Source organism: Rattus rattus, chromosome 6 (genome assembly GCF_011064425.1).
Source record: "Rattus rattus isolate New Zealand chromosome 6, Rrattus_CSIRO_v1, whole genome shotgun sequence".
NCBI classification, from domain to species: domain Eukaryota; kingdom Metazoa; phylum Chordata; class Mammalia; order Rodentia; family Muridae; genus Rattus; species Rattus rattus.
In genome coordinates, this window is record NC_046159.1 from 60,437,082 (window position 1) to 60,501,562 (window position 64,481).

The window sequence follows — 64,481 nt, forward strand, 5'->3', positions numbered from 1 at the left end:
TCTCTGCAGTGCTACTCATCTGCTGCTTTAGAATTGGACGAGTCAGGGTGCAGGGGAACAGAGCTCCAGTGGCTAGTATGGACCCAAGAGAGGAAGAAGCCAAGCTACCAAGGGGTTTGAGTACCATGGGGTAGGTATATTGGGAGCAGGAGTGCCCGGAGATCTTGCTGGAGATCTTTGAGCATTTGCATGTTTTGTTTTCCCAGCCCGGATTCATTGACATAGAAGCAACATTCCTCCCCTAGCAAAACGCAAGTCCCTCCCTGTCCAGCAGTCAGTGAGTCCAGGGACTCAGGTTTTGGAGAACAACTCCTGCTAAGGAGGTCATCTGGTGTTGAAGAGACTCAAGGCTGACTGCAGTGGAAGCCATAGCCTGGTCCGGGAAGTCAGTGTCCAGATGGTGGGTTTGGATGAGGGCTACTCCAGTGGTTCCCGTTGCACCCAGTGAGACAGCAAGACCCAGTCCGATGAGCAGAGGACGAAGATCTATCTTATCTTTCTGTCTCCTCCCAGGTATAAGGCAAGTTCTTGAGGTTCATAGAGGTAAACTCTGAGAACAATCATTATGGAGGGGCAGAAAACTTGAAACGGGGGTTAATGCAGGAACCAGTAGAGCCTTTGCACCAGAGAAGAGCAGGGGGTTTAGCACACATTGGTTCGGTGACAGTGATATAACAGGAACATGCAGGATGGGGTCTTGAGGAAGGTCTTACAAGGCAAAGGGGGAGGGTTAGATCAGAGAGGAATGTCCTGCGCTTTCCCTGTGGGTAAGGGTCCATGGGATTCATGAAGGGAAATGTTAATGGGAATGGCTGCCAATCTAGGGAGAGGCTGGGCAGTGGCAGAGTTATATGAAGAGTGACAAAAACAGTCATAAGAATCGAGGAGGGGGGGGCTTGTGGAGTGCACATGGCCTGGACAGCAGTCCCCAGGTCATGGATGTCCTTCCAGGAGATGTTGTTTCTATAGAGTAGTGTCTCTTCTGCCACCTTTGCCTCCTCTGTCCTTGGTCTGTCAGGGAGAGGAGGGCCATCTTCTTGGTTGGTGGGGTGCTGTCAGACATCAATGGCAGGAACTCAGGCCAAGGCTGGTCCTGTGAGAAACACAAACAAAACTCCAGTTGTAAGGGGGAGCCTGGTCCCTTCCAAGTCCCACCCAAGGGGTGGTGCCTCATACTAGGGTAGGAGGGGTCATTCCCGGTGCCAATGGAGGGGGAAAGGAGGGTGTTTGGTGCTCTCGTAGATGTTAACTATATTTAGGGTGGTCAGAGCTGTCGTAAATGTACATTAGCGGGGTAGGCTGGGGAATGTCGGTTGTGGGAAAACTGCTAATTAAGGTCAAAGTCCACCATGACCGGATAACCTCTTGGCATGGCACACTATGGGACCCCCTTCGTTAGCAGGGCTTCTCCCTCTCTGACCTTGCCTGGGCATTCTAAGCCCACACACACTCCTCTGCTTGAGAAATGTCACCTAGCCTCAATTAGTTTATAGGATTAATTTCCTTTCACCTGACAAAACCTGTTCAGCCAGCACCTGAGATTCCTGAATGCTTCCCCATACTAATGAGCACCCTAATCCTCCAGCCAATGACCTTTGCCCATCCTGGATGTCCCTACTCTAAGTCCCCCAAGACTTTATATGCCTTGAATTACCCTAAGTAAAGTTGATCTGCTTACTGACAGCCCGTCCCAGTGTGGTCTTTCACCATACATACTCACAGGGTCTCCGAAGCCCGTTTGACATCTCTGCCCCCACCAACGATCCATGAGAGCTGGGAAACCCACAGTGGGTGACATCAATTTGTCACAGGGCACTGAATTTGAGACCTCATGCGTGGATGCCCACAGTTTGTAAAGCTGAGGGACACACAAGAGGAACGTGTTTTTATTATTCTTTGGAGTTGGGTAAGAGGGATGTGGGAAAGTAGGTATGAAGCCCCTTGATGTGTGTGTGTGTGTGTGTGTGTGTGTGTGTGTGTGTGTGTGTAGAATTGGTCTGTTTGTTCGATGGGGACTATAAATGTTCCTGTAGAGGCAGTTTGATCAGCGAGGACATTTCCCTTGGATATTGGACCTGGCAGAGGACTGTGAAATCTGACGTACTGGATGTAGAAGGGAGAAGTGGGTGGGTGGAAACCTGTATGAGTAGAAGGAGAAAAGGGGGTTGGCATCTAATTTGACAAAGGATTTTGATAGCCGGGGACAAATTGACAGCAGGCTAAAAAGGGCCTATTGACTTCCTATAGGGCTAAATAGACAGCATATGGTCCTTTATATTGGAGGAGTGATAGGGCAGCTCTTTGAATTGGACGATGGGGGAGGGTCATCCTTAGGGGAGTAGTACATTATCACTGCAGCTCTTCTCTTTTCCCATTGGCAAATATTGAGGGAGCTCCAATTATATGCTTTTTTGAAGGGGCAGCCATTGCAACAGAGGAAGGGTAGAAACCCATTTTTCGTTAGGGTAATGGTTGTCAGTTTGCCCTGGGAATCCTACCAAGCTGATAACAAAGCCAGGGTGATTTTTAGGAAGCCACTGAGTATTGGAGATGGGCAAGGGGTGGTGGGGTATCAGGTGCATTTAGAATTTACTATGAAGCTACTATCTAGACACATGCTTTTAAATTCATCCTCTTCTCCCATCAACATGGACACCTTACTTCAAAAATCCCACTGGGCAAATGTTCTCTGATAGCCAAGAGCTTGTGCCTCACTGGACCTCTGGGAGGAAGACGGCTCTGATCTATGTGACCACCTACGTTTGGAGCCATGCCTGAGGGCGGCCAGTGTATAGGAGCTGCCCCAGAACCACAGAGCACAACATCCTTTATAAATAGTCTCCTTTCATCCATTCCACTCTCTGACCAAAGGAGAGGAGCAGTGTATCAGCTTCTCACTGATGTGTCCATCCACACTGCAGGGAGGGGACACCTGCTATACCCACTACCCTTCGCCAGCTCTGGACTGCTCAGCCCTTCCTAGGATCCAAGTTGGACCTAGTCTGGGGCTCTGTTGAAAGAAATCCAAAGGCCACCTACCAAGGACTCATCTCTTCCCAGCCCACACAGCCCAAGGTCTTAGGGACAATCCCCTGACCAGTGTCTGAGCTGCCTATGAAGCCTGCAGGGGTTCCTCCTTCAGAGCCTTCTCAGGGCACCTGGATCTACCCTGGGCTAGACCCTCCAAACCTCTGAGCCACAACAGCCCCTGTCACTTTGCTAGTGGATTACCTCAGGGACTGAGAGACAGTGACGGGGAGTTGAGCACCACAGGGACAGGCAGAGCTCACACCCAGGATGCGCTAAAGCCAGCATGCGGTGACCTCGGGCCTGAAGAGGAGGAGCAGAAGTATGAAGTCATCCAGGCTGCCTGTTCTGGACAGGAAGGGAGGGAAGGTTTGGGGAACCTGACGGCTGGGAATAGCCCCTGTCCTCAAGGAGGTCCCAGACGAAGCACTAGCTCACTCTCTGCCTCCATCTCCCAATCTCTCCCAGGCCTCCCACCCCATCCTCAAGGCCAAACCCAAGTGAAGGCTGAAAGGGGGCAGAACAGAAGGCCAGACTCTAGGGCAGAGGGTGGGAGGGAGGTGCTGACCTGGGCACAAAGGGCTGTGAAGGCATCCAGGACAGCCGGTTGTGATGCATCTAAATTTTGAAGGCCATGCTTTACTCTCTGGGGTGGCTGAACAGAGTTGCAGCAAAGCCAGGAAAAACAAAACAACAAAGCCAGAGTGGCCATGGGCCAGCACAGCTCCAGGCTGCTGAACAGACAGCTTGGGACGGGGTAAGAAGGAGGTTGGCAGCAGAGGCCATACACAAAGCCTCTGAGGCAAATGGAGGCTCAGGGCAGGCTCAGTTCTCAATGGTGAATGGGGTGTGCCAAAGACACCTCCTCTCTGTTGACACAAAGCCTTGCTTGTCTTTCTGAATCCTGGGAAGTAACAGTGACCTCTGGTTTACACAGCCCTCCTCCACCTTATCCCTGCTGGCTTCTTATCCAAGGAGGCAAATACATGTGACCCACGAAAATACAACTTCTGTCTCTTTCTGTTCTCTCTCTCTCTCTCTCTCTCTCTCTCTCTCTCTCTCTCTCTCCCTCCCTCCTTCCTCCTCCTCTACTTCCTCCTCCTCCTCCTCTTTCAAATAAATTAAAATAGAAGTGTATCTGGGTATATATCTGGGTGTGGTGGCCTATAATCCCAGCACTTGATTACTGTGGGGGTCAGGGGTGCTGCTTTAGGAAGTGGGCTACCACAGCGCTGAAGGCCACTAGGTAAAGCCATTGCTTCCTAACCAAATGAGTGGACATATGGCAGCATCTGCTGTCTCAAGAGTTAGCACAGGGTTTGGAAAGATGGTTCAGTAATTAAGTGTACTGGTTGTTCTTCCAGGGGAATCAGGTTCAATTCTAACTCCACACAAGGCAACTCACAACAATATAAAAGTCTAGTTCTTGAGTGATAGCTTCTCTGGCCTCTAGACTCAGGTACACAGACATACATGAAGGCAACCCCCCCACCCCAACACACACACACACACACACACACACACACACACACACACACACACACACACACACACACACACTAAAAAAAAGTAAAACAGTTTCTTTATAAAATAACTAATCCAATTGCACCTGCTAATCACCTGTCCAAGGGAACATCCCTCGGTGTGATGGGTTCACTTTAATGCCCACTGAAGAGATTAGAGGACTAATTAGATCTTTAATAAGGGAATGAACCTTCTCTTCCCAGAATCCTTGGCCATGCAGCCTGTACAGCAGCCATGAAGTTTCTTGGGTCGGACCCTCTATCTCTTTGTGGGAATTTTGTTTTGTTTTATCAGAAAATAGTGGGTTTACAAATCATTGGTTTAAAAGAAGACCTAAATTGGGGGGAAAAGAGTGGAACTTTCCCTTTTCCTTTGGGCTCAGCCAAAGGGAGCCTTTCCCCTTCCCTGGGGCTCCTTAGAGCAGGCTCAGAGCAGAGCAGAAGGAACTTAAGGCTCACCTGGGGAACTATTTCTCCCTCCCTGTGTGCATTCCCCTTAGAAGGCGGGGAGCCCTGGCTGAGAGACCTGGCTTCCTCATGCTCTCCCCACGCTGTCCCCCACACTCCATCTCTAGCCAAAGACCAACCCTGAGCATGAGCAGGAGTCAAGCAACAAAACAAGTCAGCACTCCTGTCCCCTGAGTGGGACAGGTGGGACATTGTGGTTATCCTGGGTGATGTGGCTGAGCCAAAAGGATGTGTTCCCCCAACAGAAGGGGGTACAGATCTTAAACCAAAGAAAACACGCGCACACGCGCACACACACACTTTGTTTTCTAGAATTCATAACACTGAGACTGACCACCTATCCTGCCCTTCATGGTGGTTTGTATGACAATGACCCCCATAGGCTCATAGGAAGTGGCACCATTAAGAGGTTGGCCTTATTGGGAGTAGGTGTGGCCTTGTTGGAGAACATATGACTGGTATCAGGCTTTGAAGTTTCCGAAGCTTAAGCCAGGCCTCCTAGTGTAGCGGAATTTCCCCCTAATTGATTAATAAAGATGACAAGAAGCCAATCACTGGGCAAGGAGGAGTCCAAGAGAAAGAGGTGGGGACAGGTGGCAGAATCCATCAAGATCCGGAAGAGTTCCATAGAATAGTTGGTGAATTTAGGATGGTAGTTTCTGCTCCTAGTGATTGTGTTATCTGTTGATTCTAAGTTTTTTAAAGATTATATATATTAGCTGTCTTCAGGCATCAGATCTCATTACAGATGGTTGTGAGCCACCGTGTGGTTGCTGGGATTTGAACTCAGGACCTCTGGAAGAGCAGCCAGTGCTCTTAACCTCTGAGCCATGTCTCCAGCACGCATTGAGTTTTTTAATTATCACGTGCTACTGCCTAGTGTCTCTCTGTCTCCTCCTGCTGCCTGTGGATCCAGATGTGGAACTCTCAGTTACCTCACTAGCACCATGTCTGCCTGCGTGCTGCCATGCCTCCCACCATGATGACCACGGAGTAAACCTCTGGTCTTTAAGCCAGCCCCAAATAAATGTTTTCCTTTATAAGAGTTGCCGTAGTCATAATGTCTCTTCACAGCAATAAAACCCTAAAATACGCTGATACTCGGAATTGTGGGACATACGCTGTCACCTTTCAGCTGGTGAGAACAAAAACAAGCAGCTTCAACTATGGCTGGAGAGCAGCCTACAGAAACCGTGGTGGGGTGGGAGGAAGGTGATACTGAGCTCGGAGGCACAGAAAACTCACAAAGCCCAACATGCTTTCAAGATGCATCGGGACCGAGGCCACTGGGTTTCCAGGAAGCCACAAAGGATATGAGGGCACAGAGGGCCAGTAAAACTCACCACCCTTTCAGCTTGACTTCTGTTTGTGCTGGAGGGAATACGACCCAGAATCTGCCTGGCAGCACGCACACCCTCTGCTCCCCACATCAGATCCCTAGTTTAACTTCTGCTTAGCACTCACATGGTAGAGACGATAGCAAAATGACCCGAGACAGGGTCACACAATGCTATGTGACAGTATTGCTGAGTAAGATGCAAAACACACACACACACACACACACACACACACACACACACACACACGTGTCTACCTACCGCAGATAGGGCTGATGACAGACCAAAGTACAGATAACATCAAAGTCCCGTTTAGTGAACCAATGACTTTCATTGGGCCAAGTCCAGAGATACTGGTGAATGGTGACTTACAGGAATGATTGACAAACAGCTGCACCGTCAAAGCCATCATGGGTGACAGTTCCCAAAAAACAGGAAAACTTGAGGAAGTGCACACAGGCCTCAACGGGTTGGAGAGTGTCCTTTCCAGGTGTCTCAGTAGGGTCAGCGTCTCTCCTAGGTAACGTGACTGATCACCATTTTTCCATGCAGATCAACTTGTCTCAGAGTCTCCCAACTGTCCTTACAGCTCATGCTTATGCCTGAGGAGGGAAGGGTAGTGAATCTGGTTGGTTTCAAGGACTTCCTGAAGTTCTTGCAATGCTTATTCCTGAGCTTAGGAAGCTTCCCTGCAGGTTGAGCATTTCATCTCCCCTTGCAACATTTCATTGTCTTACCTCCCTATAAACATCCTGTGTCCTGACCAGCTTCCCTCTGAGATGGAAGATTGCAATCATAGGAAATGGATACACAGTACCCATTTTCTCTTGAGCGTCATGAGAATGGTTGACCTGGAACCCACACTTGAAGATAAACACCAGGAGTGGCCACAGCCTCTACCTGGACCTGGGTTCCAGCCTCTGGCTTGCCATGAAAAATCTGCAGGTAGCATCCCTGAGCATTCCAAAGCTGGCCTCTCCCTACATGAGTTCCAATGTTCTTCTGCAGCCCTCTGTGCAGCTGAGACCGTCCTGTTTGTTACTGTCTGAGTTCTGCTGGTTCTCGTCATTTCTGGCCTAAATGCACCTCAAAGTTAGTGCTGATTTCCCTCTTTGACCTGTGTCATAATGGACAGGCCATTAGTGTTGACAGTCTCCTTAGACAACACTGACTAAGGCTCCTTTGAGTTTGTCCCCAGCTCAGCTATGTGCCAGGGTTCCTCTTGGGAGCCAGCACTGACTGAATCCCAGGACACCTTGTTGGCCATGGGCTTCTGCAGCCTACACAACCAGGGAGCTTTGTCTTGCCAGGGACATCCACACATCTCTACGCACAGCTTCTCTTCCTGCCTTGACTACGTGTGTTCCGAGTAAATAAAAACAGGTACTTATGGTTTCACTACCACACTTATCATTTAGCTTCCCAGCCTAAAGCATATTCATGGCCTCACGTGCATCTGGAACCTGTACTACTTGGCTAGGCTTGGCTAGGATGTGGGTCCTGTATAACCAGGTCTCTACAAGTATCAGTCACTCCTTCATTTGAGGACCATCCTTTCCCAAGGTCTGTGCCTTCGTTCTGCCTCAGGAGTACCTCTCCCTTTAACCAGAGACCCTGCCTTCACTGCTCCAGAGACTAACCTCTTCTGTGCTGTTTCTCTGCGCATCCCTCTTCTAGCCTGACTTGTCAGCATCATCCCCCACTCTGGTCCTAGTCACAGCTGTGAGGGTATCCCACTTTTCCTTGGTCCCAAAGCTCCTAGGCAACCCCTTCTGAGTGAGAGCTCACTGTAGGCTCAAGGAGTCATTGGACAGCAGGACCTTCACAGGCCTGCAGGTCATGGCTGGGGCGGAGGAGGAGCATTGCTTCTGCACAGACAGTTCCTTGGAGACTAGCGTTCTTCTGAGTTGCTCTTGCCTGAAAGACAAACCCTGTTACCCACTGAAATGGATGGGTTGTCTTTCTGACTCTCAGCAGCCCCCAGAGCTCATGTGGCTGTCCCCTATCCAGGACCTGTCATCTGGAAAGCAGTACTTCTGGAGTTGAAAAGTTTGCACAACAGGTAAAGTCACATGATAGTTGGAGTCGCAGGGGGTGCTGCAGATGAAGAGCATTCGTGGTCCTAGAACAATGGCCCAGGCAAGCTTAGATGGAGAGAAACCCTACCACAGAGGCCTTCCCTGCTGTGCCAATGAACCTGGACTCCTGTCAAGGACGCGAACTTGGTGAGTTGCACTGTTGCCCAGATATGCACATGGGACCCGGGTGTCCTCCGAGAGGGCCAAGTGTTCGGTGTGTGACAGTGTGATGTCAATACATCGGGAAGGAAGATAGCAGCCTTCTCACAAGGTTAAGGACCCAGGGACCGCCCCAGCCTACTTCTCCTCCCAGATTAGCTCCATGGGGATCAGAAAGTGAATGGACAGGTTCTTTTCTTCGCTGACCCTAGTTCCTGACCCTTGGTTTATGGGTATCCAGGAACCAGCCAATGAGAATTTTATCACTGTGAAGAGACACCATGGCCAAGGCAACTCTTATAAAGAGTTTAATTGGGGCTCGCTTACAGTTTCAGAGGTTTAGTCCATTATTGTCATGGCAGGAAACGAGAATTCTACATCTTGATCCAAAGGCAGCAAGGAAGAGATTCTCATTCATATTGGGCAGAGCCTGACCATAGGAGGAGACTTCAAAGCCCACCCCCCACAGTGACACGCCCACTCCAACCGAGGCCACACCTCCTAAGAGTGATACTCCCGGTGGGCCAAGCATTCACACACATGAGTCTAAGGAGGCCAAACCTAATTCAAATCACCACATTGTGCTACCACAGCAAACCCTAGTGTTGCAATGGATGATAAACATGTATTTGTCACGTTCTTTGGAATATTGTCAGTTTGAGGTAAGTAAAGAACAGAGGCAATAAAGTGGTCTACTTCCTCCAAAACCAGCTTCCTGTAGAGAGGATGCAGTGGGTTGCTTTCCTGGTCTGACCAGCATGTGTGTAGTAGACCCAGTCTTATGGGCCAGCATGACAGAGTGGAGGCCATGTATGCCGTGTTTCTGTGAGTCCAGGAAGAGGGTCAGAGTATAGAGTCCTCAATTTACTACTCTTGGGAACTGAGACTGGAATGGCTTCAGTCCCATGACCAGGGACTCCAGGAACTTAGGTGCTTCAGGCATGGCCATGCCATCTGACAAACATCATGGATGACTTAAGACATAGCTGTGTGCTCATGTTTTCAAGAGTGTTTGCCATTCCTGCCACTTCATCTCTAGCATTGATTGTACCCATACAAGTCTGACCCTGTCTCACATTGGGTGTCCTTAGCCCAGAAGGTCCTGCTGATCAGAGCTGTCTAATCCAGTCAGCACTGGAGCTGCTGCCCAGTGCTGTTAATTCAATGGCTCACAGCTGTCTCTGAGAGCTCTGACAGGCAACTGCCATCCTGCCAACTAGTGTTGTCAGAGGCTCATATATCCTCATGGTGTCCCTTTAGTGTAGGCTTATTGTGATTGTACACTGTGTGAAGATTCGAATGCTGATGTCCGTCAGGAAGCTATGCAGTCCTTACTCAGAGAAGCTCTTGTCTCAGTCTTGTGTAAACACGGATGAGTCAACAAATAGCTTTACAGGCAATGGCCGAGCAGGGGCAGAAGAGAGCTGAATTTCCTGCCAGCCAGAGGAGAGGCAGGAGAGAGAGGAGGTAGGGGATTAGCCATGGGAGAGAGTCCAGGAGAGCCCATGGAAAAGGACCTGAAGTAGAGAAAGCCATAATATGCAAGTATCACAGGGATTTTGGCTGGGAGGTAGAGGGGTAAAATAGAATAATACTGCTCGGTTGTTGTGCCTTTAAAGCATGTCTCAATTGTTTGGAAGCTAGTGGGTTAAGAGAAAAATTGTAACACGCTTACTGAAAAGTCACTGACATTTTGGCAAGTCAGAATGGTGCCAAACCATAGACACTTGCTTTCTAGGAGCATGTGCCCTCTCTCAAAGACTTTCACTCAGACAAATATGAAATCTTAGTCCTTACTAGTTGGCATTTCCAGTGTCAGAAAGTACCAAGCTGGCTGTTGAGGGTAGAAGAGAGGGTTGTTAAACCATGTCAAGCAGCGTACTCTTACTGGTGAGATAGTTGCTATGGGTGCAGCCACTACTTTCTGAATGAAATTAAGGCTCACGCCATAGGGAGAGCCCAGGTTTGGCACAGTCAGACAAACCCTGAGGTTAAGGAGGTCTATTTTAATATCTTTCTGTGAACCCACAGTTCTCCCTTCAGACTCACCTTCCACTTTTAGGCCAACCTCCCTGTGGCTCTCTAAAACACAACAGTCTACCCCCTTTCTCCCGATCACCCACAAGGCTTCTGTTTACACAGGTGTCTGTGACTGTTGATCTCTAGATCAGTTTCGTACTGGAATGGAGGCCCTTCATACAGCTTTGTAAGCTGGGGAAGTTCAAGAATTACCCTTCCCAAGCCTCTGCTGCTCTTATTGGACGTGCTCTCCTTACACAAAAATTCCAGGAGCATTTCCAGAGGACTCTGGGGACGACAGAAGGGTGTCTTCAGATAGTCGCTGTCCTTGTAAGTGGATATACAGTAGCAGAGGAATGGGTGTTTTTTTTTTCTTTTCTTTTTTTTCGGAGCTGGGGACCGAACCCAGGGCCTTCCGCTTGCTAGGCAAGCGCTCTACCACTGGGCTAAATCCCCAACCCCAGGAATGGTTTTTTTACTCACCTAGAACACACATGAACTCTGGAGGCTATGAACCTGTTCTAGTGTGCTTTTCTGTTGCTGTGGTAAAATACTTGGACCAAAAACAACTTAGAGGAAGAAAGGGCTTTTTTCAGGTTACACTTTCAGGGTACAGGCCGTCGTTGTGGGAGGTCAGACCAGGAACTCAAGGCAGGACTTCTTTGCTAATCCATGCAGCCTCCTCTTTGGTGGGGACTCACTCACAGCTGAGGAAGTAAAGCAGGAACCAGAGGATGCTGCTTGCTAACAGCTCTGCTCGCTCCTCACTCACAGGAGCATGCTCAGCTAGTTTTCTTACACAGCCCCGGCCCAGCACCCAGGGTTGGTGCTGTCCACAGTAGGCACAGGACCTTCCTCACCAATCATAAATTAAGACTGTCCCTCACAGATGTGCCCACAGAGCAACCTGATTTGGGCAATCCTTCAACTGAGACTCCTTCAGAAGATGACTCTAGGCTACGCCAAGTTCAGTACTAAAACTAACTAAAGCAGAACCTGGTATCAGTTATAGAAAGAGTAATTAGGACAATGAAAACATTCCATTCTGAGGGGATGGGAGTCCTGGGTTCACAGTAACATCATGAAAACTCCAGCTTCTGAGCTCTATTAGAGCCAGGGTCTCTGCTTCAAGAGAGACATGAAACAACGGCATCTTTCCTCTAGATATCACCCCAGTGAGAGAATGAACAGGCGACTCCCCTGGTCTATCTTGATCAGCCAAAGAGTTCATCAGAGTTGCTTATAGCAGCGTGGGAGATGGGTTACTCACAGCATCGTGTGTGACCCAGAGAGTCGTATCACCCAAGAGCCCACTCCGACACTGCTAACAACCGTGAATACTGCTCTGCTCTGCTCTGCTAGAGTTCTCTGAAGAATCTACAAGAAGGTACAGCATCCAAGAGTCCTGTAACCACAGCAACCGTTAGCTGCTTATGTAACCCCAGAAAGGGGACTCTTGGAAACTTTCTCAGTCTCATTAGATCTTTCACTCCTGCAAAGCAATGTTTCAATCTGGAGTAAATAATTGTCCAGCATTCCCTCTCTTCCTCCAGGCCTTACATCCACACAAGTCTTTGCAATGTTCCCACGTACAGGGAACATGTAGATGTCAAGAGCATGGGCCAAAAGTAATACACACTTTCCTTAGCGACTTGGCCAGCTATGAGTCTCCACCGTAGCACTGAGGGAAAACAGAAATCCCACTTCAGGACAGTGATTGACAGAAGCCGCATTGTTTGGGTGTGAATGTGCATGCTTAGACAGTAATGTGATAAACATGTTCATCAATGTAACAGAACAATAGCCGTGGACTCCACTCCAAAGCCTATGGCCTCTGCTGCCGCAGGATTTCACCAACTTCCAGTACCGATCCTGGGTTCTCCCCTGGGAAGTTGGCTTTACACTCAACCAGAAAGCAGTCAGTTCTACCTGCAGCCATACCCCTGTCATACCAGAGGACTGTCCTGACCTGGCCTGTGCTGACCACAAGACCATTTGCCACAGTTCTCCCCAGAATCTTGCATAGCCCTTTTCTGACACTGTAAATGTTAACTGGTAGGAAAGGAGTTTTTACCCTAGTCTGATTTCCTCACGTCTTAATCTGAAAAAAAAAAAAAAAAAAAAAGTGCTCAAGCTCTGCCCAGTGTGGAGTCAGAGCCTCCTCCTGGCTGCCTTCAGCAATCAGTCCCCTTCTGCTGCCTGAAGATCAAGATGGCTCCTTTAGCACCATGTCTGCCTACATGTTGTCATGCTCCTGCCATGATCATAATGAAACCTCTGACGCTGTAAGCCAGCCCCAGTTAAATGTTTGCCTTTATACGAGTTTCCTTGGTCATAATGTCTCCTCACAGCAATAAAACCCTAACAAAGACAAGCTTCTTGGGTCTGATGGACTCTAAGCTGGACCCACTGTTTTGTTTTGTTTTTTTCCATTGACCACACCTTGCTACTGAAACGACCTTGGGCTGCACTAACAACTCGTCCTCAGTGTACTTTCACCCAAGGCAGAAATACAGACAGCGCACTCTCAGGGATAGAGAGGATTATCTACCTCCAGGACAAGGTGAATCTTTTTTACCCATGTAGCACTATCTACCCACTGTGCCCATTGCCTCGGGTGCTATCAGGGGTTTCCATGAACCGAAGCACATCTGGACCAGCATCCACCAATGCCCACACATTCTGCATAGAAGCAAGGAAACAGCAAACCGAAGATCCACATGGGCCCGCCAGTTGCCCTGCAGGATGTTCAACGGCAGGTGACCTTGACCACACCTTCAGGGAGGCCACTGATCTCCTCTCCCCCACAGCAAGTGCAGTGGGGATCACCAGCTGTTGCTCCTTTGGTGGGGTGCCCTTGGGCTTGAAAACCTTCCAGATTCTCCCCCACACAAGCTCTGTTCTTTCCTTTGTCCTCTCTTGGTTGCTCTAGCGCTCTCTGAACTCCCTTTGAAAGCCAGTTCAGGTCACTGGGACCCAGCAGCACCTCTTCTGTTTCAGAGAGCATTCCCTACCCTGACGCTCAGCAGAGCCACCGACCCACAGCAGACCAGAGGGCCCTGACAGCACAAATCTGTTTCTTATGTCTCTGGTAAACACAGACTCATCTGCTCAGTGAACTGTGCGTCTATACCACCACAGCCCTGACGGTCACTTCCACCAAAGTCTTTCCCAGCAAGTGGCAGACTGGCATGCACACCTGTCCCATTAGTGCCCCCTTCCCAGGGACTGCAATACATTCCCTGCTCTATCAGCCGTTCGGGGTGATCCCTGTACTTCTTTTATCAAGGAGTTGCTTCACTCATAAGATAAATAGGAACAGTCCACTGGGATTTCTTCTATGGTCCAGTCTGACTTTCCTCATAAGAGACAGCCAGGCCGCAGACACATTCCTTATTGTCCATAGCGGAGGCAGGATATCTCATGCCACATCAAGACAGTGGTCATAACCAGATTGTTCATGCAGATGCTCCATCTTGAGACAAGACCGTCTACAGTGAGATCAGGCACCACCTCTCCCACCTCATCTGTTTCTGTGTGTCCCTGTTTGGTACGTGCCTGGTAACATGTCTAACACATCACCAAAAGATCTGCGAACCAGTGTCTGTGTATTCACTCTATCTACACTTCCACCAAAAGGCCAAGTAAATTATTCCACCCATGTCTAGGTAAACCCTTGAGTTTATTGGATTTATTTGGGGTAACATGGGGAAGGGGTTAGTTACAGGAGTATGGCTGACTCAGGTTAGCTGTGCTAACCAAAACCATACTCTAGTATGGTGACAATGTGTGACAATGTGTGACAGGCATTTGCAGATAGGTGTGTCATCAAAGATTCTCTTCACACTTCATGGTTGTGTCCTACAACAATGAATCTAGTATCTGTCTTCTTTGTTCTAGTGATTTTTTTTTCTGTGAACTTCTGTAGCCCCTACCTCCCCAGGAGGAATGGTTCGAGATAGAGCAGGGGTTCTCGACCTGTGGGTCACAACCCCTTCAGGAGTTGAATGACTTTTTAACATGGGTTGCATATCATATATCCCACATCTCAGATATTTACAAAAATCATAACAATAGCAAAATTGTAGTTACGAAGTAGCAACAAAAATAATGTTATGGTTGGGGGGTCCCCACAACACAAGGAACTGTATTAAAGGGTCGCAGCATTAGGACGGGTAAGGACCACTGCTCTAGAGGAACCAGTTATACAACAGGTCATGGAATCCTAGACCCAGGAAGCCAGACTCTTTGTTCCTCTGATTCTCTCAGGGGATAGAACCTAAATCAATAACTTTTGCTGGAGGTCTCTGTGTCTGCTCCCAATGGCCTGCAATGTTTTCCACTCTTTTTCCTGACCCATGTTCTTGTGACTTTGCAAATGCATTCTCTTTTTAAAAGACTCACTGGGGAGGGAGTGGATGGGTGGGTGAGGGAGCACCTTCATAGAAGCAGGGGGGATGGGAAATGGGCTTCTGGAGGGGAAACCGGGAAAGGGGGTAACATTTAAAATGTAAATAAAAAGAAATCCAATAAAAGAAAAAATTATTGATTGTATTTTATGTGCATGAATGTTTTTGCCTGCATGTATTTCTGTGACCACAATATATGTCTGACCACGGGAGGTCAGACACTGGATCCCTGGAACTGGAGTTATGGATGATCGTAAACCATCGTGTGGGTGCTGGATATCGAGCCCGGGTTCTCTGCAAGAACAACAGTGCTCTTAAGCACTGAGGCATCTCTCCAGCTCCCCTGTGTTTTCAGATGAGGACAGGGATGGACGGGCTCTAATGATGACTTGTGAGCTGGCTAGAAGCCCTTTGTCCTTTTGCTATTGTTGTTAGGAATGTCCCATTTTATTTAAATTGTTGAGTAGACCATGAAACTAAGCTCGTAGCTTGTACCCTAGAGGGGATGGGCTTACAGTGTAGGGCAGCCTCTACACTGATCCCAAAAGACTTACAGAAAGGGGTGAAGGCCATGATACTAAGCACACAAAGCTAATGTTTTAAACAGGTCCTGCAGAACTGCCTGAGCTCTGCCAGAAGAGCACAGTTCAGTCCCGAGAACCCGCCTGGTGGCTCACAACCACTTGCAACTCCAGTTCCAGGGAATCCAACGTTCGCTTCTGACCTCCAAAGGCACTATGTACATACATACAAGTGGGCTACATACATACATACATACATACATACATACATACATATGGGTGGTATACTACATACATACAAGTGGTGCACAGACATACATACAGGTGGCTCACATACATACATACATACATACATACATACATACATGCATATAGGTGGTGCACATACAAACAGGTGGTGCACATACATGCATACATACATATAGGTAGTGCACATACATACAGGTGGTAAAGTACATACATACAGGTGTTATACTACATACATAAGGTGGTGCACATACATACACACATACACAGGTGGAGCACATATATACAGACTACATACATATAAAATAAAAACGAGTAAAATCTTTTAAAAATTTGTTTCTACTTCGGTTTTGATATTCACCAAGTGCATGTTTAACAGAAGGTGGCCACATATCTTCTACGTCTGATGCTGATTATGAGAATTAAGCAAATAGCAAAAAAAAAAAAAAAAATGCCTGCAGCCAGAAATGCCAGTGTTTAGCTCTCAGATCTAAAGACATTGAGTTGAGCTAGGATTAAAGAGGGTTGAATGTTTAAAAAAGAAGAGCTACTGTTATATTTGCAATAAGGAGAAATGAATGGCGTTGTACTAAAGCTAATCTAGTAACAGAGGCTTAGCCTGAAATTTTCCAAAAACCCTAACAGTATTTCTTTTTTTATTTTTTAAACTGGAAAAATAAGGATTATTTGGCAATGCTCCTTTTGACCAGTAAACAATCATAAGCCGCTCTCTTTCACGTGTTGAGGCCGGCTCTCTCAGCTGAATAAACAAAGAACCTGCAGTGAGGCTTACAGAACTGTCCTTAGCCTGAAAAGCTCCCAGGCTTCATAGCAGAGGCGTGGTGCTGTTGTGATTGCGAAAGGAGAGGTCGTTAAGATGTGCATCATACCACAAATACCTTTTCAGTGGAAGCTGGTGTCCTAAACTTGGCCTCTGCTTGGAATGAATTGGGCTATTCATGAATTCACCATTGTTTCAGCTAAGGTTTCCTCTTGGCTTGCCAGCAGCCTAGCAGAATAACCTACCCCTTCTTACAGGGACCGGTGATGCTGACCTAGATGATGGGAAGAGAGAGTCAGAGCCCTCAGCTTTGTGAGAGAAGCCTTTTGTGGTCATTTTTAAAAGCCCACAGTATTAGTTTTCCAGGAGGATGTGAAAATAAACTTTAATATAAAGTGTTTCTAAATCTTTTTTGTTTTGTTTTGTTTTTCAAGACAAGTTTTCTCTTTATAGCCCTGGGTGTCCTAGAACTCACTCTGTAGAGCGGGCTGGCCTTGAACTCAGAGATTGCCTCTGCCTCCCAAGTGCTGGGACTAAAGGCGTTCAGCACCACTCACATAGGTCAAGCATTTCTAAATCTTAAGGTAAAGACAACATTGAAAGTGCTCTTCAGAGGCCAAACTGGAAACTGGTTAATAAAATCCACTCTTCCTTCCTGCTTTAAAATTTTTAATTTTAAAATTTTATCTCTATAAGTATTTTGCCTGAACACACACACACACACACACACACACACACACACACACACACACACACACACAGAGGCAGGCTGTAGAGAGTGCTTTGGATCCCTGTAACTGGAGTTACAGATGGTTGCAAAGAACCAATCCTGGGTCCTCTGCGAAACTAACAAGTGTTCTTGACTGCTGAGCCCTCTCTCCAGCCCCTTGTTGTGTATTTTTTTTTTCTTTTCTTTTTTTTTTTGGAGCTGGGGACCGAACCCAGGGCCTTGTGCTTGCTAGGCAAGCGCTCTACCACTGACCTAAATCCCCAACCCTGTTGTGTATTTTTATGTTGCGTGTATGTGTGTGTTTTAATTAATTAGGTTTACTCCTTGAGAACATCTAGCACATATATAATGCATCTGGTCATTCTTTACTCTCACCCTTTTATTTCCCTCCAATCCCTACCAACCTCTCCTCCTCCCCACGAGTCCCTTCCCCATCATCTCTCTTAGTCTATTTGGGACCTACGGAGTCTAACCAGAGCCATCTGTGTTGTGTTGTGTTGCACTGTGCTTTTGCATGTGCAGTGCATCCATGTGCACATGCATACATGTGTATTGGCATGGCCAGATGCTGACATCATCTCCCTCAGTCGCTCTGTTTCACGTGTTGAGGCAGGCGCTCCCATCTCAACAGACTTTGCTGTTCAATCGGGGATCCCATCTCTGCTTCTCACACACCAGAGTTACAGGTAGAGCATGAGGCTCACCTGCCATTTATGTGGGTGCTTGGGTCTCTGAATCCAATTCCCTATTGAAGTGGAAATTTCTGGTTTCTTTGGAGACTCAGTTGTGTCACTTGATGTTTTTCTGGAAACTGTCTTAAGAGAGGATGATTTTGCTGAAGTAGACATGTAAGAGGATGCTTTGCTGATAACAGACATGAAGTGTTTTTCTGGAAACAGCCTGGGAAAAGGGCGTGTGATTTTTGGTAGAGCGGGAGCTTGAGAGGACGCGTGATGTTTGGAAAAATTATGAGTATCACCCAACAGACAGTGGATGACGCTGTGTGGTGTTGGTTCACCCTGCCTCTCTTTGCTGGGCGTCATTTGTGGTAACTTTGTAGAGAGAGACGCCATCAAAGAATTTCTGGATGTCTTCCAGTGGCTTCTTGATAATCCCAAGGACTTGGGCTGATTAACAGAGCCTCGAGCCTTCTTCTGGATCAAACGACCTTTGCTGACTTGTGAATGGTGTTTGCAAGCAGATGGAGCTGTCGCTGCCGATTCATATAAACTGAACTGCAAAGAACTGTTTCTAAACAGGTCCACACCCTCCTTTGCCTATTAGCCTTTCCCTTCCACTACCTCTGGTGGGTGGTGGGCTAGATGGGAGATTAAAGCATTTAACTATGCTTATTAAAGTAAGTTTTCTACTTTTCTTTTTAAACAATCTTTACCCAGACCGTTGCTCAAATGGAAATGCCCAAATTCAGGTTAAAAGATTTAACAAAGGAGCGTGAATACTTCTTAATTAGAAAGACAAACCAATTAACTTTGCCATTTCCTAGCCCTAATGGATGCGAAAGGGACAGGGACAGAAAAGGAAAACAGAATTCAGAGAGCTTTTAGGAGAGCGAGTAAATGAGAGACAAAACACCACTTAAGTGACCTTTGACAGGAGGCCAACGTTAATTTGGGTTCACTTAGCAAGCTAAATCAGGGCTTTATGGAAAGCTTGACAAACCCAAGGTTCAATTCAACCTTTCATTTTAAAAATGCTGTCTTTTTATTTTTAATTATAACTCTCTTTACTCTTAGGAATTTCAAACATGTATACGATGAAGTGTGATCCTATCCACCCCCTTTTCTTCCTCAAACTCTACACACAGCCCCTCAATATGACCTCCTCACAATGATCCTATCTTTTACAAAACTCATTCTGTGAGTGGTGGAGGGGCTGGGGGTTGGGGGGGGGGAAGCTGCCTTTAGAAAGTGACAGAGGCAGAGAGCCATGGCAGAACACTTTTCAATACCAGGGCCACTGAACATGAGACTGGGAGCCACAGCTGTCACTTCTGCACATTTCTCACCGTCCCCGGACACTTTAAAGACTCCAGCCACATAAACTACTGGAATGGTTTCTGCGTGGATGAAAACCTCCCGCACAGGACCCCACCAGAACAAAAGAAGAAAGTCCAAAGAAATTTCTTCCCACATCGGGCACCACCAAATCAACCCCACTTCCATAGTCGCGGTGAAATGCACATTAGCCTGGGGTTTGTTTCTTTGCTAACATATCTATAGGTCACAGGGACCTGAAGGCATTACTAATGACAGAATTTCATGGCTGCGCAAAACAAAATAGTTCGTTTTAACATTGTCAAGCGAATGTGGTAAGTGCATATATGTATGCAGATGTTTTGCACAGGTGTGTGCATGCATGTGTTGGCTTGGAGTTGACATCTGTCTCCTTCAGTCTCTTTCACTTTTATTTACGGAGGTGGCCAGGCACACTCCGCCCCCTGCTGCCATTTCACTGTGGGGCTTCCTTTCAGGGGCCTCTGGAAGGATTAGCATCAGCCCTCTGAGGACCGCCCCTTTGCCATTTATATTGCTTGAGCAATAGTCTGCAAAACCGAAATGCCACATTCCCTTGAAAGCTGGGCTTTGCCTTCATCATCTGTTCACGCTTTCCTAGAAAGCTTTCTCCAAGTTCACTGACAGGCTCATCCAGGACTCTAAGTACTTCCTGATGTTTTCAAAGCGTTCCCCACCGGCGAGGACACAAACTAAGCGTAACGCCTACCAGTTGCTTCTCTGAAGGAAGTTTTGATACTGGCCTGCTGGACGCCTATCGGGAGCTTGATCTTTCCTTGTAACAACTATTTTCGTCTTAATGCTTATTCCTCGTCTGGAAATAAAGGCAGCATTAAAGGCATCAGTGGAGGAAAATGCAAAAGAAAACAAGTCTTTCCAAGCCTGGCTTCTCAGAGCAGGAGCAGTAGGAAAGGCAGGTCGTCTTCTTAGGAAAGAGCGCCCCCAAGAGTTCAGTTGTTTCTTACTGCAACCGACTCCTCCCTCAGCCAGGTTTGGTTTTGGCCATAAAATTCCTTGGAGCCCTGCCTCTAAGCCTTAGAGTCTAAGGGTGGCCACTCCAGCTTCACAAGATTGTGGCCTGTGTTTCTGAAACCTTGTCCCTGACACCAGCTGCCATATTGCCTGAGACCTGCTCAACTCAGAAGTGGATACAAGGCTTCTTCAGTCCCCAAGGCAAGTAACATGATTTGAGTTTTTCTGGAAACAGGAGATCAGTTTCCAGGATGTTGTATGAGTGGAACATCTTCAAAAAGGTCTGGGACCCAATTAGAGCTCAGTATGGCTAGCTCAGCTCTTCCTGAAGGTGGAGAGACCGACCTATGCACCCATGCATGGCTGGGCAGAAGGTGTTGTTGGGTCACAGGGTGAGCCGGAAAGTTCAGTGGTTCCTTGGACTGCGGAAGGTAAGTGGCAAGTAGGAACTGTGCCAAAAGAGATAAGACAAAATCTGGAATCCAGTGCAGACTGTGCCAAGGGCTTAGTGATGCCCCGGGAACTAGGAAGCTGCTGCTCTAGGAACGCAGGTTGGGATTTGTACAGGGTTAGCGTTTGAGGAAAGTCGGCTACCAAAACATTGCCAGGGGTCCAAATGCCGCAAAGTTTCATAGTGTAAACGGTTAATTTTATGCTGTAGAGATTTCATCGAGAAATAAGAAGAGCACGTAAGACGATCTAAATGTCACACGAAAATTGAGGAGACCAAACCTGTGTATACCGTGTTCTCAGGGAATGGAGGACAGTGTCCAGACCTAGTGGACAGTGCCGCTTTGACCTCCAACTACACAGATTGGGAAGGGAACTGAAAGCTGAAGGCAGCCATTAGAGGTGGGGCTAGAATCTGAACCCTAATGGGTTCCGTTGTCAGCTCCTCCGTCAGCATTTCACTTGGCTCTGTAGAGCCTCAGGCATGGACAATTTAGGTCCTACCCTCAGCCTATTGATCTGGAAATTCAAATGGGATTTCTCAGAAGGGCGCGCGCTCAGAATAGAAGTCTCCTTTGCTGCTCAGCTGTCACTCAGCTTTATGTGTCCCACAATTCCAAGAGGCAAAAATACCCCAAAAAACAAAAACAAAAATAAAAACAAAAACAAAAGATGCCTTGGGGTTAAAACCAGCAAAAGATCAAATAGGCTCATTCCTTTTAGTATTACAGATCTTAAGGATTTTATTGAAAAAATTAACCCTGAAATTTGGCCTAGCAACTTCACTAGAGATGTGGATCTGCCTGGAGTTAGGGGGCACCACAACCTGAAACTCCCAACTGTGAATGCTGCCCCCAGCAGAGTGGGTGGTGAGGCCGCTCTCAGCATCAGGGAAGCACAGGACTTTGCACTCCCTCTGATATGCTTAGAAACCCCAGCTTCCCTCAAGGGGGGTTATCCCCACGCTAATCATCAACTCCAGGTCACTAGAAACTCAGGCCAGAAAGAATTGTCACCTCCCCAGAGGTGAGCCTGGTTGGCCAGCTTCTTCCAGATGGACTGGGTCCCAGTCTGGAAGGAGTTTGCCTGGGAGCTTCCTCTCTGGAAACTGAGGCTGAGGGCCAGACTGCAGGGGCTAAGGATGGACAGGCACTAAAGCTGTCCTCAGCCCTCATCTCTGTGAATGTCCCCCACTCCACTGAACCATGCACAAGGACACAGATGGGGTGGCACATTGCAGGAATGTGGTGTGAGCTATCCTAATCTACCTGGACTCACTTCATCAGATCTGTGGTGTGGGTTATCCTAATCCACTTGGACTCACGTCATCAGATCTGTGGTGTGGGCTATCCTAATCCATCCAGACTTGCTTCATCAGATCTTTTCTGTGGGTTATCCTAATCTACCCGGACTCACTTCATCAGATCTGTGGTGTGGGCTATCCTAATCCATCCAGACTTGCTTCATCAGATCTTTTCTGTGGGTTATCCTAATCTACCTGGACTCACGTCATCAGATCTGTAGTGTGGGCTATCCTAATCTATCCTCCCCAGAAGAATGAGTCAGCAAAGAAAGCCGGTTGGTCATGTAGGAGAGACCTTGCCAAAGGTCAGCACAGTCTTGTACTGCCTCTGCCTGTTCACTGAGGGAGGGGTGCTGTTCTGGCTGCTGGCCCATGATCCTCTCCATTTCCGTCTTTGTTGCCAAGAGGTTGTGTAAGATTGTTATGTAAGCCTTCTCCTTTATTTGCGCTGACTATTGAAAAGCAGGCCTTGTGTGCTGGGACACGTACTCCGTTTCAACACCCTGAGATTCCCCACTGAGCTGGACTCCTATCTGGAGGGTCAGCCTCCACTTGTGGTTTATCTCTGTGAACAAGAGGGGGTGCCCCTAGTTTAGTGCCCCCACGGCTTCTGACTGTGGACACTGCTGTCAGTTTGAACTTGTGTACTCACATGGTAGGGTGAGGAGGGGTCTGAGGACGGGTGCTAGGGCTCGTGCATGGGATGTTGGTGCTGAAGGAGAGATAGAGGTTCTGTTGCCTCTAGCTCCGTGCCCTGTCAGAACATCATAACCTCCCAGGAAGGTAACTGTGGATAAAATTGGACTTTTATCACTTTTCCATGCCATAATTAGCTGAACAGGATAGGTAAGGCTCCAAACTCTAGAGCCTTATCATCTTTGCAAACCTACTTTTTAAAAAATATCTATTATTTTATAAGTTTGGGTGCTCTGCTGTATGTATGTCAGTGCACCCCGTGCATGAAGTACCCGTGAAGGCAAGAAGAGCCAACACTCTCAACCTCTGAGCCATTTCTCCAGTTCCCTACCCCAGACCCACTTTTATATGGCTATGTTTCCGTCATCGGAAGTCTCAGGCTTCTGGACACCATGATGGTAACCAGAACCCGTGCCTCACATGCACAGAAGTCCCACATCCCTATCTGGGTGCTTCTGTCCTTGCTTCATGATATTCTTTCCTTCTTTAGGGGTGCCAGTATATTTACCTCACACCGGTACCCCATCTTGCCTTACATCTGTGTCTGTAGGTTTTCTTGGATTCCCAGGGGTCCTTTATTTCTGTAGGGGTGCCTATGTTATTAATGGTGGCTTATACTCTCCCTCAGGAACAAACAACACTGAATTATAATGGTAGGGCTCTTGGGACCCTCGTGCTCCCACCTTTTCTATCTGAGGCGCTCCATCCATCCTGGAGCATGGACACTCTTGCTGCCATAAACCTCTCCCATGGCTCACCAACATCTGTACAGACCAGCTACCTGGAACCACAATTGTTAGCCTTCTGTCTGAGCTCTGCTCTGCAGTTACCTGGCAACAGTCAGGTATGCTCTGCCCCACAGGCCAGGAGTGAGGATGGCGGGCGATGCCCCACCTCTGAGCAGATCCCCTTTGTCCAGGTCTGTTGTGTGCTGGGCACAGGCGAGTGAGAGCCTGTAAGAGAGAAAGGGGACAGAAGGTTGCTGAGGGCCACCCAGACCCATTGCCAAGGAGCAGGCACAGCTCTGAAGGGAACATTCAGGACTGAGGATCTTGTTCTGGAGCCCACTGACCTGAATTCTTTCTTGTGACAAGTGAGGCCAAATGAGTGTCTGAGGTTCTAGTTTCCTCAAGGTGGGCATCGGACAGGACCAGCTGTGACGGGACACAAGCTGTAGGCTGGAAGGGCCAAGGAGACGAAGGGCAGCCTCCCAGCAGAGTGATGACCCTTGAGCCGTCCCAGATGCCCCTCCCTTCCAAGTTAATCCTGTGGGGATCACAACCTTAGGTAGACTTTGGCTCCCTGCCTCATTGCAACCCTGCTCCTTCACCCGGGGTCTATGATTATCAAACACCCAGGAGCCCAGGGTGAGTTACACTGTCCCCAGGTTCACCTAACAAGTGTGTCTTGGGCTTCATGCAGGACCAAGTATCCTGGGCAAGAGATGTTATAACACGAAGGGCCATGAAGAGAGATGGCAGCCTTCACAGGAGTAAGAGCTATCGTAGAGCTTGCTTCCCTGTGTTAGTCTTGTGGGGACCACAACACGAATGGACGAGAGCTCTCTGCTCGGTCACATTCTAGCTCTTGACCTCTGGTTTATGATTATCCCGGAGCCAGTCAATGAGGCATGAGCCCAAGTCTATTTCCCAGAGGTGGGGCAGACCTTAGCAGATTCTGGATGCCATCAGTGACTGAAGCCATTATGGAGACTCGGCTGGAGTAGCAGCTAAGAGGACAGAGAGACAAGGTTGGTCTAGAGTCCCACAGCCTTCCTGGGTGCTCAAGGGTAGGGTGCTTGGAGCGTGACCCTTCCCTTTTAGTGGATTGAATGTTTCTAATCAGGGGAAGGTTTACTGAAATTTGCTATTGGGAACATGGGACTGATGTTTATAAATCCTGAAGAGGAAACATAACTGGGAACCACATCTTCCTTCCACAGGGTACCAATCTAATGTACCACAGGTTGGGGAGCCTGTCACTGGGTAAGAGCACAGCACATGCCTCTGCTGTAACAAACTTTCATTAAATCCCCTAAATCACCCCAGAACCAGGTATTATTTCACCCTGGTCAGTAGATGAGTACATACGGTCCCAGAGAGGTTGGCATGCCTAGGTTCATGTGACAGGGCAGGGGAGGAGCCCGGGTGTAATGTTCTGGAAAACCACACCTTCTCCCACCCAGTGTTGGTGTTATGCTCCCTCCTGGATAGCCATGGAAACCTGTGAGGCTGGAGACTGGGAGCTGGGCGGTGAGTAGAGGCTTAGAAGGTACATCTGGCTTCCTTTGTCTCCTATAGGGCTACGAGGCAGCAATATAAACAGATCTGGTGTTGCTGAGATTTGAGACGAAGGTTTCCCATGGCTTCTTTTCACATCCGCCAGTTCCAGGAGAGGGACTACGAACAGGTCGTGGATATGTTCTCCAGGGGAATGAAGGAGCACATCCCCACTGCCTTCTGCCACTTGCTGCTGCTGCCCCGAACCCTCCTACTCTTACTTGGGGTGCCCCTTGCCCTGGTCCTGGTGTCTGGCTCCTGGCTGCTGGCTGTTGTATGCATCTTCTTTCTGCTCCCATTTTTGTGGTTCCTTGCTGGACAGCCCTGGAAGAATTATGTGTCCAAATGCTTACACACAGACATGGCTGACATCACCAAGTCTTATCTGAGTGATCGTGGCTCAGGTTTCTGGGTGGCTGAGTCTCGGGGGCAGATAGTGGGCACAGTGGGTGCTCTGCCAGTCAAGGATCCTCCATCAGGGAGGAAGCAGCTGCAGCTCTTCCGCCTGTCTGTATCCTCACAGCATCGAGGACAGGGGATAGCGAAAGCACTGGTCAGAACTGTGCTCCAGTTTGCACGGGACCAAGGCTACACTGATGTTGTCCTTGAGACTGGCCTTTTGCAGCAAGGTGCTGTGACCCTCTACTACAGCATGGGCTTCCAGAAGACAGGCGAATCCTTCATGGACATACTCACATGGTTTGTGGATGTTTCTCTTATTCATTTCATATACCCGCTCCCTTCCGCCTGAGAACCTGAGTTTCGATCTCTCTGTGTGTCTGTCAGCCTCTGGCTTACTGTGCTGTGGGAACAAATAATCCTGATATTGTAGTGGACAAATCACCCAAACGCCTTTGCTGTTTTCCTTGTATTCCTGCCTGTTTCATGATCAGTGAAGAATGAGGGCAGTGAAGTGCACAGATGCCTTTCACACAACTCCTGACAGAGGGGCAGCACTGGCCGCAGGTGCAGTGGGAGAGTTGTCATGGCCTGGCTAACACACGTAGTCCCTGCTGGCTCTGGCTAGACTCGGTCTACGGGCCAGCGTGAGTCTCTGGAGGATATGTGGGTCCAGAAAGAGGATGTGGATTTGGAGACTACAGCTTCACCTCTGCCACTTCTTACGACCGAGGCTGGACCCATCCTGCATCCCAGAGATCGGGGGATCAAGAAGTGTGGGTGCCCCAGGCTGATCATTCCATCCTACGAGTCTCCAGAGCATTGTCAGGCTGTGTGCCATTTCATCTCTACCACGGCAGTGGCGTTAGGTGTTTAGGTGTCCACGGTTCCCTCATACAATCACTCGTGACGTGCAGGAAGCACCAGGGCTACTCTTCATCCTGCCATTTCATTCTGGCCACGGATATCTCTTCTGAGGGATATCTCTTCTGAGGGACATCTCTTCTGAGGGATATCTCTTCTGAGGGATATCTCTTCTGAGGGACATCTCTTCTGAGGGACATCTCTTCTGAGGGACATCTCTTCTGAGGGGCATCTCTTCTGAGGGATATCTCTTCTGAGGGATATCTCTTCTGAGGGACATCTCTTCTGATGGGCATCTCTTCTGAGGGATATCTCTTCTGAGGGATATCTCTTCTGAGGCTACTGCACTACAAAGGGTTTCCTTGCCAATTGTTCCTGCTTATATAGCAACATAGAGATGGACCTCGAGGCTTTAAGCTTTTTTAGGATTTCATGACCCTTCCCTTTGCTTCCACAAAGGGGCTGGGGTGGGGTGGGGTGGAGGAAACTATGTAACACAAGCATGAACATGAATGTCTCTGTCCCAAAGCACATACCAACTGGGGTGCATTTGTTCTGGAATATCCTGTGTTTAGAAATATGGGATCCGGTGTTCAAGATGTTATGTAGAGGAACTCCAGGGAGGGTTAGAGTCAGACTCTCACGATTGTGTTTCTGGCTGCTTGTTTTCTGAGTCCAAATCTACGTAGTCCAGTAGGTAGGGCCAGCTTAGTTCTTACAGGAAGGTACAGAGAGGCCTGTGCTATGGGGAACCTGTACCCACGCCTGTATGTGTAGATTATATCAAAAAATAAGAAAAACACTCAAGAGTCATTCAGAGAAATTGTCTAAAACCACAGTAAAAGCTCAAAAAATGAAAAAGAAGAGACAAAAAAAGCTTAAAGACCTGTATGTCTGGTGCTCGTAGGGACTGGAGGACAGTGCCAGCCTTGAAGGTTGGTGAAGTGGAGTGGAGAGGTGGAATCCTGAAACCCATTGACCAGCCAGTCTGACTGAATCAGTGAGCCGCAAGTTCACTGAGAGACCATATCTCAAAATTGATCAAGGAGTAATACCTGACATCCACCATCTACCTGACATCCACCTGGGACGTACACAAACATACACATGTGGTATGTGTGTATGTATGTGTGTATGTACCTCCATGCATGAGTACACACTACACACGTGCATAACAACACACGCACGCACGCACACACGCACACTGATAAATCCCAGGCAAGGGGCCTCCATGTAGGCCTTTTTTACCCACCATAGTGGGGCTATACTGAGTGTTCTGGTAAGCTTAGGTTCCACTTTGCAGCCACGGTGAGGATTAAACGGCTCGGAGATGGTGAAGAATAACTCCCCCAGGAGCTGACCCGCGTCTGAATAACCACTACAGCAAGAAAGGGGAAAGGGAGCGCTATTATCTGCGCTGTTATCCGTTACCACTGGGACGAGATTAGGAAAAGATAACAGTGTTTAGAGCCAAGTGTTATCCACCCTGCCCTAAGGGCCAGCCTAGATCCAGCTCCTGTCCAGGACCTATGGATGTCACAAACGCCAGAGCCTTTGCTGGTCTCGGGGCTGTGCTCCTTGTGGAGCTTCACCTGTGTCCCTGGGGACTCTCGCAGGGACTTGTGCAGTTCAGATAGGATCGAGCACCACTTGATAAGGTGACCTTTTATGGTGTTCCAAGCACCTTGGCCCTGTCATTGGTCTTAATCCCGTCTCGTTTGTGACTCAGGCTTGGCTGAGTCAAAGTCTATGTGAGGGAGGGGTAAGACCTGAGATCCCACTATTTGGGGCTTGTGAGAGGCTTCCTGATCAGTGGCCTCAGTTCTGGAATTCTCTGTCATAGCCCCTTCTCCATCTTGTACCCACATGAAAGTGACATACTCTTCTCCCCATGGTTATGCCTTGTGTTGTGTTGCCAGTCTTGTCTGGTACAGGAAGGAACAGGGTAGCACTTAGCCTTCTAGGTGGTCACAGCCACCTTGTAGGTGACCCGTCTGAAAGAAGACGCACAGATCCTTGAGAAGCCAGCACTTGTGTACGGCTGGAAGAGGCCTTGCCGACCGTTAAATACATGTCTCCAAAGAGAAGAGGAAACGTTTAAAATTTAATTTGAATTTTTACTTCTTCACTTTACATCCCGTTCACTGCCCCCACCTCTCGGTCACCCCCTCCCATAGTCCTTCCCCATCCCTCCTCCCCTTCTCCTCTGAGCGGGTGCCCCCAGCACTTCAAGGAGGCTAGGTGCTTCCTCTCCCACTGAAGCCAGAGAAGGCAGCCCAGCTAGAACATATCCTACGTACATACAGGGAACTGCTTTTGAGATAACCCCTACCCCGTTCCAGTTGTTTGGGACACATATGAGACCAAGTTGCACATCTGCTACGTATGTGAGGGGAGGCCTACATTTAGTTTGCATGCATTCTTTTTTTTTTTTTTTTTTTTTTTTTTTTTTCGGAGCTGGGGACCCAACCCAGGGGCCTTGCGCTTGCTAGGCAAGCGCTCTACCACTGAGCTAAATCCCCAACCCCTCGTGCATGCACTTCTATTGGTGGTTCAGACTCTGAGACCCCCAAGAGTCCAGGTTAGGTGACTCTGTTGGTCTTCCTGTGGAGTTCCTATCCCCTTCAGGGGCTGTAATCTTCCTCCTATTCTTCCCTATTAGGGTTCCCAAGCTCCATTCACTGTTTGGCTGTGGGTATCTGTATCTGTCTGAGTCAGCTGCTGGGTGGAGCCTCTCAGAGGACGACATGCTCCTGTCTGCAAGCATAGCAGAGATCATTAATAGTGTCAGGGAGTGGTGCTTGCCCATGGGATGTGTCTCAAGTTTGGCTAGTTATTGGTTGGCCATCCCATCATTTTCTGCTCTCATCCCCGTGCCTGCATTTCTTGTAGACAGGATAAATTTTGGGTTGAAAGTTTTGTGGGTGGGTTGGTGTCTCTGTCGCTCCACTGGGGTTCTTGCCTTGCTGCAGGAGGAGGCCTGTGAGAGGAAACTTTCAATGCTCTGGGAGTCAGGAGGAAAGGGAGCTATGAAGCAGATATAAGCAGAGTATGATACTCATGCGTTGAAACAGCATAACAAAAATCCAGTTTTTAAACAAATGTCCTAAGCAAAGGGAGAATAAACAAATGTTCTCTTTACCTTAAAAAAAAAAAAAAAAAAAAAGAGATGCCCACTTCTTTGTTTCTCATTTTGACTTATCCTGCTTCTGTGACCGGTGTTCCTCGACTTCTTTGTCAGATGTCTAGGACTTCAGAGACCCCCTCCTCCACTTCTGTGACAAACATCCATGTGTCAGTTTGTGAGGAAGAACATTTTATTTTGGCTCACAGTTTCAGAGGGGTCGGCCCTTGGTTATTCTGCCCTATCAGTTTGGCCTGTGGTAAGGAGGCTGTCGTGGTGAGGTAGCTCTGGTTATAGCATGTGTTAAGTACAAGTAGCAGCGGTTTCTTGCATTCATAACAAATACGCCACCAATCAACCAGAGCTATTTGGAAGTATACAACTGCTGACCTAAGGTAGCGGGAAAGCAGAAAGAGAAAGGAACCGATTAAAGACCTGGTATAACCTTTGAGCACCCACCTCCTATGACTGTCTCCCACCTCCTAAAGCATCTACAGCCTCCCAACAGTGTTACCAGCTGGTGACAAAGCCTTCAATAAAGGAACATTCCAGTTCTAAACTGTTATATAAGCCCAACGCTAAGACTATGAATGAATTTTCTCTTACTAATTACTGAAATACTTGGCTTGGTTAGTATATTTTAGAAACATGCTTGTTCATTTCCAGAAAAAATCGTAACTCTGTGGGAGCAGAGACAGCTGAGATAGATTAAGGTCCTTTTCATACTGTCACCTTACCCAGGTGTCTTGGGTGGACTGGCCGAGACATACTGTCACCTTACCCAGGTGTCTTGGGTGGACTGGCCGAGACTAGTTAGTCTACAGAAGGCTGTCAGAGTGATCACCAGTCTCGGCTTTCATTGTAATCTGCATTCGAATGATACCCCATGCATCCCCAGGACAGTGGACTGGGCCAAGAGGAGGGAAGAACTGGGCAGGAAGCAGAAGGAAGTGATGTGCAAATTTCTGGAAAGCTTCTGCCCATCCCCAGAAAGGAGAGGGACTTCTCCACATTGATCCATCTCTTGCCACTCTTACCGTACCGCTCTCATCTCCGGATCAACAGTGAAGAGAGTAGAATTTACTCTACTTCTCTTCTTGGCCAAGGATACTTGTCTCCTTTATTGCCCAGTCAATACTCAACCTTCCGAAGGACTCCACAATTCTGAAGGTGTAAAAGGACAGACACACGAGGGTTGTCAAATGTCTGAAAGACAGAAGAAAGAGCTTAATCATAGACAGCTGAAAAAAAATCAATATGTAGAAAGTTAACCCAGAAATTTGGCACAGGCACATCCTCAGCTTCACCAGAGATGTGGAATCTGGCTGAAGTTCGGCTGGCTCACGTCTGAGCGCAAGTCTACTCCACTCTCCGCTATGCTCGGGAATGCCAAAGTGCTTTCTTCCCACATCCACACGTGTCTTCAAGTCCGTATCATAGTCTTCAGGCCATGAAGAAATTCTCTCCTATCCAGAGGCAGAGACGCCTGCTCAGCCAGTTTCTTCCAGACAAGTTTTTATCCTGGTCCAAAACTAGAGACCTGGGTTTGGCTGGAAGCTTCCAAACTCACAGCTGAACTGAGAGGACAGGCACCGAAGCCATTTCCCATCTCAGTGTTAGGAATGTCTTTACCCTGCTGAACTGTGCTAGGACACTCCAGTTACTCTGTACATGGTGTCAAAATCAAACGCAAATCGCTTAAGTCAATTTTCCTAGCCAATGAATAAGTCAGTAAAGATATTCAGCTGATCATAAGGGAAATATATCAAGGTTGTGTGCCCTAAAGCAAGAAATGTCAAACATTCTGTTAGAACCACACTTGCACGAAGGTCACCACAGCCTGCACAGCGAACACTTCTGCCAGGTCACCTGCCCAGTGACTGTCAATTTAAAACAGGAGTGGTGCCACGGTGACTACTGGTCCTTGAGCTGCTTTTGTAATCACTGCAGTCCAGCGTTGCTGTTCCAGAGGTTTTAAGTTTGGCTTTTTCATGTGTGACTTGTTCGCTTTGAGGCAGCGTTGTAGTAGATAAGAGGATCCGATTGCTTCGCCGAGGGATTTGACTGACATATTTAGTCCAAGCTTTGCATGTATCCTTGCTTTATCCTAAGATTCTAAATCAAAGGATTTGCATATTTATTAAATACCAGGCCTGATCGAAAGAGTAAGCAGTACTCGCAGGCCCATGACTGGTTCTAGAATGCTAACATTCTAATGCACGGTTGAAAATTTTCATTGTTAGGCAGTTACTAGTAATCTTATATATGCATTTATCAATAATGAAGCAATAGACACTTGAACCAATAGCTTGGTTTTATTGTTTGAATTATTTTTATTTTCTAATTAAAGATTGTCCTACTTCCATTGAAAATTGGAAGTACAAGATGAACAAGGGGCAACCACAGGACATGCAAACTGTTAGGAGTACAACGAGCAGTGCTCACTCTGCCTCCTAGCTCTATTTGTTCCCCAGCGTGTTTGCAAATAAAAGATAGACTAAGCGTGTCGAACAAGCTGCTGTAATCAGGAGGGTGCAGGGTTTCAGAAGAGTGGGAAAACAGGCTACGTAGAGTCATCATCGTCATCATCCCTCAGAAATAACAGTGTTCCGTGCAAAGTAACTAGCTGTGGGACTTGTCTGGTTAGGTTTGCGTAGACTGAGCTTAGGGTTTCTTAAGTCTATAGATTGAGCCAGATTCATGGTCTGCAGTCCCTGGGCAGGCCGGAGCTGGCCTGAGCACCACAGGCAGACTGCAGCATCAGTGCGTACGTACAGCCGTTCAGTAACGAGGCACCTGTGCTGGAAGGTGCTGGCTGACCAGCTGCGGCAGGTTTTTGTAGAGCTGCAGAAGTTTGGCTGCTCAGATAGTGCCTGTGGCTGGATCTGCAGCTGTAGAACTGGAATTCTACTTTACATGAGTTGGTCAGAGTGTGTAACTCGCCTGAAACTTGATTCCTGATGAACAGGAATTTTCTCCTTCCAAAAAAAACATTTATTTGGATGAACATTGGTTTGTTACAGTAGTGAAGGAACATAAGTGTACCTACTGGCAGAACATTTACCTGAGAAAATGGGTTCAATTGCCAGTGCTACCAAAAAAAAAACAAAAACAAAAACAAAAACTAATGCTGGTAGTGTAAGAATTTCTTGACTTTGAAATGCAAGTGGGGGACTGGAGAAATGGCTCAGCGGTTAAGAGCACCGACTGCTCTTCCAGAGGTCCTGAGTTCAAATCCCAGCAACCACATGGTGGCTCACAACCATCTGTAATGAGATCTGATGCCCTCTTCTGGTGTGTCTGAGGGCAGCTACAGTGTACTCATATACATAAAATAAAATCTTAAAAAAAAAAAAGAAATGTAAGTGGTTTTGACAAATGATGAGGAGTATTTATAATTTCTGGAAGACCTAAATAGATTTCAAGTAGAACTGATTCACTGGGGTCAGTCCAATTTATGTGTTATATGACAGAAAAATAGTTTCAAATTTAACGTTAGCTGTGGTACTTTGCTGTGGATGTTGACTGGAATGGAAACTTTCCACCTTCCCAACCGAATTAAAGTTGTCAGTGTGGTGTTTGCCTTCCACTGAAACACAGGCATTGCGGTGTATGACGTATCCCAAATAGAAGTGTTCTTTGCCACTTACTGATACATCTGCCGGCCAATAAAGATGGGAGGTCAGAGTTCTTCCTTCTACTGTTCTCTTCCTAATAGTCACTGAAGTCAAGACGTCAGACAGCAATATGATTACTGCTGGTTTTCCAAACATTTTGACATCTTTGGGAATGGTGTGCTGTGTCCTTAATTTAAATGTTCTTCTGTGCTTGGGACATAGCTCTCGGAGAACACTTGGACTCTGGGGCCAGCCCCCATCACTGACACTCTCTCTCAAGGATCAGACAAGTATTCTGTCAGTGTGTTATCAGTCTGTAAACAGCATTACTAGTCCGGGCATTAACCTTAAAGCTAAGCATCCTTTTAATGAAAAGATTAAGAACAGTAATCTACTTGAGAGTGCTGCATTTCCTGCCCTTCAAGCATCGGTGTCACTTGCTTGTACCTTCTATTGGGCCACCAGTGTAGGAGATGATGTTGAAGAGCTTCACTGGATGTTTGAAGCACTACAAACAGCAGCTTATTAATCTGTGCATCTATGGGAGTTGTGAAGAAGTTTGAGTTCCTGGAAAAGGAACTGTTTTGAGAGTGAAACTGCACCTGTATGTGTATATTGTTAGCAGTAAAGCATGAGCAGAGAATGCACTGGGGGGAAAAAAGAGTTGCTGTTTCCCTGTCTTACATAATCCTCCCCCGGGGTTCCTTAAACCCTCTTTCCTCATGCGTTGGAATGCTCACTGGGTTTCCCATGGCTCGCAGACACTGCAGTAGTGTTCTGTAACTCCTCATTGACCTTTGCTTATCTGTTTTCAAAGACTTTAAAAATTGTGTGTGTGTGTGTGTGTGTGTGTGTGTGTGTGTGTGTGTGTTTATATGCACTTTTTGGAAGATGGAGTCACAGGCTGTTGTGGGCCACCCAAGACATAGGTTCAGGGAACTCATGTCCTCACAACAAAAAGGACTCCTGGGTTGGAGGGATGGCTCAGTGGTTAAGAGCACTGACTGCTCTTCCAGAGGTCCTGAGTTCAAATCCCAGCAACCACATGGTGGCTCACAACCATGTGTAAAGAGATCTGATGCCCTCTTCTGGTGTGTCTGAAGACAGCTCAGTGTACTCGTACTCATATAATAAATAAATAAATTAATTAAAAAAAAAAAAAAGGACTCCTGAGAGCTTTTCCTAGCACACAGTTACCTTCATTTTGGTTTTTTTCCCATTTCTTCTAGACACTTTCACAAACTCAAATGTTAGTACTAAATGAAGAAACAATTTTTACAGAAGATGGGCAAGATCTCTGAAGGTTCACCGCTGGCCCTTTCAAGAAAGTTCCAACCGGCCTAGTGATTCAGTGATTAAAGAGACACTAAAAATTAGTTAGTAATGTCTAATAGCAGTAAGGAGAGTCTGTGGTAGTATGAATAAGAATGGTCCCAGTAGACTCAGATATTTGCATGCTTGGCTACCACGGAGTGGAATGGTTTGAGAAGGGTTAGGAGGTGTTGGCGTGTTTCTAAACAGATAGAGAGAAGATATGTCCCAGGTTTCGGCACCAATGTTGTGTTTATAAAAGGAGAGTGGGGATATGTTCTACGGAGGTCTGAGGAAAGGGGGTGCGTTAGCAGGCCCATGCTGAGACATCCCTTCCCCTTGAGGGACCAACCACACGATGGTATAGTACAGAATAGAATTTACTCAGGGCATGGGGAGGGGAGTTAAGAGGATAGTAGGGGCAGAGAGGTGTGGAGGGAAGAGAAGAGAAGAGAAGAGAAGTAGAGGGGTTGGGGATTTAACTCAGTGGTAGAGCGTTTGCCTAGCAAACACAAGGCCCTGGGTTCGGTCCCCAGCTCTGGAAAAAAAAAAAAAAAAGGAGAAGAGAAGTAGAAGTAGAAAAGTAGACACCAGGCATGAGCATGTGGAGAGAAGGGGGAGGGGAATGGGAGAGAAGGGACAAAGGGGGAAGAGGGAGAGAGCAAGAGAGTGAGGAGGGGGCAAGAGAGTGAGGAGGGGGCAAGCAGCCCCTTTTATAGTGTCAGGCATACCTGGTTGGTGGAGCATACCCGGCTGTTGCCTGGTGACTGTAGGGGTAGAGCTTAGACAGAATGCTAGCATTCCCCCATTTTGATTTAATTAAAAAAGAAAAATTAGAGGCAATGGTGGAGCAGGAATAGGGTCGTTGTGATCTCTGATTGGTTCATGCTTGTTTTGGGGCGACATGTCTCTAGGGAACCTAGAAAAGTGGGTATGGGATGTTTGTTAAGTCTTATGAGTTGGCTGTTCCCTTGTTCCAGTGTCTGTGGAACCACCCGAGGATAGGTCAGAAGGAACAGGTCCAATAGAAGCGTCTGTGTCTGTGAGAGGAGATTGGAACATCTAGAGGTCCCATCTCTGGAGCTGTCCTGGGTGTAGTAAGTATCTGGACTTGAAAAGATGCTATAGCACACATATATGTTTATTATAGACAGAGAATAAGATTAAGTGCGTTTGGGAGAAAGAAATTTTTTTTCTTAGATGTAAGAAATACATCTGGAATAGGGAGTAAGTGGGAACTTTAGGCAGATGTGCTTATCTGGGTGGAGTTTATTTGGTCCATGAGAGGTAGGTCTGAGTGGTTTCCTGCAGCTTATAAGTTTACAAGCGATAACACGAGTTAACAACAGAACATTTTTTAAGATAAGCTCTTTGTGGAGCAGAATGAACAAGAATTTGTGATTACAGGTGGATGGTATAGTGGGAAGTTTCATTAGTGAGGCAGATTTATAAGAACTCGAATAGGACAGTGGCATAGCAAGAAGAGGAAATATGAAGCATTTAGTCAATGAAAACTGAGTTTAGGTAAGGAAGTTTAGGTAAGGATGTGAAAGCTTACATCTGAACTTGTTGCTGGAAACTGAGTTCAGAGGTCTGTTTCGTAGTTGCTAAGCAACAGTTACCTTAGCTGTCAATGTAATCAGAAATCTGGGGAAGAATAAACAATAATCTAGCATTCATGTATTTTTTTAAAAAATGACAGAGCCCGTCAGCCAACAGTTCCCTGTGGCCTCTGCAGTCTTCATGGCAACTTGGACAGAGTCAGTCTGGAACAGACTGCCCAGAAGACGCAGAGCTTATTTACTGTGGAGTGGATACGTGTGACATGAGAAATGACTTACCCTGAGTTAGAATAATCATCTGACTCAGGGTATCCAGTCTTATCCACCTGTTTCTCCGTGGTTATCATAGCACAATCCAGGCAGATTCTCGAAGCTGTGTTCATATCTTCTGAGACCTTGTGGGGCAAACTGTTAAAGGCTTTGGGAAATTCTGTCTGTCATAAACTTAGACATATTAATAATTACCAGATTTCTGACAAGATTGAGGGCTATATTGACTGGTTACATCAGAGTTATATAACGTGTGCCTGTTAAGTTACATATTTGAGAATGTATATAGTAAATATAGACCATTATAACTCAGTGGCAATAGTAAAAAACATCTACCAAGGTACTAAGGCAGGATAGGAACATGACAAGTTGCATAGTATAAAAAAACACTTTCTGTGGAAGCAGCTCCAGGAGCTGGGCAAGCGACAGAGTGATTGGGACTGGGCCTGCAGAGCAGCCCCGACCCTCAGGAAACTGTAACCCAGTCTGCGGAGCAAGGGAAAGGCGCACAGGCTGGCAGTTGAGGCACCAGGCGGGCGAGTGGTTCTGTGGCGCCTGGGGCTAGGGCCCAGGCAGGTGGGGCGGAGCTTCCTCCTGGCAACCGGAAGCCCTGGATCGGGCTTTCCGGTAGGCTGTCTGATCCCAGTGCACGTAGGAAAGCAACTCACAGATTCCCTAGCTGGACGCAAGGGGCGGGGCCAGACTCGCATTTCCCGCTGCTACGAACCTGGGGCTGCAGCACCCCCATTGGCAGGCTAGCCCTGTGAGAGACTGTGCGTAAAGTGTAGGGGTCCCATGCAGGTGGAAAAGCAAGTCTCACGGACAGAGTCCGTGGCAGGATGGAAGGGGTGAGGCTAGACCTGCTTTTGATAGCGGCACAGCGGCAATGAGGAAGGGAGGAGGGGGAAGCCTTATGCTATAGATTGCTAGCAAGGGAGTGCTAGTTTAGTGGTCACATAGAGATATTGCTTTCTGCTTACTGTGAATTAGATCACGACATCCCAGTAAATTGGGACAAGGTGGCAAAGACAGACCTTTGGGTGAGAGAATTGGAGCTCGTGCTCCTGAACCAGAGAGCAGTTTGCCCAGGCCTGGCTTGGGATTTTCAGCAATGAGAAAGAAATTGTTTCAAAAGGAGAGAGGAGGGGTTGGGGATTTGGCTCAGCGGTAGGCGCTTGCCTAAAAGCGCAAGGCCCTGGGTTCAGGTCCCCAGCTCCGAAAAAAAAAAAAAAAAAAAAGGAAAAGGAGAGAGGAAAATTTCACCCAAGGGAAAATGTCCTAGAATGAGGGTCAGTGAAAAGCTTCATCCTCAAGGGCAGCACAGGGGTAACTCCAAGCTCAAGAACGCTCCCCAGGGACCATGTGGACTTTTACTCTGACCAGTGGGGGAAGGAGGCTTACCAGTTCTCCATGTTTAGGCTAGATCTGCATGTGATAGCAGTGGGATGCAAATCAGAGTCACCGCACCATATGATGTGTTTATAAAAAGATAAAGAGAAGATATGTCCCAGGTTTCAGCATCAACATTGTGTTTATAAAAGAATAAGGAGAAGGGCGATATGCTCTATGGAGGTCTGAGGAAAGGGGGTACCTTAGCAGACCCATGCTGAGATGTTCCTTACCCCTGAGGGGACGGCCATACGACAGTATAGTATAGAATAGAGTTTATCCAGGGCATGGGAAGGGGGGTTAAAAGGGTAGTGGGGGCGGGGAGAGGAGAGAAGAGAAGAGAAGAGAAGAGAAGAGACGAGAAGAGGCCAGGCATGAGCCTGTGAAGAGAAGGGGGAAGGGGAATGGGTAGAGAAGGGACAAAGAGGCAAGAGAGAGCAAGAGGGAGCAAAAGCAAGCGAGCGAGGAGAGGGCAAGCAGCCCCTTTTAGTGTCAGGCATTCCTGGCTATTGCCAGGTAACTGTGGGGGCGGAGCTCAGACAGAATGCTAACAGGTGTGGCTTTGTTGGAGTAAGTATGGCCTTGTTCAGGGAGACATGTCACTGGGGGTGGCTTCAAAAGCTTGTGACAGGCCGGTCTGTCTCCCGGCCTGCAGCCTGCAGATTAGGATGTAAAGCTCTCAGCTGTGGATCCAGCACCATGTCTGTCTGCTTCCCACTGTGTTGGACCGTGGACCAACCCTGTAAAACTGTAAACAAGCACCTAATTATATGCTTTCTTTTTGCAAGAAACAAGGGTCAACATGTTTTTTTTTTTCATCTTTATTAACTTGAGTATTTCTTATTTACATTTCGAGTGTTATTCCCCTTCCCGGTTTCCGGGCCAACATCCCCCTAACCCCTCCCCTTCTCTATGGGTGTTCCCCTTCCCATCCTCCCCCCTTTACCACCCTCCCCCCAACAATCCCGTTCACTGGGGGTTCAGTCTTGGCAGGACCCAGGGCTTCCCCTTCCACTGGTGCTCTTACTAGGCTATTCATTGCTACCTATGCAGTTGGAGCCCAGGGTCAGTCCATGTATAGTCTTTGGGTAGTGGCTTAGTCCCTGGAAGCTCTGGTTGGTTGGCATTGTTGTTCATATTGGGTCTTGAGCCCCTTCAAGCTCTTCCAGTCTTTTCTCTGAATCCTTCAACGGGGGTCCTGTTCTCAGTTCAGTGGTTTGCTGCTGGCATTCGCCTATGTATTTGCTGTATTCTGGCTGTGTCTCTCAGGAGAGATCTACATCTGGTTCCTGTCGGCCTGCACTTCTTTGCTTCATCCATCTTATCTAGTTTGGTGGCTGTATGTGTATGGGCCACAACATGTTGTTTCTTTCTTTCTTTTCTTTTCTTTTTTTTTTTTTTTTATGTTTTGTAGTAAAAAGTGTCTTTATTCCTGAATAGTTTAGTACTATGGTGTGGGCTGGGGAGAGCCCTGGAGGGTCGGTTCCTCTTCCGCAGCCTAGGCCCTGGAGAGGGCTCTGATGGGGACGGCAGTGAGACCAAAAGTCAAGAAAAGACGCCTAAGTCCCAGAGACCACGCAGTCACAACGCGCTTAGTAGCCGATCTGGATGCCTGAACCGCAGCGGGGCGTGGTCCCCAGACTTGCCCCCTGCCTTGGTGGGGAGCCGCCACCCGGGTGGCTCTGCGACCCGTGTAGATAAGTTTGGTGGTCCGGCCCACCCTGTCTACACCTGTTCAAGGTCTGTGTCCTCGTAAAGCAGGGCTCCGCTGAAGATGGTAAGCGGCTCTTCGGAGTGTGCCAGCTGCCCCATGACCAGGTCGATGCAGACGGTGTCTCCGACCTGCAGTGGCAGGATGAGGCTGAAGACTCCCAGAGCGCCCGGGCTCGGCTGACTTTCGGCCACAGGCTTATTCTCCAGTCCCTCGGGTTCATAGCCTCCCGAGTCTATGCGGGCCACGCCCAGGTCGGAGCGCGACGGTACTGCCTCCACGTTCTCGTGCCGGTGCCCTGTAAGTACAGAGCTCAGCAAGTAGCGCCCAGCCAGTGGCGCAGTGAATTCACCTGTCTCTGGGTCATAGTAGCCTCCATTGCTGAGCGAGACTCTGTCGAAGGGGACTGTGCCGGGTTCTGACCGAGGCAAACTCAGGGCAGCTGAAAATGCCACCCTAGGCACGGGAGCTGCTGGTGCCCCCTCCACTCCCTGTTCACCTTGAGGACCTGGTGGTCCAATAGCCCCCCTTTGTCCGTCTTTGCCAGGAGGTCCTGGAGGTCCTGCAGGGCCTGGAGGCCCTTGTAGCCCAGGAGGCCCAGGGGGCCCAGCCTTGCCTGAAGGTCCAGTGAAGTCCTTTAGGCTAAGTTGCTGCAGACGGTCTTCCAGGAGCAGCAGGGAACTGTTGAGGGCACCAAGCCGCCTGCCCAGACCTGCCTGGCCGCCCAGCAGCTTCTCCAGCAGTGCGGCCTGTGTCAGACTGGTACTGTTGCTTTCCCGTACTGCGGCCCGAGCCCGGCCACGTGTCTGGAAAGGCCTTCACGTAGGCCTTGTAGTCCCCGTGCCAGTCGTTCCCAAACTCCCTCAAGGCAGCCTAGTCGCCCCTCTAAGCTAGGGCATTGGCCCACCTGTGCCTGGTCTTCCTCCAGGCCTCGGAAGTGTTCCTCGCTCTCTGTAATGTGCTCGTGGCCTCCTGCTGTAGCCTGTTGATCTCAGAGATGATGCTGTCCTTGGTGGCCCCTAGGTCAGCCAGATCAGCGCCCTGGCCCTCCACAGTGGTCTGGAGCTCGTGCAGTGAGTCGTTCAGGGAGCTGAAGATGAGAATAACCTCAGAGAGTTCTCCTTGAAGGGCCTGGAGGGCTGAGCCCGAGCTGCCCCCAAACACACTGAAACTGTCCAGAGAGGCCCATGGCTTGGTCCCCCAACTCCTGGGCCAGCTCCAGGGCCCCGTGGAGGTAACAGTGGGCAGGAGCAACGTTCCACACCATCCCGAAGGAGGCCTAGCTCCTCCTGGACACCACCAGAGGCGCCACAGCCCTGTCCCCACGGGCTTGCAGCAGACCCTCCATTTGGCTTAGCTGGGCTGCGGTAAGATTGAGGCGCAGTGAGAGTTCTGCTGCCTTCTCTTCCTGTGCGTCCATGCGCTCCTGAAGCCGGCCCAGGATCCCTTGCAGTCCCTCCAACATGGCCTGCTGGGCCTCCCCTGCCGTTTCTGCTTTGTGTAAGCCTGAACCCACCAGCCTTAACTGGCCCTCGCTGTCCAGCACCCTGCACTCCAAGGCACTGAGGATCTCACTGACCCGAGAATCCTGTTCCCCAGGCCCCTCGGAGCGGATCTGACCACAAGCCCTAACAGCCCCTGCCACCTGCTCTTCCAGTAGATCTAGGCGGCCACCCAGCTCCCTGCTCACATTGGCTAGTAGCACCTCCAGCTTTTCCAGCTGTCCAGGAGCAGCAGGCAACCACTGGCCCAGCCTCCCTGGTCCTCCAGGCCAGTTCTTCTCTTGTTTCTCTGAGGGACCTAGGGTAGAGTTGAAGCGGTCCTCCAGGCGAGAAAGGCAGAAGGCCAAGCTGGTGTACCCCGGGGGATGGCCCACCTGCCCAGCTGCTCCTCCGAGCTCAGAACCTCTGCGTCCACTTAGCACTGTCACCGAGCCAGCCACCACATCCAGCCTCCGTTCCAGCTCTGACACTCGCCGACCCAGCTCCGGGGGGGGGGCAGCATTCCTGAGGGGGTCTTCTGGCCATGGCAGGTCCCATAAGCTGCTGCCACCGCTCGTCCATACAGGACATCAGCTTCTCCAGGGTTAGCAGCCGCTCCCTATCCTCTTGCTGCTGCTGGCCGAAGCCATCCAGCCCTGCCAGGCACACGGAGCAAGACTCCTTGCAGCTGCCATTCCAGCTGCCTTAACAGTTCCTCCCTGGGGCCAGAAGGAACTGGGACAGGGACTCCATTATGATGGTTGTTAAGGTGGCCCAGCTCCTGGTCATGGGTGGGGAGACACGGTTGTCCAGGAGCTGCAGCTGCTGCTGGATCTCATTGAGGGTTTCGTGCACACCTGGGCGGGCAGCTGCATCTGCTGGCTGCTGCCTCCCATTAAAGGCTGCCTCCACAGCCCTCTGTACATCTTCCGCCAGGTGCCCATTCATTCCCCGAAGGACACCTCGAAGGCCTTGCAGCTCTTTGGTCAGACTCTTTACCTGCTGCTCTAGCTGCTGCACCTTCTCTGACTCACCAAGGCCATTTGCAATGACTGGGCCCTTCCCTAAACCACCAGAGGGACAAACGAGAGGCTCTTGCAGCAAGCCTGCTTGGGTGCCGGCTGGCTAGCCAGTCAACCAGAAGTCCTGTTTCCATAATTATAGTTTAGTTAACTCTTTGGCAGGAAAAGACCCCACATCCGGTGTGCCTAGCCTAACACAGACACACAGGAGGAAAAACATGTTGTTTCTTAACAGTAATAGAACACTGACTCAGTCAGCCACGTGTTGGGAACACAAAGGTCTTTTTGCCCACAGGTCACCACAAGAATATTAAACATACAGGAGCCTTTCCCCAATGGAGGAGATAAAAACGCCTGCTTTCCTGCCCAGAAAGAGGAGCGTGAATATTATTAATGCCTTGGTGACCTTTATTGCTATCTGTAGCATCAGACCTTACCCACTTTTTGCTATAGAGGCTGACCTTGACTGTTTATCTCAGACTCTCTCCCTAGCTCCCAGTTAATAGAACCCATCCTTGGGGGGATGTCACGTGTCCTTTATGGCCTGCTGACCTCTATGCTAATTTGGTCAAGACCACAGTAGAGTCTAGACTCTTAAGCTATAGAGCCCACCTTTGTGGCCACATGTACTTCGTATAGGAGTTTCTAAGTAGTCACACTTTACTGTGCACTTAGAATGGGAATGACCGTTGCCTGGAAACTTCTCCCCAAATTGCACTGTTTTCAATATGCTGACAGTGCACTGTCTGGCATCAGCTTCCCTGAGTCTGATCCAGGTTGATGAAATCAATCTGAACCGAATTTTCATTCTCGTCTCTTCTGGGTTCACTTCCCTGCCTGAATACCTGCAGGGTCCCCTTCAGCCACCCTGGAACAGGTGGTCCTGAGAGGAATAACAAAGGAAGCTAAGCAAGTCACAGAGCTCAAGTCACTAAGCGACATTTGTCCGTGCCTTCTGCTTCAGTTCCTGCCTCCCGGTTCCTGGCTTCCCTCAGGGATGGACTGTGAATGGAATGTGGAACCCAAACAAACCTTTCCCTGCCCAAGACGGTTTTTTTGTTTTTTTTTTTTTTTTTTTTTTTTTTTTTTTTTGTTTTTTTTTTGTTTTTCCGAGCTGGGGACCGAACCCAGGGCCTTGCGCTTCCTAGGCAAGCGCTCTACCACTGAGCTAAATCCCCAACCCCGCCCAAGACGGTTTTGATCATGGTGTTTATCACAGCAACAGAAATCAAACTAGGGCAAGGGGATCTTTACTGTCTCAATGGTTGGGTTCAAATGCCTTCAGAAGCTCGCAGGCACAGCGTCCGATACTCTGTCAGCCTCTTCTTTAGGCTCACTTGAGCCTGTCACCGGGAGTGACACAATACTGATAAAAAGGACATGTGCTGCCCAGCAGGCACCTCCCAACTGCGGCTCAGTTAGGGCCTGGGGATGAGATGGAGGAGCGGGAGGGCAGCATTGGAGCTGGCAGGATCCATGTTTATATGTAGAGATGCAGCTTGGGGAGGGAGGAGAGCCAAAATGAAGGTCATCTGTTGATCGTGTTGGTCAGAGTGTGAGCCAGTAGTGAGTTCGCAGTCCTCTTGCTCACCCAGCGGCTGTGCAGAGGGGAGCACAGCACACCTCAGGAAAGCTACCTGTGCCGAGTAAGAGATGTGAGTGGTGTGGTGGGATCAGGAAGAGAGGCGACAGTCTTTCTGTGAGGGCTGTCCCCGTCCCCAAAGCCTGCCTCTCTTCCTGGTTAATCGTGTGGTGATAGAAAGTGAATTGACAAGGGCTCTCTCCTTTATTGTATTCCAGCCCTTGACCTTTGGTTTATGATTACCCAGGAGCCAGCCAATGAGGTTGACGAGGCCGAGTCTGCTTCTCAGTGCTCAGGAAGGTTCTAGCATATTTTCTTTGGATGCCTTTTGGAGGCTGAGGCTTTCTGGAACACTTTTCTCTCTGTGGTACCAGGTGAGAGGATAGAGAGTCAAAGCTGGGCGGGAGGTCTCTTGTCAGACAACCTTCCTGGGGATTCAAGGGTGGGGTGTTTGGAGACGACCTCTTGCCCTATGGGCAGATCAAGTCTTCCCAACAAAGCAGAAGAGGGTTTTCTGAAACTTGCTCATGGGAACATGGGATTCTGTTGTCTACAGACCCCGAAGAAGAAACCAGTAACTGGGGACACCACATCCTCCTTCCAGGGTGCCATATTAAGGTATCAAAATACCAGAGAACCAGTTACCAGGTTAGGAGGGCAGAAGGAAAGAGCCGAATCATGTCTCTGCTGCGTACAGATCACCACAGTAAATCCTGAAAGCAACCTAGACACCAGCTGTTACTTTACTCTGCTCTGTGATAAATGCATGCGGGCTCAGAGGGGTGAAGTTCAGAGTCACTTGGCTAGAACCCGGGGATTAGTCAGGTCTTGCTGACCCATGCTTTTTCTTAGTGGTATTCTGCATTCTTTTGGGTGATACAAGAAGACACTCCCTTGAGCAAAGTTTACAGGGCTCCTGGGAGGCTGGGGGCAGGATGGAGGGGTGCAGGGAACTCATATGGCTTCCTCTGTCTCTCCCTCAGGTCTTAAGGAAAGTGTGGAGGACTAGCTGTCTCTTGTGATTGCTGATATTTGAGACCCACACGTCTCTCCATGGCTCTTTATCAAATCCGCCAGTACCAGGAGAGGGACCACAAACATGTTGTGGACTTGTTCTCCAGTGGCATCAAGGAGCACATCCCTGCCGCCTTCCGCTACACGCTGCTGCTGCCCAAGATCCTCCTGTTTTTATTTGCAGCGCCTCTGACCATAGTCCTGGTGTCTGGCTCCTGGCTGCTGGCTGTTGTATGCGTCTTCTTCCTGCTCCTACTCCTGCGGTTCTTTGCTGGACAGCCCTTCAAGGAGTATGTGGCCATGTGTTTGCAGACAGACATGGCTGACATCACCAAGTCTTACCTGAATGCACATGGCTCCTTCTGGGTGGCTGAGTCTGGGGGGCAGGTGGTGGGCATAGTGGCTGCTCTGCCAGTCAAGGAGTCTCCATCAGGGAGGAAGCAGCTGCAGCTCTTCCACCTCTCTGTGTCCTCACAGCATCGAGGACAGGGGATAGCGAAAGCACTGGTCAGAACTGTGCTCCAGTTTGCACGGGACCAGGGCTACACTGATGTTGTTCTTGAGACCAGTATCATACAGCAAGGTGCTATGACCCTCTACGAGGCTATGGGATTCCAAAGGACAGGGAAATACTTAGAGAACAGCATTATCAAGTGGTTAATTGAGTTTTTTGTATTTCGTTTCACGTATGCTTTCCCTTCTGCTCAGGAACATGAACTGTAATCTTATCTCTTAGCATATAGGTCAGGTTCCAATCACTGAGCTGTAACAAATAATAAAAGCGTATTTTTTATGCTCATCAGATTACTGTCTATTTGACAATGTTAGGGTGACAGAGTTGAGGCAATAAACAACTGTTTCCACTAAAGTCACCTTCCTAAAGGTGCCACGCACGTGGTGGCCACTGATGAAGTGGAAATGGTTTTCATGACCTGAACGGGATGTGTGGCCCCTGCTGGCATAGGCTAGACCTAATCCCATGGACTGGTATCAGCAAATGGAGGCCAAATAAGGGGAACATAGATGACATTGACTGAAGGACCCACTGGGTTTGAAGTGATACAATGAAAGCCACTGTTGTAGCTCGACTGTTGACTACTTTATGCGTTCCCTTTTTCTACACTATTCCACCCTTATCCCTTACAATCCTCCAACATTAGTGGGATGTTCTCCCAGGTCCAGGAAGAAGATGTGTGACAAGAGAGTGTCTCAGACATACAGCTCTTGGGATGAAGGCTGGCACCAGTCTCTGTCCCAAGCAACAGAACTTAGGTTCCTTAAGTTTGACCTTGTCATCCTGCGAGACTCAGATACATGGATGGGAGACCAGTCTTAGTACTGCTGCCCAAGACACTACTTCTCTTTCTTGCAACTTCATCTCTAGCAATGCTCTGTCATTTGGTGTCTTGTAGTGAGATTTTGGTTTCTTTAAAAACAGAAATGTTATGGGAATATGTTTTTGTTTAAATCCCAGGTGTGGGATATGGGGCTGCTTCAGATTGACCACAGCAGCTGACTATGATTTGCCTCGTGCTCTGGCAGCAGCGTGATTTTGTCAGCTGCAAATACTTTCTGCAAATGTATGGTATTTGGAATTCTGGAATTCCTGAGAGGGTATATAAGTGCCAGAGCCCAAAGAGGGGTTGTGGATGCTGCTGTGCCTTCTCCTCCTGCTGCTGCTCCTCCTGCTGCTGCTCCTCCTGCTGCTCCTCCTCCTGCTGCTCCTCCTCCTGCTGCTCCTCCTCCTCCTGCTCCTCCTCCTCCTGCTGCTCCTCCTCCTGCTGTGCCTCCTCCTCCTGCTGCTGCTCCTCCTCCTGCTGCTGCTCCTCTGCTGCTCCCCTCCTCCTGCTCCTCCTCCTGCTGCTGCTGCAGCTGCGCTGCTCTTCCTGCTGCTCCTGCTGCTGCCTGCTGCTCCTGCTGCTCCTCCTCCTCCTGCTGCTCCTCCTCCTGCTGCTCCTCCTCCTGCTGCTCCTCCTCCTGCTGCTCCTCCTCCTGCTGCTCCTCCCGCTGCTAGTTACTGGTTGCTGGTTGAACATATCCCAACAATGAAGGTTAAACTTGCCCCAGCAGGAAGTAGTCTAACAGTACTGACACCCCCTTACCCTTCTAACCTGTTTTCTCCCCTACTTAATGTTGGAGGGTTGTAAGGGATAAGGGTGGAATAGTGTAGAAAAAGGGAACGCATAAAGTAGTTAACAGTTGAGCTACAATAGTGGCTTTCATTGTATCACTTCAAACCCAGTGGGTCCTTCAGTCAATGTCATCTATGTTCCCCTTATTTGGTAATGTGTGATTTCCAGGCAGTACTGAGGCTACTACTTCCCAGGGATGGCATTGTATCCTGCTGGTAGCTGTCTCCTCAGGGACCTGACTGACAGCTCCCTGCTATTCTGCCAATTGGCCCTGTCAGCTTCATTTTACTTCATGTAGGCTCTTTGGCAAAGCATGAGTGGTTCTAAGTCCATGTAACTTGCTTTCCAGCAGCAGGTGTCCCTTGTGTGCCATACACACAGTCCTCCTTGCTCACACACAGTCCTCCTTGCTCGCACACAGGCCTCCTTGCTCACACACAGTCCTCCTTGCTCACACACAGTCCTCCTTGCTCGCACACAGGCCTCCTTGCTCGCACACAGGCCTCCTTGCTCGCACACAGGCCTCCTTGCTCGCACACAGGCCTCCTTGCTCGCACACAGGCCTCCTTGCTCGCACACAGGCCTCCTTGCTCGCACACAGTCCTCCTTGCTCGCACACAGTCCTCCTTGCTCGCACACAGTCCTCCTTGCTCGCACACAGTCCTCCTTGCTCACACACAGTCTTCCTTGCTCACACACAGTCCTCCTCGCTCCTTACTGTGTTGCTAAGCACTAGTTGCTGCCACAGCCCCAATACCCTCCTGTCTCCCATAACTCAACCATCCAAGTCTGTTTTTCTGTCCATCCTAACCAGGTCACATTTCACAGTGTGTATCTTTACCTTGACCCCTGTATCAGTTGTGTTTGAGTTATGATTTTACTGCTGTGAACAAACACCATGACTAAGGCAAGTCTTATAAAAGACAACATTTAATTCGGACTGGCTTACAGATTCAAGGATTCAGTCCAGTATCATCAAGGCAGGAAAATGGCAGCATCCAGGCAAGCCTAGTGCAGGAGTAGCTGAGAGTTCTACATCTTCATCTGAAGACTCCAGTAAAAGACTGACTTCCAGGCAGCTAGGACGAGGGTCTTAAGCCCACCCCCACAGTGACATACCTACTCAACAAGGCCACGCCTCCTAATATTGCCATTCCCTGGGCCAAGAATATACACACCATCACAAGTTCAATTTTCTACTGCAGACCCTTTAGGACAGCCCTGTGTGCTGGGAAGGAGCTGAATTTGCCTTCTCGGTCTCTTTCTCTCTCTGTTTCATCTTTTCCCATGCAGGAAGGCATAGTCTAGAGGGTCATAGGACAAGACACAAGGGAGGTTCCCTAACCAGTTCCCTGTACTTTGTGATGTATAGACAATAGCAAGGAAATAGCTTTTGTCTTCCATCACATGTATGGGATCAGGATGCTGGGAGCATATTATAGAAAAGGCCAACAGGACAAGGAAAGTTGTCATTGTGAGATGAGTAGAACTCCTGGGCAGTTGGGGCCACCATGGGAGGCATCAGTCCCTTAGGAATAGAGCTCCACTGAGTTAAAGATATTCCTTGTTGTATGATTTCTGTGGAAACATGAAAGCGACATCTTTCCCCTACATAGATCACAGTATACCTTCATGCATTTACTGAAGTTATTTGTGGGAGCAGCCATGAGGGGTTACTCTGAGAATGTAGAAAGAAGATTCAGACAGCATGGTAACCAGAAGCCAGCTCTACACAGATAACAATTTATGCATGCTTCATCTAGAGTTCTCAGCACACCCTACATTGAAGAGTCTTCTCCTTAGCAGGAGCCATTAACAGTACAAACATTGAGAGGTCCCATGAATCTGGAAGATTCTTAGGCGTTTCATGCGGCTCCCCTGAGCTTCACAAAAACATACTTCAGTCTGGAAGGGAAATCTACACAAATATTACACCCCTTCACGCAGCGATGTCCCTCAGCTCACTCTTAGAGTTTCTTGCGCCACATACAGGGTGATATAAATGTCAACAGTGCAGGCTACTGCAAAAGACACATATTCTCTTTAGTATATGAGTCTCTGCTGTAATCACAGCCTACTTCAGAGAAAGAGCTCTCTACAACCATTCGGAACAGCCTCAGAAGTCTATGAACAGGAACGGGGATGCTTAGAAGGTGATATAAACACAAAACATCCACTCAACAGTAACAAAATAACAATGGCCTCCTTCCTAGAGCCTGTGACGGTAAGAAACCTCAGAGTTGACTCAGGATACCCTAAGACCAAGTTCTCAGCACAAAGGAGATATATTTGCCCCCAAGGGACAAAGGGCAAGGAATAAGAGAGAAACACAGGAGATAGAGAACTGGGAAGAAGGGGAAGGGAACAAAGGAGAGGAAAGAAAAGGGGCAAGGGGGAGAGATAAGGGGTATCTGTTCCAGTGGTGGGCAGGAAGGGATGGAGAGGAGACAGACATGGCCCATAGGCAAACAGCAGTTTATAACGGAAAGGGGAGAAACCTGTGCCAGGATTAGGTGTTTAATTTTGATTGGCAGTGTTAATTAGGTGAGCCAAGGGGCCCTTTGACTGCTGCACTTCAATACTTTGATAGCTGGACCTTGGCAGTCAGCCTCAGGAGGAGGAAATGGCCAAATAAGAGAACAGACCTTGGGGTTGGGGATTTAGCTCAGTGGTAGAGGCCCTGGGTTCAGTCCCCAGCTCTGAAAAAAAAAAAAAGAGAGGAAAAAAAAAAGAGAACAGACCTTAGTGGCTAGTTTCAGGGATGCAATCTAATGGTTTGTAGCGCGGAGAGGGAATGGGGGAGAAGGGTAAGGCCTGCCAGAGCTGTACCTAATGTGCTTGAGCTAGCCAGAGTCCCTTCAACGACTAATCCAGTCGAGTGTTCCAGCCTACTTATACTGCCAAATGTGAGCTCTCTCTTGTGAAGTATGTCTTAAATACAATCAGAAAACACTTGTACCCATAACAACTGTGGCACTACCACATTGTCTTAGTTAGGGTTACCATTGCTGTGACAAGATACCATGACCAAAAGCAACTGGAGGGGGAAAGGGTTTATTTGGCTTACATATCGCAGTCCATTGAGGGAAACCGAGGCAGAAATTCAAGTGAAGCGGCAGGAACCGTGGAGGAGTGAATGTTGCTTACCGGCTTGCTCCTTATGGCTTGCTTAGCCTGCTTTAATCTAGATAACAGGACCACCAGCCCAGGGATGGCACCATCCATAATGGGTTGGACCCTCCTCCATCCATCACTAATTAAGAAAATGCCACATAGGCTTGTCTGCCTACAGCCAGCCTTACGGAGGCGTTTTCTCAGTTTAGGTTCCCTCCTCTCAGATGACTCTAGCTTGTGTCAAGTTGACATAACACTAGCCATCACCTATCATCAAGTCTATCTTGATTATTAGATTATAGAATCTAACTGCAGCCTGGGTAGCAGTTTGGCTCTGGAAATGAAATCTAAAAGGGAGGGAATTTTCAACGTAGTCTCAGCCTTATTTTGTCATAGCCTGTAACAAAACCATCTGGAACACCCATCAGTGGTGGCTTGCACGCAACAAACAGCAATCACAGTAGCCTATCTCTTAAAAACATTCTAAGATTACTTATTTTTATGTGATTGAGTGTTTTGCCTTCATGTATGTACGTGTGCCATATGTGTGCCTGGTGTCTCAGAGGTCAGAAGATGTTGTGAGCTGCCCGATGGGTACTATTTACAGAACCCAGATCCCTTCCCTCTGAAGGACCAGCCACACAACAGTATAGTATAGAATACAGTTTATTCAGGGCATGGGGAGGGAGTTAGGGAGGGTGAAGAGAGAGAGAGAGAGAGAGAGAGAGAGAGAGAGAGAGAGAGAGAGAAGAAGGAGGAGGAGGAGGAGGAGGAGGAGGAGGAGGAGGAGGAGGAGGAGGAGGAGGAAAAGGAGGAGGAGAGAAGGAGAAGGAGAAGAGAGGAGGCCGGCCATGAGCACATGGAGAGAAAGGGGGAGGGGAATGGGGAGAGAAGGGACAAAGTGGGAAGAGGGGAAGAGCAAGAGAACAAGAGGGAGCAAGAGAGTGAGGAAGGGCAAGCAGCTCCTTTTATAGTCAGGCACACCTGACTGTTGCCAGGTAACTGTGGAGTGGAGCTTAGGCAGGTGGGGCCCGGGGTGAATGGATCCTCCCTATGGAGGTATGGTAGGGAAGGCTCGCTGGAAGAGGCTTGGCACAGGCTGCTGTAGCCCTGAGGGTGCCCTCAGGCCCTGGGGTGCCTTTGCAGGCAGGACACACACTACAGACTGAGCTGAAGGCCAAGCCAATGGTCCAGAGCAAACATTTATCCCGAATGAGGGCCCTCTGGGAAGGCTGTCTTTCTACCCACAGTGGAACCACACTGTACACCCGGAAGCCTACACCCAAACTTGCTGTCACAGTGTGGACAAACCTGGCTAGCTGAAGGATGTCAGTTAGCTAAGCAGCTGTTCCCACCTCCTGTCAGAATAGACACTGAGAAAAGAAAGACTGAGGTGCTATTGTCCCTTGGCCAGAAACACTTCCCAGGAGCATGATGGGAAGAAGGTTAGAGAAAGCTGACATTGTTCAAAGCCTGAGTCTGAGCCACCATGTAGGCTCTAGAGATTGGACCCAAGTCCTAAGAACAAGCAGTCAACACTCTACCAGCTGAGCTGTTTCTGCAGCCACCAGTTCTGTCACCATCGATCTATACTGGATCTGGTATGGTCTTCTACATCTCCTAGTGATGGCGCTTCCTAAGTGCCACCTTCTAAAGTACCTGCCACCTCCCAACACTGTCACCTTGCTTCAGTGCAGTGGTGTCTTGGGAACTTTCCAGATCTAAACTGTAACAGAAGCCCAACACCAAGACTACAGGAGAAGTTTCTCTCTTGTCACTACTGGAAACAAAAGAGCTTTTCTAGGGTCTTGCCTAAATCTCCATGTTCATTTCCAGAATAAGCAAACCCTGAGAAAACGAAATTCTCTGAGATAGCTCATACGGACGGCATTAATTTGGGTTCTGTTTTGAACTAAAGAGGCTGCCGGAGTGTCCTGTACACATCTATAACCTCAATGAAAGTCACCTGCATTCTGATGACACCCCACCCACCCCAAGACACTTGTCATTGTCACACTGAGAAGGAGGAAGAACTGCAGAAGGGAGGCAGATGTGGTGAATGAACTCTGGGGAATCTCTACTTGTCTCCAAGAAGACATGGATCCCCGCCTCGTCTCTAGTCTACCCCTCCCTTCAGGTGTATTTTATACTCTCCACTGCAGAACACCAGTGGATAAAGAAGTAGATTTGGGAGTTTATTTCCCACTTCTGCTGAAGGCAAGAATGCAAGTCACCCTTGCCGCTCAGTCAACACTCGGCCTTCTTATTGGACCCACCATTCCAAGATGGAGACAGAACCCATATTCGGAGTCAGAACCAGTAATCGATCAAATAGAATCAGGGTTTTTAATATCACAGTTCTTGAGGAAAATGACAACAAAGAAAATGAACCCAGAAATTTGGCACAGACAAACCAGCAACTTCACTAGAGATGTGGATCTGCCTGGAGTTAGGGGGCACCACAACCTGAAACTCCCAACTGTGAATGCTGCCCCCAGCAGAGTGGGTGGTGAGGCCACTCTCAGCATCAGGGAAGCACAGGACTTTGCACTCCCTCTGATATGCTTAGAAACCCCAGCTTCCCTCAAGGGGGGTTATCCCCACGCTAATCATCAACTCCAGGTCACTAGAAACTCAGGCCAGAAAGAATTATCACCTCCCCAGAGGTGAGCCTGGTTGGCCAGCTTCTTCCAGATGGACTCTGTCCCAGTCTGGAAGGAGTTTGCCTGGGAGCTTCCACTCTGGAAACTGAGGCTGAGGGCCAGACTGCAGGGGCTAAGGATGGACAGGCACTAAAGCTGTCCTCAGCCCTCATCTCTGTGAATGTCCCCCACTCCACTGAACCATGCACAAGGACACAGATGGGGTGGCACGTTGCAGGAATGTGGTGTGGGCTATCCTAATCTACCTGGACTCACTTCATCAGATCTGTGGTGTGGGCTATCCTAATCCACCCAGACTTGCTTCATCAGATCTTTTCTGTGGGTTATCCTAATTCACTTGGACTCATGTCATCAGATCTGTGGTGTGGGCTATCCTAATCCACCTGGACTCACTCATCAAATCTGAGGTGTGGGTTATCCTAATCTATCCTCCATGGAAAAACAAGTCAGCAAAGAAAGCTTGTTGGTCGTGTAGGAGAGATCTGGAGGATGTGCCCCAAAGCTAGTGATACCACAGGCCAGACTACCATACCTTGCCAAAAGGTCAGCACAGTCTTGTACTGCCTCTGCCTGTTCACTGAGGGAGGGGTGCTGTTCTGGCTGCTGTCCCATGATCCCTCTCCATTTCTGTCTTTGTTGCCGAGAGAGGTTATGTAAGAATGTTACGTAAGCCTTCTCCTTTATTTGCACTGACTATTGAAAAGCAGGCCTTGTGTGCTGGGACATGTACTCCGTTTCAACACCCTGAGATTCCCCACTGAGCTGGACTCCTATCTGGAGGGTCAGCCTCCACTTGTGGTTCTATTTCTGTGAATGGGGGGGGGTTGCTCCTAGTTTTGTACACACACACAGGGAGGGAAGGGAGGGAGGTGAGAGAGAGAGAGAGAGAGAGAGAGAGAGAGAGAGAGAGCGCACCAACTGCTACAGACAAATACTGACTTCATCCTAGCCAGTAAGTTGTGAGCTGAGGGCATAGGTGGGTGTCTTCCAAGGGACACTTTACATATTTACATAGAAGGGTGTCTCTCTAAGCCTGGGGCCTGAGAAGACTCATGCAGTATGGCAGGTGCATCAACACATGACTGAGGAAGGGATGGAGAAGTCAGTGAAGACCACCAGGAGCCATTAAGAAGGAGGTAAGTGCAGCCTGGGCAGGGAGAAGCCCTCCAGGGAAGGGTCTTGCTGTACACCTGTGCACACTGCTGCTTGTGACAAGTGAGCTTGGGAGGAGGGTCAGAATCCCTGGGCTCAACATAACAAGGGAGTAGGGAGCAGAGTGCACCTCAGAGGGGGACATGGGTACTAGGCAAGAGTTTCTGCACCCGGGAAGGGACGAAGAGGTGAGGTGCAGGCCCCTGAGTGAGAGTAATGGCCCCAGAGCCGTCTCAGATCCTGATTCCCTTCCAGGTTCATTCTGCGGAGGTCACGGAGTTGACTGGCCCTGCATGGATCTTCACAGTCCAGCAACTTGGCTCTGTGGTTTATAATTATCAAGCATCCAGCTTCCAGCCAATGAGGTTTCTACCAAGTCTGCTACCTCAATAAACGTCAGGTCACTGATTAGCTTCACCTTCAGTCACAAGCTCGGCAGTAAGGCTGATCTAGACCCTCAGCTTGGAGCAACTCGGTGAGTATGTTTGGGGGCAAGGTTGGGGAGGGGGTGCCTCTGCATTTGTCTGGAGTAACAGGACCTTCTCCTTCACGTTTGCTCAAATGTCTAAATGTTCAGAGTTGAGGGGCAATGGCTTTGTTGAAATTTGTTCTTGGAAATGCTGGATTTGCAATGTACACACTCTAGAGAAAGAGAGATCAAAAGGGTCGGGCATGAAGACTGGTTGCCACAGGATACTATCTCAAAATCCAAGAAACTTAGAGAGTCAGTAATGGGTCCAGGAGGGAGGCAGAGAAGGGGGCCACTAGTGCGTCTAGGGGAGTCTAGAAGGCAAGTGTTGTTTTTTTTTTTATCATGTTCTGCAGGTGAAGAAACAGGAAGAAACAGGTTCAGAAAGATTAAGTGACATCCCAGTGTCACATATCCAGGCAGGCAGAAAATTACATCCCAACCAGTGTGTCTGGCCTTCCAATACTTTCTACCTGTGATGGTTTCCTCTTAGGTCACATGTGCATGTACACACACACACACACACACACACACACACACACACACACACACACCCTTGAATAGGTTAATGACAAGCTGAGAACTTGGTTGGGGACTTATACTTATGTGGTTTCTTTTCTCTTCTTCAGCGTTAAACAGGGAAACACAGTCAGAGGTGGCTGTGTCTTTGGCCTTGGAGATCTGAGACCCAGAAGTTTCCCATGGCTCCTTATCATATCCGAAAATACCAGGACAGCGACCACAGGGTGTAGTGAATTTGTTCTGCAGAGGCACGGAGGAGCACATCTCCGCCAGCTTCCGCTACATGCTGCTGCTGCCCGGAACCTTCCTGATCTTACTCGGGGTCCCTCTTACTCTATTCTTGGCCTCAGGCTCCTGGCTTCTGGTTCTTCTGTCTACCCTTACCCTCCTTGTTTCCCTGTGGCTCCTTGCAAAATACCCTTGGGAGAAGTATACGGCAATGTGTTTGCACTCAGACATGGCTGATATCCCCAGAACCTACTTGAGTTCTCATTACTCCTGCTTCTGGGTGGCTGAGTCTAGAGGTCAGGTGGTGGGTATAATCGCTGTTCTACCAGTGAAGGATCCCCTCCTGCAGAGGAAGCAACTGCAGCTACGTCACCTCTCTGTGTCCCTGGAGCACCGGAGAGAGGGGATAGGAAGAGCTATGGTCAGGACTGCCCTCCAGTTTGCAGAGATGCAGGGCTTCAGTGAAGTTGTCCTGGCCACCAGCATGTTGCAGTATGCTGCCCTAGCTCTGTATCAGAGCATGGGCTTCCAGAAGACTGGTGAGTTCTTCTATACCTTTGTCTCTCGACTAAGGAATTCTCCAATGATATGCTTAAAATATTGCCTCACTTCTGCTCTGAATGACCTGAAGACCTGAAAGACCTGCTCTGAGAGACCTGTGAGCTCTCTCCTGTGGCCATCAGTCAGGATCTAATTGCTTCTGTAATAGTAACAAGCAAATCCAGCTACTTCAGCAAACCACTGACCCTCACTTTCAAGCACATCGGAATAAATGTTTGTGGATGGGGTTGGGGCAATGGCTACTCTTTGTTATCCATGCTTTCTGAGGTATCCTTTAGCTAATACCACAGTCATGTATAAAAAGTAACGCAGATAATAAAATTTAACTTAGCTTGTGAATCTTTGGATCATTTACGGAGCTTGGCAGGACAGCTCTCAGGGTCTCAGGACACCTTGGGTCGGCTGAAGCATGTCACTTCATTCTAGCAGTCTGGCTCAGGCAGGGATCAAGGGTTTTGGAGAGTAACAAAAGCAAAAGCTAAGGAAGTGAAGGTCTTTCTCAAACCCTGAAGGGGCCACATGCAGAAACATCCAAGACTTGGGTGGAAACTCACCTTCCTCTGTCGTAGGCGGAGTGCAGTCACAGAACCAAGGGGTAGGCTATAGCCCTGTGACTGGCCAGGCAGCCGCTCAACTGCTTCTGCACAAGGTTAGGAGAGTGGGTGCAGGTGGGGCACAGGGTGTTTTAGAAATTGTTTACACCCTTTGGCAACTGACTGGACTCCATCTTGTGGGATAGCATGCATGAATTGAAATAGGCTGGACATGGCGTGTTCCTGTAGCCCAGAAAAGCTATAGAATTAGTAAGGGGACACAACTTCATTTGTCCACACTGCCCTGGGATTCCTCATTTCTCCAAGTGCCTCCGGCCTGGATGCATTCCTGCAAGCCTTGATGTCTTAGGGTTGTGACTATTTTAATAGCAGTGTAAATTTTATCAAATGCCACCGACTTGTGTATTTTAAAATACTTAACTCCACACATCTATGTGCCTCTAATCTCAGTGCTCAGAAGGCAGAGGTGAGGCAAGAGGCTATCTGTGAGTTCCAAGACCAGCCTCATCTACATAGCAAATTCTAGGCCAGCAAGAGCTACATAATGAAACCCTATCTTAATAATAATACTTTAAAAAATAAAATGGTTAACTTTAAAATTTGTAAATGCTTTCTCCCAATAATTGGAAAATGAAGCCTATAGATTTGTCCAAAACTCTCAAGTTCACAAGCAGTTAAAGAGAGCAGTGCTGGGGTTGAGGATTTAGCTCAGTGGTAGAGCGCTTGCCTAGCAAGCGCAAGGCCCTGGGTTCAGTCCTCAAACCCAGGAAAAAGAAAAAAAAAAAAAAAAAAAAAGAGAGCAGTGCTGTCGAGGGAAGCTGATTTTTGGAGATTCCACAGATGGCAAAATGTAGACCTATGATTTGTACAAGGATTAGTTTATGTGTGTTGCAGTTTGTTGCAGTTTCCTCTCCAACCCGAATTGGCCAGTACAAAGAAAACGCAACTCAATTCATATGAAAACAATCTAGCGTCTAGATTGGGCAGATCCACCCTACACTGTCCTATTCCTAGCTCCCAAATCCCTCATCCCTTGCACCTTTTATTTGCCAGGTCTCCAGCTTCTCCTTCTCCCAGCACAACTCTCTCCTCCCTTCTTTCCTTTCTCCTCCCCCGACTCCTCCCCCGACTCCTCCCCCTCCTGACTCCTCCCCTCTCCTGACTCCTCCCTCCTGACTCCTCCCCTCTCCTGACTCCTCCCCTCTCGCTCCCGACTCCTCCCTCTGCCCAAATCTTGAGCTCTTGCCTTTATTTTACAAATTCAGAGAGAACTCCAAGGCAAACCACAACATTTCCCCCTTTTTGTCCAGTTAAAAAACCTTTTCCCTATACATATGTGAACTAAGTATTATTACCATTCTGCAATTTATAAAACCAACAATACACTCATCACCCAGTCCATCAATTTTGTTCATTAACCATGTAATCTATACTAAAAACTATACGTGACTATATCCTGGTTCTAGATCCTATGCCACCTGAAAACCACCCTAACAGATTTATCATCTTTCTCAATACTAAACCGCTTGGGTTGTCTATGAGACAACCAGTCTCCAACCACATCAGAAATCCAAGAATGATTAATATTACCTGAAAATATGGGAAGCACAAAACATGGCTTCCAAGCTTAGCCAATTTATAGAGACTGCTGATCACCTGGACAGTCCCCCTATTCCTTAATATGTCGGAGCATCAGTCTTCAGCTTCTGGCCCAGGATCATCTGACAGACCTTTGTAATGCAGATTTTGAAGGGCTGATCACCCTGCCTTGGCAGAGATTATCAGTTCACTATTCTGCATAATTTGTCCTTTTCTGGACAGTGTTTTGTCTGTAGATGAATTGAAGCAATTTGCTCAGTGGCTGTGTCACCACGATTTGAGCAACTCCATTGATGCTCAATTTCTTCTTCGAGTCTAAGGGGTCCTGTCAGGGGCAGACAGGTCTCTAGTCAAATGATCTAGACGAAGAAATGTCCATAAACGGGTTATTCTGTGGACTTCTGACGCCCTTGAAGATTTCCTATCTACATAGGCATTTCTGAACTGTTAAGCATAGACTACCGTTGGCCCTCTCTAATCGAAGTATTTCCAAAACCCATCTAAACTGACTCAGAACCATGACTTTGCTATCTGGTCTTTAGCTGGTACTGGTTAATCAACTAAAAATAATGTATAATAGCAGTTATAGGACTGGGTCTAAGACTTGTATTCTTAGATGCATAGTGGAGGCACAATGCTTATGTTAAAGTAGCAATATTAATCTCAATTATAAATCAATAAGAAAGTATACCAATGAAAACCTCGCATTTGTGTAAAATGCATTCTATACCAATGAAAAGATTGCAGCTTCAACTTTGTATCAATTACAAACATTTCTATTAATGTAAGACATAGCTGTAAAATTTTGTTTAAGAGTAAGTTTGCTAATCTATCCCTGTTTGTCTATTTCTCTAACTTCTATGTATTACTATATCACCCCCCCTTTTTTTTAAACTAAGAAGGATAGAAAAGAGGAAAGGAAAGGTAGCAATCCCTGAGTTTAAATTCTCTAGTTCCCCCTGCCCAAAGCTACATTTGTATAGTATCCCTTAAAAGAAAACATATCCACAGTTCTTAGAATAACCAGAACCATCCACCCCAACATAAGGAACTGGGACGATGATCTTCCTCGTCTGCTTCCAGCTGAATTGGGGCGAAGAATTCCCTTCTGGGGCCCAAGGGGAATTAGGAAAAGTTGGCTTTGTCGAAGTAGAGCTAGCTGGGATTTGCCTGCCAGTCACTCTGTGCTGAGAAAGTTCATCGCTTAGCTGACATCTTGACTATGACAGTCTGAAGGGCTGGATAAGTAAGCTGGCCATTCTGGAAAAGTTCTGAAAGCAAGCCTTTAAATGAAGCAGCTTCAGTGTAATTGAGGGAGAATCAAACACGAAGTTGGACTGGAAGGTCCCGGAATCTCAGCATCCCAGAGTGTGGATCATTTCAGGGCTGTCTTTCTCTTCTTTCATCCTGCAGCACACAAAACTTTACAAGCATCATATGGTTCTGTAAGCGCATTCACATGGAGTAAGCAGGGTGCACAGCTTAGTTAATAAAGATCAACAAAGAAAGGTGACTGCCTTTCTTCAGGTTAGTTTGATCATATAATCAAACCGTAACATAATTTTGTAATACATGCCATTTTACAGGATGCATGTAATAACAAGTTATGAGAAATTCGTACTCAAAATGTTACTGGCTGTTTATAGACATTTTAGTCTCAGCCAGTTCATACACGGAGACCTAAACATCCTCATATATACATCACCTATTTGTTGATTGTCTTAGTCTCCCTTTTCTTCTGTGTTGCCAAGGACTTCAGGAGGTCTCCCCTTGTCATGTCTGATCTTTATCAGCTTGGAAGGAACCCACAGCTTTTCTTCTCCTGTAGAAACATAGGCATAACCCCTTCCCCAGCGTAACACATTTCCCATTTTCCATTCTGACGTCAGAATATCCTTAATATAAGCAGGCTGGTTTAGTTCAGTAGTCTTTTCCACAATCCAATGTCTTTCAGCAGCTGTGCTGTTTCGTTCATCAGTATTTAAAAAATTTAAGGTTACTAAAGCACTATGTAGCCTATCTCTGGGAGTTTTTGTTGCCCCTTTTTGCCTATTAAGCATCTCCTTTAGACTTTGATTAGATCTCTCCACAATCGCTTGTCCTGTAGTATTGTGTGGTATACCTGTAACATGTTTTATATTATAATATTCAAAGAAGCGCTTAATCTTGTTAGAGATATATGCTGGACCATTGTCCGTTTTAATTTGTATGGGTATTCCCATTACAGCCATAACTTCTAACAAATGTGTAATTACAGAATCGGCCTTTTCTGACGCTAAGGCGTCAGAAATCCTGAATATGTATATGTATCTATAGTATGGTGTATGTATTTCAGCTTACCAAACTCTGTAAAATGGAGAACATCCATTTGCCAAATTTCATTTCTTTGGGTGCCCTTAGGGTTAGTTCCTGTAGGCAATGGAGTTTGATTATATAACGAGCAAGTAGGACATTGCTCACAATCTCCTTGGCTTGTTGCCAAGTGATAGAGAATTTTTTCTTTAAGCCTTTGCTGTTAACATGGTGTTTTTATGAATTCTGAAGCCTCTAGTACACTTCCTATCAGTAGCTGGTTATTTCATTATTACCTTGTGCCAGAGGGCCTGGCAGACCTGTATGGGATCTTATGTGTGGGTAACTCCTATTTCTGATCTTTTGTTGTAGCTGAATAAATAGTGATGTCAATTCAGAATAATCCTGAATAAGTTCAGCAGTCTCTATGTGTAAAACAACCCTTTCTGCATATTGAGAGTCAGTTACTATATTAAGAGGCTCTTGAAAATCTGACAACACCATGAGTATTGCATACAATTCAGATTTTTGAACTGACTTATAGGGACTCTCAGTCACCTTGCTTTTATTTTACAAATTCAGAGAGAACTCCAAGGCAAACCACAACATATGTGCATATAAGGTGGGGGACTGATGGTTTTCCAAAAGGCAGAAAGGAATGAGGACATAGACCAAGAGAAATCCTGGAATGTGGGTTCCAGACCTCCTGTTCCTTCAGCTAATAAATAATTTTTCTAAAGAACACGATTTTATTCTGAAAATGGTAAAAATGTAAAGACATTAGTATCTCTGAGGATCCATCCTGACTCCTAGGAATATGACCAGGTGCGTCATGCTCCTGTCTCATGCGTCTCGGCTGTACCCTCAAACTGTGAGCCAAAAGAAACGTCTCCACGTAAAGAGCACGTCCTGTTGTGTAATAGGTTATTGATTAAAGTGTAGCCTATTTTTTTCAGTTTGGTTTTTGCTTTCTGGACACATTTATTCACCTGGGCACGTACATATGCACACTTAAGGACAAGGGTGTACACAACTGAAGCCTGCCAGCCTGACCTCCAAACTTCTGTCCCTGCCTGCTTTCCTCTCTTCTCACTTAAAATTATGTAAATGTACATAATATACATTTTCTTACATTTTGGGGGTGGGGTTCAAAACAGAGCTTCTCTGTATAGCCTGGCTGTTCTGGAACATGCTCTGTAGCCCAAACTAGTCTTGAACTCAGTTATCTGCCTGGTTCTGCTGGGATTAAAAGAGTGTACCACCACCGCCTGGCTCTATGTATGCATGTATGTGTGCATGTATGTATGCATGTATGTATGTATGCATGTATTCATTCATTCATTTTATCTCTGTGTGTGAGAGAGTAGATGTAGAAATGTGTGCCTGTGTGGAGGTCAGAGAACAGTTTGTGGGAGTCAGTTCTCTCCTTTCACAGTTGTGGGTCAGGGGATCAAACTCATTTTGTTAGACTTGGCAGTACATGCCTCTATCTGCTAAGACATTTTTGTAAACTTTTATTGATTCTTTATGAATTTCACACCATGTACCCCAGTCCTGCTATCTCTCCGTTCCTTCATATCCGCCTTCTGCCTTGCAACCTCCCCACAAAAGATAGAACTTTTAAAAAAAAAATCTTGTTGTAGAAGCTGTGGCATGTCCCAGTGTATCACAGAGTACGCCCTTTTGTCCACACATCTTTACTTGCCAATGTTCATTGCAATGAGTCACTGAAGGCCTCTGTTTTAAGGCCTCTAGCTCCTGCTACAATACTGGGCCCCCATGGGGACTCCTCTCAGATATCCTGTTGTTGCCCTGTGTCACAGAGGTCCTTTAGCTTTCAATCTGCAGTTTGTAGATGAAGTAGGTGTTCAGGTTGGCCAGCTCAAAGCTCTCAGTCTGTGCCTGTGAGGAAGCTGAGTTGCTCAGTCTGCCATCTCTCCTTTGCCTACACCACCAGGGAAAGCTCTCCAGTACTGTTCAGGCTAGCTCACCCAATGCTTCAGCCAGTAGAGGGTGGGGTCATCTCTCCCCTTCTCATGCACTGGGGGCTGGCTCACTGGCACCTTTCACTGGAGACAACTCTAATGTGCTGCCCAGCAGAGGTGCAAGACTGGCTTTCCCAAGTGCTGCAGCCCATGAGGGGCAGGGTCAGCTCTCCAGTTCTCATGACCTAGGGACCAGCTCACCCACCTGCCTGCTGCAGGCAGCAAGGGATGAAGGGGAAGAGGGCATTTTCCCCTCACACACACCACTGCTACATTTTTAATTGTGTAGTTTGGTGGTACTAATTACATTCATAGTGTAATGCAATTATTCCCACTGTCTGTTTTCATCTGTGGGCATTGTACAATAAATCATTTCAGCTCTTCCCCATTCAGTCCTTGCCAATGTCGCTTTCTGCTTTCTCTATGGATGTGCTTTGCCTGTATCGCACATGAATCATAGAGTTCTTGCCCTTTTGTGTCTAAATTCTTTCCCTTCACTTAGTGTAGTGGTTTTGAGGATCATATATGTTGTAGCATGTATCAAATGTTCCTGATGTGTGTGTGTGTGTGTGTGTGTGTTTTACCAGGGATTAAATGCGTGGTACATGCCTGGCTTTCCTGAACAGGCTATGTAGACCAGGCTACCCCTCAACTCTGCTTCTACTCCCAAACACTGGGATGAAAATTGTGCACCGCCATGCCTGGCTCTCTACTATGTTTTTAACCTGAAGATTGGAATTTGAATTTTTAGCACCCACAACTAAAGACTGGGTGGGCATAGTGAACTACCTGTAATTCCAGGTTTGGGGTGGGGGGCTAGAGACAGGGGATTCTAAGAGCAAGCTAGATAGATAGGCAACCAAATCAGTAATAAAAGGTGAAAAAAGAATGAGGAAGCCAGCTATTGCTGTGGCAAAACACCATGACCAAGGAAACTTACAGAAGAGTTTATTGGGGGCTTACAGTCCCTGAGGTGAGAGTTCATGACTATCATGACAAGGAGCCTGGAAGCAGACAGGCAGGCATGGCTCTAGAGCAGTAGCTGAGAGCTCACATACTTATCCAAAACGTAGGAGGAAGACGGAGAGAGAAAGAGATAACTGAGTGTCCTGCGCTTTCGATACCTCACAGCCCAACCCCCAGGGACACACCTCTTCCAACAAGTCCACAACTCCTAATCCTTACCAAGCAGATCTGTTGGGAGTGATGCCCTTGAAGCCCTCCATTATTGATGTTATTATTATGCTTAGAATTAGGTATGACTGGGTTCATGGAAAATCCCCAGCCAGCTGCAGAAAACTAATACAAATCTGGTGGTCAAGATAAATAATAATATGATAAAGTTCCCTTGCTGAGAAATACACCTGTCACCTTTCTGAAAAACCAACATCCTGTTGACATCGGCTAACCACACGAATATTATGTCCTTGGCCTGCGTAAATGTTTCACACATCCCCCCTCCCTCTGTCATCCATGTTATGGTATAAATTCAGTCTTGGGGAAAATAAAATTGTCACCTTGATCAGACTCTTGTCTTGGCATCCTTCTTCGCATCTCTTGTCTCCCATTCTCTTCCAGGTTCTCAGCACCCTCACTGACTGTCCTGCAGGACGTGACACAGATCTACCAACTGAGGATCAAGCATTCAAACATATGTGCCTGTGGGGACCATTCTCATTCAAACCACTACAATAGCCAATGTTAACATCTGGCTTTCATTTTTTTTTCTGAGCTCAGGATCAACCCAGGGCCTTGCATTTGCTAGGCAAGCGCTCTACCACTGAGCTAAATCCCCAACCCCAACATCTGGCTTTCACACACACACACACACACACACACACACACACACACACACACACACACACACACAAATACAATGGACACAAATATACATGCAGAAGGGGCTTCCTATTAATCCCTGACCTGAGAATGTATGAGCCATATTTTATCCATTCATCTGTTGGTAGACTCTGCCATTGTGTCTACTGTTTAACAAATATTCATTTGTTTTGAAAACAGGAAAATAATTGCTAAGTCAATGAAAAAGAAATCACACTTAAAAGAGATACAGTGAATTTTAAAGTAAAGTTATTAGAGTAGGGAGCACATCTGGAAGCTACTTTTTGCATGCATGAGAAGCCAGTTGGTTAACTGTTTTTATTATGAATTTATTTTACCCTATGTGTAAGGGTGTTTTGCCTACATGTAAGTGCAGCACATGAGTGCTGAGAATGACAACTCCTGAAAAGAAGCTGTGTCTGCAGACTGACTGACAGATTAATTCCAGTACTGTGTAGATACTGGAATGTTGCAGTTCTAAAGGCTTGTTTCCTTATCTTGGGATAGTTCAAGCCCCAGGACAGCCATGCCTTGCTCCCATTTGGAACTAACATACTGTGACTTGTAGATAAAACCTTTGAGAATCTATTAATTTATCAGACCACTAGCTTCCCCTAACCCAAAAGCTAAGAATCCTACCTGTGCTTGTAGTTAAGCTTCCACCAATCACCCTGTATCTGCTTCTCTGATACACCCACCTATGGATTTTAAACTTGCTTTATTATGGAAAACTATAAAAGTTCCATGAAATTGCTTCTCCTTTGGAATATGGAGCTTGGGATAACCTAAATTGGTGTTTCCAGGTCACAGTCATCCCAAATGGCTCCAGAATAAACTACCTCATATTCCTTTAAGATGAGAGCTGTGGTTTTTGTGTCAAAAGAAGGTCAGAATAGGGTGTCAAATCTCCTGGGACTGTTGGAAGTCATCCTTTGTGGTGCTGGGAATCAAACCCAGATTCTCCAGAAGGGTAGGTAACAAGTGTTCCTCATTG

The 64,481-nt window shown here is 47.8% G+C and overlaps 3 protein-coding genes and 1 pseudogene across 3 annotated transcripts; 3 read left to right on the forward strand and 1 right to left on the reverse strand.

Moving 5' to 3' along the window:
* Window positions 1-25,104: 25,104 nt before the first annotated feature.
* Window positions 25,105-25,871, forward strand: LOC116903567 (N-acetyltransferase 8). Its single transcript, XM_032906186.1, has one exon. The coding sequence runs from the start codon at window positions 25,114-25,116 to the stop codon at window positions 25,780-25,782; it is 669 nt and encodes a 222-aa protein (XP_032762077.1). The 5' UTR covers window positions 25,105-25,113; the 3' UTR covers window positions 25,783-25,871.
* Window positions 25,872-39,288: 13,417 nt separating this feature from the next.
* Window positions 39,289-42,589, reverse strand: LOC116904318 (annotated as a pseudogene).
* A 1,760-nt stretch (window positions 42,590-44,349) lies between these two features.
* On the forward strand, window positions 44,350-45,179 carry LOC116903566 (probable N-acetyltransferase CML5). The gene has a single exon (XM_032906185.1). It carries the CDS (start codon window positions 44,417-44,419, stop codon window positions 45,098-45,100), a length of 684 nt encoding a protein of 227 aa, XP_032762076.1. The 5' UTR covers window positions 44,350-44,416; the 3' UTR covers window positions 45,101-45,179.
* A 9,362-nt stretch (window positions 45,180-54,541) lies between these two features.
* Window positions 54,542-55,557, forward strand: LOC116902745 (N-acetyltransferase family 8 member 3-like). The gene is given in 2 exon segments (XM_032905093.1): window positions 54,542-54,645; window positions 54,648-55,557. Coding segments are annotated over 2 exon segments (684 nt in total). The 5' UTR covers window positions 54,542-54,608; the 3' UTR covers window positions 55,295-55,557.
* Window positions 55,558-64,481: the final 8,924 nt, after the last annotated feature.

Bases quoted from the DNA above. Each gene is read 5' to 3' on its own strand.
- LOC116903567 (XM_032906186.1), top strand. From the start codon at position 25,114: ATGGCTTCTTTTCACATCCGCCAGTTCCAGGAGAGGGACTACGAACAG.
- LOC116903566 (XM_032906185.1), top strand. From the start codon at position 44,417: ATGGCTCTTTATCAAATCCGCCAGTACCAGGAGAGGGACCACAAACAT.